This window comes from Somniosus microcephalus, unplaced genomic scaffold (assembly GCF_052327205.1).
Source record: "Somniosus microcephalus isolate GS21.2 unplaced genomic scaffold, FLI_Smic_1.0 unresolved_chr2, whole genome shotgun sequence".
In the NCBI taxonomy this organism is placed as follows: Eukaryota; Metazoa; Chordata; class Chondrichthyes; order Squaliformes; family Somniosidae; genus Somniosus; species Somniosus microcephalus.
The window spans coordinates 94256534-94328622 of record NW_028225180.1 but is presented as its reverse complement, the minus strand read 5'-3'; the positions used below and the strand labels follow the sequence as shown (position 1 = coordinate 94328622).

Here is a 72089-nt window from a genome sequence, read left to right as displayed (position 1 = left end):
TTTGTAACCACAGCGTTTACAATTAAAAATTCCTTCCTCCGATTGCTTTTTATTTCTGTTCTGCCCATGTTTCTTCCCTTTCTAGGACACAGCACCGACAGCAGCACTTACGACAATCGCAACATTATTGATTTCACTGAATGTCTTCGCGTGCTGTCGAGCTAGCTCACTGGCTTGGCATATTTTCACAGCATTTTCCAATGTCAGTTCGGTTTCTCTCAACAGACGTTCCCTGACCTTTTTATCCTGAATACCAAACACAATCTGGTCACGAATCATGGATGCTTTTAGTTCAGAGAAATTACATGTCTGTGCTTTCAGTTTCAGACTGGTCACAAAGTTATCAAAAGTCTCATTTTGCTGCTTTGTCCTTGAACGGAACACGTTACTTTCATAGGTTTCATTCTTTTTGGGAGAACAATATGTATCAAATTTCTTTAGCACATCGTATAATTTTTCTCTGTTCTCCTCTGGATTGAATACAAATGTATTAAATGCCTCTATCGCTTGTGGGCCTGCAACCGTGAGCAGCAACGCTACCTTCCTTGCGTCTGGCTTGTACTGAACCAGATGGCAGCAATGTAGGGTTCGAATTGTTGTTTGAATGTCCGCCAATTGTAGTCGACATTTCCCGTGAGATTCAAAAACTCCGGTGGCTTCAAATTCTCCATGTCGCGTTTCACAATTTTGAGCAGATCTTCACCAATCCTGGTACCGTGTTATGTTCATTAATAACTAGACTTTCTTATTATGAACAGCTAGCTTCTAGCTAGTCATTTATTCAGTACACATTCTCTAGGTACAGCATCTGTAGAGATTCAGCATGCGTACTTCTGTGTGCAGGCAGCCATCTTGACTACTGCATTCTGGGTAGCCTACGGCATTGTGGGTAGTGTAGTCTTAAACACATACAACTAAATATACAGCTCTATACAGCTGTACAGCTGCACCTAGTGTACCACTCTAGAATGACATGTTATTGATCATTACAAACCCCACTGACCAAGCCCCACACCCCACTGACCCAGCCGCACACTCCTCTAATCCAGCACCACACCTGACTGACCCAGCCCACATCCCACTGACACAGCTGCACACCCCACTGACCCATCAGCACACCCCACTTGTCCAGCCCGACACAGAAACCAGATAGCTCCAACCCCTCTCTGACACCTCTCTGACAGAGCTCCACACCCTACTGACCGAGCCCCACACACCACTGACGCAGCTCTACACTGCACTTGTGGAGACCCACAAACCACTCAACTATCCCTGCACCCCACTGATCAAGCAGCACACACCACTCTCCCAGCCCCACACCACACTGACACAGACCCACACCCCACTGACACAGACCCACACTCCACTGACACAGACCCACACTCCATTAACGCAGACCCGCACCACACGGACCCAGCCTCACACCCCACTGACCTAGCCCCACACCCAACTGACGCAGCCCCAAACCACACTGACCCAGTCCCACACACGACTGACCCAGCCCCTCATCGCACTGACCAAGACCCACAACCCACTGGCCCATTTCCACAAACCAGCTTCCCAGCTCATACTGCACTGACCCAGCCCCACTGACAAAGTCCCACATCCCGCTGACAAAGCCCCACACCGTAGTGACCCAGCCCCGCACTCCACTGACACATGCCAAACCCAAACTGAAGCAGCCTCATTCCCACTGACCCAACCCCAAACCCCACTGACCCACCGCACACCCCACTGTCCCAGCTGCACACCCCACTGACCCAGCCCCATATCCCACTGACCCTGCCCCATATCCCACTGACCCAGTACCAAAACCCAGTGGCCCAGCCAAACAATGACATCCCAATGATCCATCCCTAAAACGAAAGTGACACCGCCCACACCACACTGGCACAGACCAACAGCCCACTGACACAGCTACACACCCCACTTACCCAGCACCCCAGCCACTCACCCCACTTACAAAGCCCACACTCCACTGACCCAGCCCACGCCCCACTGACACAAGCCCACACCACACTGGCGCAGACCAACAGCCCACTGACGCAGCTACACACACCACTGACCCAGCACCACACCCACTGAACCAGTCCCACACCCACTAACCCAGCCACTCACCCTACTGGCACAGCCCACACCCAACACGCCACTGACACAGCCCACACCCCACTGACACAGCCCCACAACCCACTGACTCAGCCCCATATCCCACTGACCCAGTGCCACACCGCACTTGTCCAGCCCCGACACTGAAACCAGATTGATCCAACGGCTCTCCAATACCTCCCTGACGGAGCTCCACAGCACACCCACCCAGCCGCACACCACACTGAAGCAGATCCACACCCGATTGTTTCAGCCTAACACAGACACGCCACTATATCAGATCCACACCCCACTGACCGAGTCCCAAACCCAACAAACACAGCTCAACACCCCACTGGCCCAGCCAAGCAACCCGCACTCCACTGACGCAGCTCCACACGGCACTGACCCATCCACACACAAATGAACAGGCTCGACACCACATTGACCCAGCCCCACACCCCAAAAACACAGTCCCACGCCCCACTGACCTAGCCCCACACTCCACTGACCCAGCTCCACACACCACTGATCCAGCCCCATACCCCGCTGACAGAGTCCCACACCCCACTGACTCAGCCACACACCCCAGTGACCCAGCCGCACACCCCACTGACAGAGCCCCACTTTCCCCACTGACACAGCACCTCGCACCAGTGATCCAGCCCCACCCACATTGACCTAGCTCCCACCGAAACTTGAATGCCCAGCCCAACACGAACACATGAGTGACCAAAGATCACAAGCAGGCGAACACCACACTTAACAAGCCCCAAACCACACTGACTAAGACCCACACCCTACTTACCCAGCCCCACACCACACTGACCCAGCCCCAAACCTCGCTGACACAGCCCTGCAACCCACTGACACAGCCTCACACACCACTGACCGAACTCCACATCCAACGGACCCACCCCTACAACCCACTGAGGCAGCAAGACACCCCACTGACCCAGTGCCACCGTCCGCTGACCCAGCACCACACCCCACTGACCCAGCCCCACACCCCACTGCCCCAGCCGCACACACCACTGACCAAACCCCACACCACACTGATCCAGCCCCACACCACACTGACCCAGGCCCGCATCCCACTGACACATCGCCGCACCTCACTTGTCCAGCCCAACACAGGAACCAGATTGCTCCAACACCGCACCGACACCCCTCTGATGGAGCTCCACACCCTACTGACCCAGACCCATACCCCACTGATGCAGCTCCACACTGCAATTGCCCAGACCCACAAACCACTGACTCAAAATCACATTCCACTCATCCATCCCCGCACCCCACTGACCAAGCCCCATACCCCACACTCCCAACCCAGCACCCCACTGACAGAGGCCCAAACCCCACTGACACTGGCTTACAGCCAACTGAATCAACCTCACATTCGACTCACCCAGACCCGCACCCGACTGACGCAGCACCACACCACACTGACCTAGTCCCACAACCTTCTGAACCAGCCCCGCACCCCACTGACCCAGTTACACAACCCTCTTTCCCAGCCCATACCACACTGACCCAGCCTCACACCACACTCACCCAGCCCCACACCCCACTGACAAAGTCCCGCATCCCACTGACCAAGCCTCACACCCAACTGACACAGACCCTTACGCCACTGACCCAGGCCCACATCCCACTGACACAGCCCCGCACCCCACTGACGCAGCCCCGCCCCCAAACCACACTGGCCCAGCCTCACACCCACTGACACAGACCCGCACCCCACTGACATAGCACACACCCCACTGAAACAGCCCTCACCGCTATGACACAGGCTCACACCACACTGGCCTAGAACAAGTCCCCACTGACAGAGCCTCACACACCACTGACCCAACCCCAAACCCCACTGACCCACCACACATCCCACTGTCCCAGCGCCATACCCCACTGACCCAGTCCCAAAACCCAGTGGCCCAGCCAAACAATGACATCCCAATGACCTATCACTAAAACGACCCTGACACAGTCCACAACCCACTGAGCCAGCCCACAACACACTGATACCGCCCACACCCCACTGAACCAGCCCACTCCCCACTGACACAGGCCCACACCGGACTGATACAGCCCACACCCCACTGAGCCTGCACACAGCCCACTGAAACAGGCCCACACCACACTGGCACAGACCAAAACACCACTGATCCAGACGCACACCCCGCTGACCCAGCGCCACAACACACTGATACAGCCCACACCGAACTGAGCCAGCCCACACCCCACTGACACAGGCCCAATCCACACTGGAACAGACCAATATCCCACTGATGCAGCCACACACCCCACTTCCCAGACGAACATCCCACTAACCCAGCCCCACACACACTGATAAAGCCCCTAACCCCACTGACGCAGCCCCACACCCCACCGACCAATCCCCAGCACTGAAACCAGATTGATCCAAACCCTATCTGACACCTCCCTGATGAAGCGCCACAGCCCAATTACCCAGCCGCACACCCCACTGATGCATATCCACATCCCATTGTTTCAGCCCAACACAGATACCCCACTACATCAGATCCATAGCCCACTGACCGAGTCCCAAATACAACAAACACAGCCCAATACACAAATAGCCCAGCCAAGCAACACACACCACACTGAAGCAGCCCCACACCCCATTGACCCAGCACCACACTCCATTGACCCAAGCTCTCACACCAGTGACGCAGCCCCACACCCCACTGACCCAGACACATACCCCAATGACGCAGCCCCAAACCACACTGACCCAGCCCCACACCCCACTGACCCAGCCCCACACCCCACTTACCCAGCCGCACACCCCACTGATGCATATCCACATCCCATTGTTTCAGGCAAACACAGACACCCCACGACATCAGATCCATAGCCCACTGACCGAGTCCTAAACCCAACAAACACAGCCCAACACACCAATAGCCCAGCCAAGCAACTCACCCTCCACTGACGCAGCTCAACACGCCACTGACTCAGCCCCACACCCAAAGCAACCAGCTTCACACCACATCGACCCAGCCCCACACCCCACCGACACAGACCCACACACCACTGACCGAGCCCACAGCCCACTGACCCAGCCCCGCACCCCACTGACCCAGTTACACAACCCACTTTCCCAGCCCATACCACACTGAGCCAGCCTCACACCACACTCACCAAGCCCCACACCCCACTGACAAAGTCCCACATCGCACTGACCCAGCCCCACACCGAAATGAACCAGTTCCAAAACCACATCGACCCAGCCCCACACCCCACTGACACAGACCCACACACCACTGACCGAGCCCACAGCCCACTGACCCAGCCCCACACCCCACTGACCCAGCCCATAACCCACTAACTTAACCTCAAATACCACTCATCCAGCCGCACACCACACAGACCAGGCCCACACCCGACTGATCCAGCCCCACACCCCACTGACTCAAACTCACATTCCACTCACCCAGCCCTGCAACCCACTGACCCAGCCTCACACCCCACTGACTCAATCTCACATTCCACTCACCCAGCCCTGCAACCCAATGACCCAGCCCCACACCCCACTGACTCAAACTCACATTCCACTCACCCAGCCCTTCAACCCACTGATCCAGCCCCACACCCCACTGACTCAATCTCACATTCCACTCACCCAGCCCCACACCCCACTGACTCAATCTCACATTCCACTCACCCAGTCCCACACCCCACTGATCCAGCCCAACACCCCACTGACTCAATCTCACATTCCACTCACCCAGCCCCACAGCCGACTGACCCAGCCCCACATCCCACTGACTCAATCTCACATTCCACTCACCCAGCCCCACACACCACTGACCCAGCCCCACACCCCACGGACTCAATCTCACATTCCACTCACCCAGCCCCACAACCCACTCACCCAGCCCCACACCCCAATGAACAAGCCCCAAACCCCACTGACTCAATCTCACTTTCCACTCACCCAGCCCCACACCCCACTGACCCAGCCCCACACCCCACTGACCCAGCCCCAAACCCCACTGACCCAGCCCCACACCCCACTGACCCAGCCACACACCCCACTGACCCAGCCCCACACCCCACTGACCCAGCCCCACACCCCACTGACCCAGCCCCACACACCACTGACCCAGCCCCGCACACCACTGACCCAGCCACACACCCCACTGACCCAGCCCGACGCTCCACTGACCCAGCCCCACACAACACAGACCCAGCCCCACACCCCACTGACCCAGCCCCACACACACTGACCCAGCCCCACATACCACTGACCCAGCCCCACACCCCACTGACTCTGCCCCACACATACTGACCCAGCCCCACACCCCAGGGGTACAGCCCACACCCCACTGACCCAGCCCCACACCCCACTGACCCAGACTCACACCCCAATGAGGCAGCCCCAAACCCCAATGACCCAGCCCCACACCCCACTTACACAGCCGCACACCCCACTGATGCATATCCACATCACATTGTTTCAGCCCAACACAGACACCCCACTACATCAGATCCATAGCCCACTGACTGGGTCCTAAACCCAACAAACACAGCCCACCACACCAATAGCCCAGCCAAGCAACTCACCCTCCACTGACGCAGCTCGACACACCACTGACCCAGCTCCACAACCAAATGAACCAGCTACACAGCACATCGACCCAGCCCCACACCCCACCGACAAAGACCCATATACCACTGACCGAGCCAACAGCCCACTGACCGAGCCCCGCACCCCACTGACCCAGTTACATAACCCACTTTCCCAGCCCATACCACACTGACACAGACACACACCACACTCACCCAGCCCCACACCGCACTTACAAAGTCCCACATCCCGCTGACCCAGCCCCACACCCAAATGAAGCAGCTCCACACCACATCGACCCAGCCCCACACCCCACTGACACAGACCCACACACCACTGACCGAGCCCACAGCCCACTGACCCAGCCCCACACCCCACTGACACAGCCCATAACCCACTGACTTAACCTCAAATACCACTCATCCAGCCGCACACCACACAGACCAGGCCCACACACGACTGGTCCAGCCCCACACCCGACTGACTCAATCTCACATTCCACTCACCCAGCCCTGCAACCCACTGACTCAATCTCACATTCCACTCATCCAGCCCCACACCCCACTGACTCACTCTCACATTCCACTCACCCATCCCTGCAACCCACTGACCCAGCCCCACACCCCACTGACTCAATCTCACATTCCACTCACCGAGCCCCACACCCCACTGACTCAATCTCACATTCCACTCACCCAGCCCTGAAACCCACTGACCCAGACCCACACCCCACTGACTCAATCTCAAATTCCACTCACCCATCCCTGCAACCCACTGACCCAGCCCCACACCCCACTGACTCAATCTCACATTCCACTCACCCATCCCTGCAACCCACTGACCCAGCCCCACACACCACTGACTCAAACTCACATTCCACTCACCCAACACTTCAACCCACTGACCCAGCCCCACACCCCACTGACTCAATCTCACATTCCACTCACCCAGCCTTGCAACCCACTGACCCAGCCCCACACCCCACTGACTCAATCTCACATTCCACTCACCCAGCCCTGCAACCCACTGACCCAGCCCCACACCTCACTGACTCAATCTCACATACCACTCACCCAGCCCCACACCCCACTGACCCAGCCCCACACCCCACTGACCCAGCCCCACACCCCACTGACCCAGCCCCGCACACCACTGACCCAGCCACACACACCACCGACACAGCCCCACACTCCACTGACCCTGCCCCACACACCACTGACCCAGCCCCACACCCCACTGACTATGCCCCACACATACTGACCCAGCCCCACACCCCAGTGGCCCAGCCCCACACCCCACTGACCCAGCCCCACACCCCACTGACCCAGACTCACACCCCAATGACGCAGCCCCAAACCCCAATGACCCAGCCCCACACCCCACTTACCCAGCCGCAAACGACACTGATGCATATCCACATCACATTGTTTCAGCCCAACACAGACACCCCACTACATCAGATCCATAGCCCACTGACCGAGTCCTAAACCCAACAAACACAGCCCAACAGACCAATAGCCCAGCCAAGCAACTCACCCTCCACTGACGCAGCTCGACACACCACTGACCCAGCTCCACAACCAAATGAACCAGCTACACAGCACATCGACGCAGCCCCACACACCAACGACAAAGACCCACACACCACTGACCGAGCCAACAGCCCACTGACCGAGCCCCGCACCCCACTGACCCAGTTACATAACCCACTTTCCCAGCCCATACCACACTGACACAGCCTCACACCACACTCACCCAGGCCCACACCGCACTTACAAAGTCCCACATCCCGCTGACCCAGCCCCACACCCAAATGAACCAGCTCCACACCACATCGATCCCGCCCCACACCCAACTGACACAGACCCACACACCACTGACCGAGCCCACAGCCCTATGACCCAGCCCCACACCCCACTGACACAGCCCATAACCCACTGACTTATCCTCAAATACCACTCACCCAGCCGCACACCACACAGACCAGGCCCACACACGACTGATCCAGCCACACACCCAACTGACTCAAACTCACATTCCACTGACCCAGCCCTGCAACCCACTGACCCAGCCCCATGCCCCACTGACTCAATCTCACATTCCACTCACCCAGCCCTGCAACCCACTGAAATAGCCCCACACCCCACTGACTCAATCTCACATTCCACTCACCCAGCCCTGCAACCCACTGACTCAACCTCACATTCCACTCATCCAGCTCCCCACCCCAATGACTCACTCTCACATTCAACTCACTCATCCCTGCAACCCACTGACCCAGCCCACACCCCACTGACTCAATCTCACATTCCACTCATCCAGCCCCACACCCCACTGACTCCATCTCACATTCCACTCACCCAGCCCTGAAACCCTCTGACCCAGCCCCACACCCCGCTGACTCAATCTCACATTCCACTCACCCATCCCTGCAACCCACTGACCCAGCCCCACACCCCACTGACTCAATCTCACATTCCACTCACCCATCACTGCAACCCACTGACCCAGCCCCACACACCACTGACTCAAACTCATATTCCACTCACCCAGCCCTGCAACCCACTGACCCAGCCCCACACCCCACTGACTCAAACTCACATTCCACTCACCCAGCCCTGCAACCCACTGACCCAGCACCACACCCCACTGACTCAATCTCACATTCCACTCATCCAGCCCTGCAACCCACTGACCCTGCCCCACACCTCTATGACACAATCTCACATTCCACTCACCCAGCCCCACACCCCACTGACCCAGCCCCACACCCCACTGACCCAGCCCCACACCCCACTGACTCAATCTCATATTCCACTCACCCAGCCCTGCAACCCACTGAAACAGCCCCACACCCCACTGACTCAATCTAACATTCCACTCACCCAGCCCGGCAACCCACTTACCCAGCCCCACACCCCACTGACTCAATCTCAAATTCCACTGACTCAATCTCACATTCCACTCACCCAGCCCTGCAACCCACTGACCCAGCCCCACACCCCACTGACTCAATCTCACATTCCACTCACCCAGCCCTGCAACCCACTGACCCAGCCCCACACCCCACTGACTCAATCTCACATTCCACTCACCCAGCCCCACACCCCACTGACCCAGCCCCACACCCCACTGACACAATTTCACATTCCACTCACCCAGCCCTGCAACCCACTGAGCCAGCCCCACACCCTACTGACTCAATCTCACATTCCACTCACGCAGCCCTGCAACGCACTGACCCAGCCCCACACCCCACTGACTCAAACTCACATCCCACTCACCCAGCCCTGCAACCCACTGACCCAGCCCCACACCCCACTGACTCAATCTCACATTCCACTCACCCAGCCCTGCAACCCACTGACTCAATCTCACATTCCACTCATCCAACCCCACACCCCACTGACTCAATCTCACATTCCACTCACCCAGCCCTGAAACCCACTGACCCAGCCGCACACCCCACTGACTCAATCTCACATTCCACTCACCCATTCCTGCAACCCAGTGACCCAGCCCCACACCCCACTGACTCAATCTCTCATTCCACTCACCCATCCCTGCAACCCACTGACCCAGCCCCAAACACCACTGAATCAAACTCACATTCCACTCACCCAGCCCTGCAACCCACTGACCCAGCCCCACAACCCACTGACTCAATCTCACATTACACTCACCCAGCGCTGCAACCCACTGACCCATCCCCACACCCCACTGACTCAATCTCACAATCCACTCACCCAGCCCTGCAACCCACTGCCACAGCCCCACACCTCACTGACTCAATCTCACATTCCACTCACCCAGCCCCACACCCCACTGAACCAGCCCCACACCCCACTGACCCAGCCCCACACCCCACTGTCCCAGCCCCGCACACCACTGACCCAGACACACACCCCACTGACCCAGCCCCACACTCCACTGACCCTGCCCCACACACCACTGACCCAGCCCCACACCCCACTGACTCTGCCCCACACATACTGACCCAGCCCCACACCCCAGTGGCCCAGTCCCACACCCCACTGACCCAGCCCCACACCCCACTGACCCAGACTCACACCCCAATGACGCAGCCCCAAACCCCAATGACCCAGCCCCACACCCCACTTACCCAGCCGCAAACCCCACTGATGCATATCCACATCACATTGTTTCAGCCCAACACAGACACCCCACTACATCAGATCCATAGCCCACTGACCGAGTCCTAAACCGAACAAACACAGCCCAACACACCAATAGCCCAGCCAAGAAACTCACACTCCACTGACGCAGCTCGACACACCACTGACCCAGCTCCACAACCAAATGAACCAACTACACAGCACATCGACCCAGCCCCACACCCCACCGACAAAGACCCATACACCACTGACCGAGCCAACAGCCCACTGACCGAGCCCCGCACCCCACTGACCCAGTTACATATCCCACTTTCCCAGCCCATACCACACTGACACAGCCTCACACCACACTCACCCAGCCCCACACCGCACTTACAAAGTCCCACATCCCGCTGACCCAGCCCCACACCCAAATGAACCAGATCCACACCACATCGACCCCGCCCCACACCCCACTGACACAGACCCACACACCACTGACCGAGCCCACAGCCCTATGACCCAGCCCCAAACCCAACTGACACAGCCCATAACACACTGACTTAACCTCAAATACCACTCATCCAGCCGCACACCACACAGACCAGGCCCACACACGACTGATCCAGCCACACACCCGACTGACTCAAACTCACATTCCACTGACCCAGCCCTGCAACCCACTGACCCAGCCCTACGCCCCACTGACTCAATCTCACATTCCACTCACCCAGCCCTGCAACCCACTGAAACAGCCCCACACCCCACTGACTCAATCTCACATTCCACTCACCCAGCCCTGCAACCCCCTGACTCAACCTCACATTCCACTCATCCAGCTCCACACCCCAATGACACACTCTCACATTCCACTCACCCATCCCTGCAACCCACTGACCCAGCCCACACCCCACTGACTCAATCTCACATTCCACTCATCCAGCCCCACACCCCACTGACTCAATCTCACATTCCACTCACCCAGCCCTGAAACCCACTGACCCAGCCCCACACCCCGCTGACTCAATCTCACATTCCACTCACCCATCCCTGCAACCCACTCAGCCAGCCCCACACCCCACTGACTCAATCTCACATTCCACTCACCCATCCCTGCAACCCACTGACCCAGACCCACACACCACTGACTCAAACACATATTCCACTCACCCAGCCCTGCAACCCACTGACCCAGCCCCACACCCCACTGACTCAAACTCACATTCCACTCACCCAGCCCTGCAACCCACTGACCCAGCACCACACCCCACTGACTCAATCTCACATTCCACTCACCCAGCCCTGCAACCCACTGACCCAGCCCCACACCTCACTGACACAATCTCACATTCCACTCACCCAGCCCCACACCCCACTGACCCAGCCCCACATCCCACTGACCCAGCACCACACCCCACTGACTCAGTCTCATATTCCACTGACCCAGCCCCACACCCCACTGACTCAATCTCACATTCCACTCACCCAGCCCCGCAACCCACTGATCCAGCCCCACACACCACTGACTCAAACTCACATTCCACTCACCTAGCCCCACACCCCACTGACCCAGCCCCACACCCCACTGACTCAATCTCACATTCCACTCACCCAGCCCCACGCCCAACTGACCCAGCCCCACGCCCCACTGACTCAATCTCACATTCCACCCACCCAGCCCTGCAACCAACTGACCCAGCCCCACACCCCACTGACTCAAACTCACATTCCACTCACCCAGCCCTGCAACCCACTGACCCAGCCCCACACCACACTGACTCAATCTCACATTCCACTCAGCCAGCCCCGCACCCCACTGACCCAGCCCCACACCCCACTGACCCAGCCCCATACCCCACTGACCCAGCCTCACACCCCACTGACCCAGCCCCACACCCCACTGACCCAGCCCCACAACCCACTGACTCAATCTCACATTCCACTCACCCAGCCCTGCAACCCACTGACCCAGGCCAACACCCCACTGACTCAACCTCACATTCCACTCACCCAACCCCACACCCCACTGGCCCAGCCCCACACCCCACTGACTCAATCTCACATTCCACTGACCCAGCCACACACCCCACTGACCCAGCCCCAAACCCCACTGACTCAATCTCACATTCCACTCGCACAGCCCCACAGCCCACTGACCTAGCCCCACACCCCACTGACTCAATCTCACATTCCACTCACCCAGGTCCACACACCACTGACCCAGCCCCACACCCCACTGACTCAATCTCACATTCCACACACCCAGCCCCGCACCCCACTTACCCAGCCCCGCACCCCACTGACCCAGCCCCGCACCCCACTGACCCAGCCTCGCATCCCACTGATCCAGCCCCGCACCCCACTGACCCAGCCCCCACCCCACAGACCGAGCCCCGCACCCCACTGACCCATCCCCGCACCCCACTGACCCAGCCCCGCACCCCACTGACCCAGCCCCGCACCCCACTGACCCAGCCCCGCACCCCACTGACCCACCCCACACCTCACTGACACAATCTCACATTCCACTCACCCAGCCCCACACCCCACTGACCCAGCCCCACATCCCACTGACCCAGCACCACACCCCACTGACTCAGTCTCATATTCCACTGACCCAGCCCCACACCCCACTGACTCAATCTCACATTCCACTCACCCAGCCCTGCAACCCACTGATCCAGCCCCACACACCACTGACTCAAACTCACATTCCACTCACCTAGCCCCACACCCCACTGACCCAGCCCCACACCCCACTGACTCAATCTCACATTCCACTCACCCAGCCCCACGCCCAACTGACCCAGCCCCACGCCCCACTGACTCAATCTCACATTCCACCCACTCAGCCCTGCAACCAACTGACCCAGCCCCACACCCCACTGACTCAAACTCACATTCCACTCACCCAGCCCTGCAACCCACTGACCCAGCCCCACACCACACTGACTCAATCTCACATTCCACTCAGCCAGCCCCGCACCCCACTGACCCAGCCCCACACCCCACTGACCCAGCCCCATACCCCACTGACCCAGCCTCACACCCCACTGACCCAGCCCCACACCCCACTGACCCAGCCCCACAACCCACTGACTCAATCTCACATTCCACTCACCCAGCCCTGCAACCCACTGACCCAGGCCAACACCCCACTGACTCAACCTCACATTCCACTCACCCAACCCCACACCCCACTGGCCCAGCCCCACACCCCACTGACTCAATCTCACATTCCACTGACCCAGCCACACACCCCACTGACCCAGCCCCAAACCCCACTGACTCAATCTCACATTCCACTCGCACAGCCCCACAGCCCACTGACCTAGCCCCACACCCCACTGACTCAATCTCACATTCCACTCACCCAGGCCCACACACCACTGACCCAGCCCCACACCCCACTGACTCAATCTCACATTCCACACACCCAGCCCCGCACCCCACTTACCCAGCCCCGCACCCCACTGACCCAGCCCCGCACCCCACTGACCCAGCCTCGCATCCCACTGATCCAGCCCCGCACCCCACTGACCCAGCCCCCACCCCACAGACCGAGCCCCGCACCCCACTGACCCAGCCCCGCACCCCACTGACCCAGCCCCGCACCCCACTGACCCAGCCCCGCACCCCACTGACCCAGCCCCGCACTCCACTGACCCAGCCCCGCACCCCACTGACCCAGCTCCGCACTCCACTGACCCAGCCCCACACTCCACTGACCCAGCCCCACACATACTGACCCAGCCCCTCACCCCAGTGACCCAGCCCCACACCCCACTGACCCAGCCCCACACCCCACTGACCCAGCCCCACACCCCACTGCCCCAGCCCCACACCCCACTGACCCAGCCTACACACCCCACTGACCCAGCCCCACACCCCACTGACACAACCTCACACCCCACTGACTCAATCTCACATTCCACTCACCCAGCCCCACACCCCACTCACCCAGCCCCACACCCCACTGACCCAGCCCCACACCCCTCTGACCCAGCCCCACACCCCACTGACCCAGACCACGCCCCACTGACCCAGCCCCACACCCCACTGACCCAGCCCCACACCTCACTGACCCAGCCCCACACCCCACTGACCCAGCCCCACACCCCACTGACCCAGCCCCACACCCCGCTGACCCAGCCCCACACATACAGCCCAAGCTCCAACCGAATCTCCACTGACAAGCCCAACACCAACACGCCGTGACCAAAGATCAAATACAGCCCCATATCTCCTGACCCAGCCCCGCACCTCACTGACCCAGTCGTGCACCCCACTGACCCAGCTCCGCATCCCTCTGAACCAGCCCCCCAACCACACCCCAGTGACACAGACCCAAACCCCACTGGCCCAGCGCCATACCGAGAACCCACTGACTCAGCCTCACATGGACGCCCCACTCACCCATCCCAACACCCCACTGACGCAGCCATTCACGCTACAGACATAACGTTACATCGACACTCCACTGACCCAGCCTCACACCGACACCCCACTGACCCAGCCTAACACCGACACCCCACTGACCCAGCCCGAGACCCAACTTACCCAGCCCGAGAACCCACTGACCCAGCCCAACAACGACAACTCACTGACCCAGCCTCACATCGACACACCACTGACGAAGCACCACACCCCGCAGATATAACCCCGCACTGACTACACTGATCCAGACTCACAACTGACTGACCCAGCACTCCACCGACACTCCACTGCCCCAGCCCAACACCGACACCCCATTGACACAGGCCTGCATTGCAGTGTCAAAGCCACACTCCCCACTGGCATAGCCCAATAACCCATTGTTCTAGCACCACAGCCCAATGACCCAGCCCCACATTCCACTGACTCAAACCTCTACCTTACTGACCCAGCCCCACACCCCACTGTCCCAAAAACACACAACACAGACCCAGCACATCACCCCACTGATCTAGCCCCACACCCAAATGCCCACGCCTCAAACACCACGGATTCAGCTCCACAAAACACTGACCTACACCCACACACTACTGACACAGTCTCAGACCACACTGACCCATCCCCACATATACGCCCCACTGAACCAGCCGCACACAACACTGACCGAGCCCCACATCTCACTGAACCATCCCCAGACAGCACTGACCCAGCCGCACGCCATTGACCTTGACCCACACCCCACTGTCCAAGCCCCACACCCCACGGACCCAGCCCCACTCGACACTGACCCAGCACTACAGCCTACTGAACCAGACCCACACGCCACTGACCCAGTCCCACACGCTACCGACCCAGCCCCACACCCCTCTGAACCATCCCTATAGCCGACTGACAAAGTCCCACATCCCACTGACCCTGCCCCACACCCACCTGACCCAGCCCCATACGCCACAGAACCAGTCCCGCAACCCACTCACCCAGCCCCACACCCCACTGACACAGCCCATAACCCACTGACTTAACCTCAAATACCACTCATCCAGCCGCACACCACACAGACCAGGCCCACACACGACTGGTCCAGCCCCACACCCGACTGACTCAAACTCACATTCCACTCACCCAGCCCTGCAACCCACTGACCCAGCCCCACACCCCACTGACTCAATCTCACATTCCACTCACCCAGCCCTGTAACCCACTGAAACAGCCCCACACCCCACTGGCTCAATCTAACATTCCACTCACCCAGCCCAGCAACCCACTTACCCAGCCCCACACCCCACTGGCTCAATCTCACATTCCACTGACTCAATCTCACATTCCACTCACCCAGCCCTGCAACCCACTGACCCAGCCCCACACCCCACTGACTCAATCTCACATTCCATTCACCCAGCCCTGCAACCCACTGACCCAGCCCCACACCCCACTGACTCAATCTCACATTCCACTCACACAGCCCTGCAACCCACTGAGCCAGCCCCACACCCCACTGACACAATTTCACATTCCACTCACCCAGCCCTGCAACCCACTGACCCAGTCCCACACCCCACTGACTCAAACTCACATTCCACTCACCCAGCCCTGCAACCCACTGACCCAGCCCCACACCCCACTGACTCAATCTCACATTCCACTCACCCAGCCCTGCAACCCACTGACTCAATCTCACATTCCACTCATCCAGCCCCACACCCCACTGACTCACTCTCACATTCCACTCACCCATCCCTGCAACCCACTGACCCAGCCCCACACCCCACTGACTCAATCTCACATTCCACTCACCCAGCCCCACACCCCACTGACTCAATCTCACATTCCACTCACCCAGCCCTGAAACCCACTGACCCAGCCCCACACCCCACTGACTCAATCTCACATTCCACTCACCCATCCCTGCAACCCACTGACCCAGCCCCACACCCCACTGACTCAATCTCACATTCCACTCACCCATCCCTGCAACCCACTGACCCAGCCCCACACACCACTGACTCAAACTCACATTCCACTCACCCAGCCCTGCAACCCACTGACCCAGCCCCACACCCCACTGACTCAATCTCACATTCCACTCACATTCCACTCACCCAGCCCCACACCCCACTGACCCAGCCCCACACCCCACTGACCCAGCCCCACACCCCACTGACCCAGCCCCGCACACCACTGACCCAGCCACACACACCACTGACCCAGCCCCACACTCCACTGACCCTGCCCCACACACCACTGACCCAGCCCCACACCCCACTGACTCTGCCCCACACATACTGACCCAGCCCCACACCCCAGTGGCCCAGCCCCACACCCCACTGACCCAGCCCCACACCCCACTGACCCAGACTCACACCACAATGACACAGCCCCAAACCCCAATGACCCAGCCCCACACACCACTTACCCAGCCGCAAACCCCACTGATGCATATCCACATCACATTGTTTCAGCCCAACACAGACACCCCACTACATCAGATCCATAGCCCACTGACCGAGTCCTAAACCCAACAAACACAGCCCAACAGACCAATAGCCCAGCCAAGCAACTCACCCTCCACTGACGCAGCTCGACACACCACTGACCCAGCTCCACAACCAAATGAACCAGCTACACAGCACATCGACCCAGCCCCACACACCACCGACAAAGACCCACACACCACTGACCGAGCCAACAGCCCACTGACCGAGCCCCGCACCCCACTGACCCAGTTACATAACCCACTTTCCCAGCCCATACCACACTGACACAGCCTCACACCACACTCACCCAGGCCCACACCGCACTTACAAAGTCCCACATCCCGCTGACCGAGCCCCACACCCAAATGAATCAGCTCCACACCACATCGATCCCGCCCCACACCCAACTGACACAGACCCACACACCACTGACCGAGCCCACAGCCCTATGACCCAGCCCCACACCCCACTGACACAGCCCATAACCCACTGACTTAACCTCAAATACCACTCACCCAGCCGCACACCACACAGACCAGGCCCACACACGACTGATCCAGCCACACACCCAACTGACTCAAACTCACATTCCACTGACCCAGCCCTGCCACCCACTGACCCAGCCCCACGCCCCACTGACTCAATCTCACATTCCACTCACCCAGCCCTGCAACCCACTGAAACAGCCCCACACCCCACTGACTCAATCTCACATTCCACTCACCCAGCCCTGCAACCCACTGACTCAACCTCACATTCCACTCATCCAGCTCCACACCCCAATGACTCACTCTCACATTCAACTCACCCATCCCTGCAACCCACTGACCCAGCCCACACCCCACTGACTCAATCTCACATTCCACTCATCCAGCCCCACACCCCACTGACTCCATCTCACATTCCACTCACCCAGCCCTGAAACCCACTGACCCAGCCCCACACTCCGCTGACTCAATCTCACATTCCACTCACCCATTCCTGCAACCCACTGACCCAGCCCCACACCCCACTGACTCAATCTCACATTCCACTCACCCATCACTGCAACCCACTGACCCAGCCCCACACACCACTGACTCAAACTCATATTCCACTCACCCAGCCCTGCAACCCACTGACCCAGCCCCACACCCCACTGACTCAAACTCACATTCCACTCACCCAGCCCTGCAACCCACTGACCCAGCACCACACCCCACTGACTCAATCTCACATTCCACTCATCCAGCCTTGCAACCCACTGACCCAGCCCCACACCTCACTGACACAATCTCACATTCCACTCACCCAGCCCCACATCCCACTGACCCAGCCCCACACCCCACTGACCCAGCCCCACACCCCACTGACTCAATCTCACATTCCACTCACCCAGCCCTGCAACCCACTGAACCAGCCCCACACACCACTGACTCAAACTCATATTCCACTCACCCAGCCCGGCAACCCACTTACCCAGCCCCACACCCCACTGACTCAATCTCAAATTCCACTGACTGAATCTCACATTCCACTCACCCAGCACTGCAACCCACTGACCCAGCCCCACACCCCACTGACTCAATCTCACATTCCACTCACCCAGCCCTGCAACCCACTGACCCAGCCCCACACCCCACTGACTCAATCTCACATTCCACTCACCCAGCCCCACACCCCACTGACCCAGCCCCACACCCCAATGACACAATTTCACATTCCACTCACCCAGCCCTGCAACCCACTGAGCCAGCCCCACAACCTACTGACTCAATCTCTCATTCCACTCACCCAGCCCTGCAACGCACTGACCCAGCCCCACACCCCACTGACTCAAACTCACATCCCACTCACCCAGCCCTGCAACCCACTGACCCAGCCACACACCCCACTGACTCAATCTCACATTCCACTCACCCAGCCCTGCAACCCACTGACTCAATCTCACATTCCACTCATCCAACCCCACACCCCACTGATTCACTCTCACATTCCACTCACCCGTCCCTGCAACCCACTGACCCAGCCCCACACCCACTGTCTCAATCTCACATTCCACTCATCCAGCCCCACACCCCACTGACTCAATCTCACATTCCACTCACCCAGCCCTGAAACCCACTGAACAAGCCCCACACCCCACTGACTCAATCTCACATTCCACTCACCCATCCCTGCAACCCAGTGACCCAGCCCCACACCCCACTGACTCAATCTCACATTCCACTCACCCATCCCTGCAACCCACTGACCCAGCCCCACACACCACTGAATCAAACTCACATTCCACTCACCCAGCCCTGCAACCCACTGACCCAGCCCCACAACCCACTGACTCAATCTCACATTCCACTCACCCAGCGCTGCAACCCACTGACCCATCCCCACACCCCACTGACTCAATCTCACAATCCACTCACCCAGCCCTGCAACCCACTGACCCAGCCCCACACCTCACTGACTCAATCTCACATTCCACTCACCCAGCCCCACACCCCACTGACCCAGCCCCACACCCCACTGACCCAGCCCCACACCCCACTGTCCCAGCCCCGCACACCACTGACCCAGCCACACACCCCACTGACCCAGCCCCACACTCCACTGACCCTGCCCCACACACCACTGACCCAGCCCCACACCCCAGTGGCCCAGCCCCACACCCCACTGACACAGCCCCACACCCCACTGACCCAGACTCACACCCCAATGACGCAACCCCAAACCCCAATGACCCAGCCCCACACCCCACTTACCCAGCCGCAAACCCCACTGATGCATATCCACATCACATTGTTTCAGCCCAACACAGACACCCCACTACATCAGATCCATAGCCCACTGACCGAGTCCTAAACCGAACAAACACAGCCCAACACACCAATAGCCCAGCCAAGCAACTCACCCTCCACTGACGCAGCTCGACACACCACTGACCCAGCTCCACAACCAAATGAACCAACTACACAGCACATCGACCCAGCCCCACACCCCACCGACAAAGACCCATACACCACTGACCGTGCCAACAGCCCACTGAACGCGCCCCGCACCCCACTGACCCAGTTACATATCCCACTTTCCCAGCCCATACCACACTGACACAGCCTCACACCACACTCACCCAGCCCCACACCGCACTTACAAAGTCCCACATCCCGCTGACCCAGCCCCACACCCAAATGAACCAGCTCCACACCACATCGACCCCGCCCCACACCCCACTGACACAGACCCACACACCACTGACCGAGCCCACAGCCCTATGACCCAGCCCCACACCCAACTGACACAGCCCAAAACCACTGACTTAACCTCAAATACCACTCATCCAGCCGCACACCACACAGACCAGGCCCACACACGACTGATCCAGCCACACACCCGACTGACTCAAACTCACATTCCACTGACCCAGCCCTGCAACCCACTGACCCAGCCCCACGCCCCACTGACTCAATCTCACATTCCACTCACCCAGCCCTGCAACCCACTGAAACAGCCTCACACCCCACTGACTCAATCTCACATTCCACTCACCCAGCCCTGCAACCCACTGACTCAACCTCACATTCCACTCATCCAGCTCCACACCCCAATGACACACTCTCACATTCCACTCACCCATCCCTGCAACCCACTGACCCCGCCCACACCCCACTGACTCAATCTCACATTCCACTCATCCAGCCCCACACCCCACTGACTCAATCTCACATTCCACTCACCCAGCCCTGAAACCCACTGACCCAGCCCCACACCTCGCTGACTCAATCTCACATTCCACTCACCCATCCCTGCAACCCACTCAGCCAGCCCCACACCCCACTGACTCAATCTCACATTCCACTCACCCATCCCTGCAACCCACTGACCCAGCCCCACACAACACTGACTCAAACTCATATTCCACTCACCCAGCCCTGCAACCCACTGACCCAGCCCCACACCCCACTGACTCAAACTCACATTCCACTCACCCAGCCCTGCAACCCACTGACCCAGCACCACACCCCACTGACTCAATCTCACATTCCAATCACCCAGCCCTGCAACCCACTGACTCAATCTCACATTCCACTCACCCAGCCCTGCAACCCACTGATCTAGCCCCACACACCACTGACTCAAACTCACATTCCACTCACCCAGCCCCACACCCCACTGACCCAGCCCCACACCCCACTGACTCAATCTCACATTCCACTCACCCAGCCCCACACCCCACTGACCCAGCCCCACATCCCACTGACCCAGCACCACACCCCACTGACTCAGTCTCATATTCCACTGACCCAGCCCCACACCCCACTGACTCAATCTCACATTCCACTCACCCAGCCCTGCAACCCACTGATCTAGCCCCACACACCACTGACTCAAACTCACATTCCACTCACCCAGCCCCACACCCCACTGACCCAGCCCCACACCCCACTGACTCAATCTCACATTCCACTCACCCAGCCCCACGCCCGACAGACCCAGCCCCACACCCCACTGACTCAATCTCACATTCCACCCACCCAGCCCTGCAACCAACTGACCCAGCCCCACACCCCACTGACTCAAACTCACATTCCACTCACCCAGCCCTGCAACCCACTGACCCAGCCCCAAACCACACTGACTCAATCTCACATTCCACTCACCCAGCCCCGCACCCCACTGACCCAGCCCCACACCCCACTGACCCAGCCCCATACCCCACTGACCCAGCCTCACACCCCACTGACCCAGCCCCACACCCCACTGACCCAGCCCCACAACCCACTGACTCAATCTCACATTCCACTCACCCAGCCCTGCAACCCACTGACCCAGGCCAACACCCCACTGACTCAACCTCACATTCCACTCACCCAACCCCACACCCCACTGGCCCAGCCCCACACCCCACTGACTCAATCTCACAATCCACTGACCCAGCCCCACACCCCACTGACCCAGCCCCAAACCCCATTGACTCAATCTCACATTCCACTCGCACAGCCCCACAGCCCACTGACCTAGCCCAACACCCCACTGACTCAATCTCACATTCCACTCACCCAGGCCCACACACCACTGACCCAGCCCCACACCCCACTGACTCAATCTCACATTCCACTCACCCAGCCCCACACCCCACTCACCCAGACCCACACCCCACTGACCCTGCCCCGCACCCCACTGACCCAGCCCCGCACCCCACTGACCCAGCCCCGCACCCCACTGACCCAGCCCCGCACCCCACTGACCCAGCCTCGCACCCCACTGACCCAGCCCCGCACCCCACTGACCCAGCCCCCACCCCACAGACCTAGCCCCGCACCCCACTGACCCATCCCCGCACCCCACTGACCCAGCCCCGCAGCCCACTGACCCAGCCCCGCACCCCACTGACCCAGCCCCGCACCCCACTGACCCAGCCCCGCACTCCACTGACCCAGCCCCGCACCCCACTGACCCAGCTCCGCACTCCACTGACCCAGCCCCACACTCCACTGACCCAGTCCCACACATACTGACCCAGCCCCTCACCCCAGTGACCCAGCCCCACACCCCACTGACCCAGCCCCACACCCCACTGACCCAGCCCCACACCCCACTGCCCCATCCCCACACCCCACTGACCCAGCCTACACACCCCACTGACCCAGCCCCACACCCCACTGACACAACCTCACACCCCACTGACTCAATCTCACATTCCACTCACCCAGCCCCACACCCCACTCACCCAGCCCCACACCCCACTGACCCAGCCCCAGACCCCTCTGACCCAGCCCCACACCCCACTGACCCAGACCACACCCCACTGACCCAGCCCCACACCCCGCTGACCCAGCCCCACACCTCACTGACCCAGCCCCACACCCCACTGACCCAGCCCCACACCCCACTGACCCAGCCCCACACCCCGCTGACCCAGCCCCACAAATACAGCCCAAGCTCCAACCGAATCTCCACTGACAAGCCCAACACCAACACGCCGTGACCAAAGATCAAATACAGCCCCATATCTCCTGACCCAGCCCCGCACCTCACTGAGCCAGTCGTGCACCCCACTGACCCAGCTCCGCATCCCTCTGAACCAGCCCCCCAACCACACACCAGTGACACAGACCCAAACCCCACTGGCCCAGCGCCATACCGAGAACCCACTGACTCAGCCTCACATGGACACCCCACTCACCCATCCCAACACCCCACTGACGCAGCCATTCACGCCACAGACATAACGTTACATCGACACTCCACTGACCCAGCCTCACACCGACACCCCACTGACCCAGCCTAACACCGACACCCCACTGACCCAGCCCGAGACCCAACTTACCCAGCCCGAGAACCCACTGACCCAGCCCAACAACGACAACTCACTGACCCAGCCTCACATCGACACACCACTGACGAAGCACCACACCCCGCAGATATAAACCCGCACTGACTACACTGATCCAGACTCACAACTGACTGACCCAGCACTCCACCGACACTCCACTGCCCCAGCCCAACACCGACACCCCATTGACACAGGCCTGCATTGCAGTGTCAAAGCCACACTCCCCACTGGCATAGCCCAATAACCCATTGTTCTAGCACCACAGCCCAATGACCCAGCCCCACATTCCACTGACTCAAACCTCTACCTTACTGACCCAGCCCCACACCCCACTGTCCCAAAAACACACAACACAGACCCAGCACATCACCCCACTGATCTAGCCCCACACCCAAATGCCCACGCCTCAAACACCACGGATTCAGCTCCACAAAACTCTGACCTACACCCACACACTACTGCCACAGTCCCAGACCACACTGACCCATCCCCACATATACGCCCCACTGAACCAGCCGCACACAACACTGACCGAGCCCCACATCTCACTGAACCATCCCCAGACAGCACTGACCCAGCCGCACGCCATTGACCTTGACCCATACCCCACTGTCCAAGCCCCACACCCCACGGACCCAGCCCCACTCGACACTGACCCAGCACTACAGCCTACTGAACCAGACCCACACGCCACTGACCCAGTCCCACACGCTACTGACCCAGCCCCACACCCCTCTGAACCATCCCTATAGCCGACTGACAAAGTCCCACATCCCACTGACCCTGCCCCACACCCACCTGACCCAGCCCCATACGCCACAGATTCAGTCCCGCAACCCACTCACCCAGCCCCACACCCCACTCACCCAATGCCACAACCCATTGACACTAACCCACAACCCACTGACCCAGCACCACACCCCATTGAACCGTCCCCATACACTACTGGACCGGCCCCACACCACACTGATCAAGCCCTGCACCCCAATGACCCAGCCCCGCACCCCACTTTCCCAGCACCACACTCCACTGACCCAGCCCCGCAACCCACTGACCCAGCCCCGCACCCCAATGACCCAGCACCACACCACACCGACCCAGCATCCCACCCACGCCCCACTGACACACACCGACAGCCCACTGATCCAACCCCATACTGACACCCCACTGACGCTGCCCTGCAGTGACACAACAATAAACCGCTTCTACACAGACACCCCACTGACCCTGCCCGACACCTCCCTAACCCACTCCTACACATAAAACCCTACGCCTATATCCCTCTGGCACAGAAAGTTAGTAGAAATATGGAATTCTCGCCCCAAACATTGTGGATTATATGTCTGTTGAATTATTCATGCTGAGAACGACAGATTTTTATTACTTAAGGTTATAGAGCGAAATGAATCAAAGGCAGGTAGATGAGGTTGAGATAAAGAATAGCCACAATCTCATTAAATGGTCGTTGTCGAGGGGCTGTATGGTCTCATCCAATGTTTCTCCATTAATTCACTGCTGAGTAATAATTTCTTCTTTCGGTGATTGTGAATTTTAACCGGAGTTTCTGGATAATGACTTCAGCACTGGAGGGTTAGAACGTCCCCATTAAACGGATGTGATTGGCTGTTTCTAGATAAGGCTAAGCTCCCTCTGTTGTCACAGAATTCCAGGCATAATCCAGATAATCCATGCGAAAGAATCGAGGGAAAACCTTGTAAAACATAATTACTAAAAATACACTCACTGGGAAACCCTGAAAGTTATCGGTATATTTATTCCGGGGCCAGTCAATAGTTCTGTGCAAGTGATCATCTACCGATCGATTTTAATTAAAAAGATCCTGAAATTGCTGATTTTATGAATTACCCTGATGCTAAGCTGATGTGTCCCCGAATCTGGATCGCAAACAATGTCCGCCCCCCGACCCACCCCCTGACTAATAATTTTTTTAAATCGACAAACAGTGGGACAGGTCTGGAGAAAGCGCTCTCTGGTGTCTTTCAGGAGTCGCCGCCTCTGCTGGGCGAGTCCCAGCCGTTTTCCCGAACCCAACTGGTGGGGCAGGACAGCACTTGCACAGAAACTGGTTGTGTTGTGTGTGAGCGGCACAGTGCAGTCCAACAACGGATCTGCTTTTAGACCAGCAATGCAGAAACACAGCCTGGCTGGCCTGGCCATTTTTTGTGCAGTTTGAAAGACCCCTACTGCGGTGCTCAGGCCTGTGTCCAGTCTTTCTGCTTTAATTTTCGGGATTAATCAGGTGCTGGGGGAAAGTTTTACAGCCAGGGTATTCGTTCCTGACATTTCCGGTGCAATATAATTAACACGTATTTGCAGCGTTGAGATCAACACAGACAGTGTCAATAATACCAACTCTATAAACCTAATTCTTATCGAGTCATCACTGGGTTAAATCTTCTCTCATACTGAAGGGGCAATGAGAGATTTATTAAAACAGGGTCCTGGGCTTGCTCCTGCCAGGTGTACATGGGGATTCACAGTGTATCGGGAACCTGCCCAGTGTGTAAGGGGTTTCACAATGTATCAGGATACTGCCAGGTGTGTATGGGGTTTCAAAGTGTATCAGGATCCTGCCAGTTGTGTATGGGGTTCTGACAGTGTATCAGGGTCCTGCCAGGTGTGTATGGAGTTTCACAGTGTATCAGGATCCTGCCAGGTATATATGGGGTTTCAAAGTGTATCAGGATCCTGCCAGGTGTGTATGGAGCTTCACAGTGTATCAGGATCCTGCCAGTTGTGTATGGAGTTCTGACAGTGTATTAGGGTCCGGCAAGGTATATATGGGGTTTCAAAGAGCATCAGGATCCTGTCAGGCGTGTATGGAGTTTCACAGTGTATCAGGATCCTGCCAGGTGTGTTTGGGGTTTCAAAGTGAATCAGGGACCTGCCAGGTGTGTATGGAGTTTCACAGTTTATCAGGATCCTGCAGGTGTGTTTGTGGTTTCAAAGTGAATCAGGATCCTGCCAGGTGTGTATGGGGTTTCACAGTGTATCACGATCCTGCCAGTTATGTATGGATTTTCAGAGTGTATCAGGATCCTGCCAGGTGTGTATGGGGTTTCAGAATGTATCACGATCCTGCCAGTTATGTATGGATTTTCAGAGTGTATCAGGATCCTGCCAGGTGTGTATGGAGTTTCGCAGTGTATCAGGTTCTTCCAGTTGTGTATGGAGTTTCACACTGTATCAGGTTCTTCCAGTTGTGTATGGAGTTTCACAGTGCATCACGATCCTGCCAGGTGTGTATAAGTTTTCACAGTGTAACATGATCATGCTAGGTGTGTATAAGTTTTCACAGTGTATCAACATCCTGCCAGGTGTGTATGGGGTTGCGCAAGTGCAACAGTTGTTCAGATTTATTCACACACTGCTTGTCAAAACCATTCTTATTGCTGTGGCAGAGAATATTCCGGTTGAAAATATGCAACGAAAGATCACTGATGCATTAAATGATCCTTCACCCGGTCTTAACAGTCTGGTGGTATTGAAATATTTTTAATCACAAATTTAACTTGAATATTTTAGATTTTGAATTTTATTTTAAATTCTGGTATTTTATGACTACGATACTTATCCGCATATACAATATGTAGCTAGCTGTGATTCCTCTGGTCTTTATGGGCAGTGACATTGTCCGTGTGTTCATGGAGATTTGTCCTGGTTGGTGCTTCTATTTAAATATATTGACCATAAGTCTCCTGGTGTCAGCACCTGACTAATTAGCACTGTAGGAGCTGAGGACGTTTATCGCTGTTCCACTAATATTAACACTGACGTAGATTGTTATGAATCATGTAACTTTAAACAGTGAGATGATGCTCAACATTTTGGTTTGGAATCTTTCAGGGTCTGACAATCTCAAGAATGACCACAAATATACAAGTGGGAGATTTGCCTGCTGTTTAACAATCACAATTATCCACTTGTGTGTGTGTTTCACTGTGTGTGTGTCCACGCACCTGCGTCCAATCAAACCCTCAGTCACCGTCCTTTCCTTTCCCCACTGGGGAAATGTAAAAGGGATTCAGTCTTGGATCAGTAATTTCTCCAAAATATAGTTCAAGTTATTTTCTGGCTTTAATTTATAACCGAGTTTCAGATCTTGTAACATTCAGTTATTTGCTGCTAAATTCAGACTGTCACTAGTATAATAAACACGCAGCAGCACCAACTTGCATTTCCGCCACATTAATTACATTAGTTACGCAAGATTAATTTCAATATTTACTTTTTGAATACAGATTAATGACCTTTCTACCTGTTGGTGATTTGAGTGGTTGATTATATAAAGTCGAGTGATCAGCATCCTCCTATCTGTGTGAAAGCTGATTTCCACCCTGTGGCCAGTTTCAAACTAAGACATTCCTGGCGTTTGTTTCTCTGCAAAGGGAGCGGCCTCTGTTGTTTACACAGCCGGTTTGAAAATAACCACCTCGTTAACGTGAACTTATTTTACCAGAAACACTAATCTCAGCTCTATTTGTCTTCCTAATTCGCATCAGTTTCTTACTGAGTTAACCGATATCGTTGCGTTAACAGTGATTAATTATTAGAATTAATTGGGGCTAAGTTTTATCTCCGAAGTTGCTCCGATCCCGAGGCTGGATCGTGTTCAGTCCAACCTCAGTGAACCAAAGGCTGATTGTTTAGATGCTCAGCACAGAGCGATAATCGGCCAGTGCCAATGAGTTAACCCTTTACTGAGCTGAACTGTGAGCTCGGTCTGAACTGCACGCCCCATTGACGTCAGTTAAATTAAATAGTATTGGGCACCAAACGGTTCAGTGAGTGAAAACGCCCCACGTTACTGTAAAAAAATAAAAGCATATGGAAAGAGAAAGGACCACATTCGCACCCCTGCCTGACTGAACTGCGAATTCTACAATAGGGATGAGGCACCGCTGGACCACAATGGGGTAAATCCCTAGGTTTCGTGTTCCTGCTTCCTGTCCCGCAACCGCTTTAAAATGTGTCTGTGGGGAGACTGATGGTGACCAGGAGTGGGTTTAGCCCTCAAATCCACGGTGGAAGATGGACTGCCCTCAGTCACAGTCTGAGCCCACACTCACAGAATAGCTGCAACACCGGCGCTGCGGAACATATGAGACCTCGGGAACTAGGCTTAAGAGAGAGAGAGTAAAGGGAGAAATGGAAGAATAAAATATAGAAATGAAGCTTAGAAGCTACATTAACCTTACCTTGTTCCCGCAATGATTTTCAATCACTATTTCCGCGTAGATTTTGTGAGTTATATCCTTGTTATTATATTACAGCCAATCAGTTGGAAGTTCCTTGTTTGATTATCACAAGACTCAACTTGTGAATTTGATCTGATCCTTGTTCAGTGAGACTCTGAGCTCCGCCATCTGTCAGTAAATCCGATACATGGTTAGAAATAAATTGTTACATTCCCATCTGGAACATTGTTTGTTAAAATTTCCATCAATGTCCCAGAGCCAGTTTCTTGTCAGTGAGCTGAGGGAGAGGCGGTTTTTGTATGTGAGGACATTAACCATTTAATCTTCAAATTAAACTATCCGTGAGCATCAGTCACCTGAGCTACTGGGGGAAAGAGTACTGACTTTCCACAGTTACCTTTATCATTGTAAATCTGCAGGAGATACAACCGTTACATTGCTAGACACAGAAAGGACCATTCCTGTGCTGCAGTCGCTTTTATCGTTGGATTTTCCAAATTGTCAGGATGTCAATCAGACTGTAATAAATATCGCCACCCCGGGATGGAAGTGTTTGCAGAGAGAAACTTTTTGGGTGATAATGCTGATAATTCCGAGGGGAGGATTGCGATATATTTATCTCTCTCTCATTTCTCCTCTCTTTTAACCAGGGCTAAGCATTCACTCCGGCCGGATGCACAGTCTGAAAAGAAGGCCCTAAACATCACTCCATAGGGGGACCCCGAGCATCCGGTCGCTTGTCACTTTAATTCTTCGCACCACTCCCACTCAGACCATACCATTCTCGGACTCTTGCATTGTACCACGGAAGCTCAGCGTAAGCTCCAGGAACAGCACCTCATCTTTCGATTAGGCACTTTACAGCCCTCTAGACTCAAATTGGGTTCAACAATTTCAGATCATAACCTCGGCCCCTGTCATATATATAATTTTAATCCACACTTTCTGTTTGTGCCTTTTGTTCTGCCCTCCCACATGGCAGCTGTCTTTCATTCTGCCAGCGCAATTCACACTTCATCTAGGGCCATCCTTTGTTTCTTAACCCGTTACCATTACCATACCCTTTTGCCTTAAATATCTCTTAATGGCTCTTTAATTCTCCTGCCTTTTTCCTATCACAGGCCTTCCCTCTTTTTTCTTTCATCCCATCCCCCATTTCCCAGCCATTAAACTTGCTTTTAAATCTGTTCCACATCCTGCTTTTTTCCAGTTCTGACGAAAGGTCATCCACCTGAAACGTTAAATCGATTTCTCTCTTCACAGATGCTGCCTGACCTGCTGAGTGTCTCCAGCATTTTCTGTTTTATCCCACAATATTTGTCTTCCTGTGGCAACCCCCGCCATATATCTTTCATTAATAAGAACAGAAAATGCTGGAAAAACTCAGCAGGCCAGGCAACATCCGTGGAGAGAAATTAGAGTCGACGTTTCGGGTCAAAACCCTTTGTCAAGACTAAAGAGGCACAGGGAATGAAAGAGATTAAGAGGCCAGGCTGGGAGAGAAGAAGAGACATTAAGAGGTATTCAAAACGGGGCGAGATGGTGATAGGACTAGTGGAGACAAAAGGCAGCTCTATTAGGTGTGAAATGCGCTGGCAGAATGGGAGACAGCTGCCATGTGGGAGTGAGAAAAAAAAAGAAAGGGGGGTGGAAAGGCCAAAACAAAGGTGTGGATAAAAAATATAAGTAAAAATGTAATAGTGGCCGAGGTTATGATCTGAAATTGTTGAACTCGATATTGAGTCCGGAAGGCTGTAAAGTGCCTAATCGGAAGATGAGGTGCTGTTCCTCGAGTTTACATTGAGCTTCCGTGGAACAATGCAAGAGGCCAAGGATGGTGAGGTCCGATGGGAATGGGGCGGCGAATTAAAATGACAGGCGACCGGAAGCTCGGGGTCACACTTACGGACTGAACGGAGGTGTTCCGCAAAGCAGTCACCCAATCTGCGTTTGGTCTCCCCAATGTAGAGGAGACCGCATCGTGAGCACCGAATACAGTGTACTAGATTGCAAGAAGTACAAGTAAATCGCTCTTTCACCTGGAAGGGGTGTTTGGGGCACTGGACAGTGGGAAGGTGGGGATAAGGGCAGGTGTTACATCTCCTGCGCTTGCATGGGAAGGTGCCAGGTGAAGGGGAAGGGGTGCTGCGGATGATAGAGGAGTGGATTATGGTGTCTTAAAGGGAGCGGTCCCTATGGAATGCTGAAAGGGGAGGGGAAGATGCATTTTGTGGTGGGATCACTTTGGAGGTGGCAGAAATGGTGGAGGATGATCCGTTGAATGTGGAGGCTAGTGGGGTGAAAGGTGAGGACAAGGGCAACCCTATCGTGGTTCCAGAGGGAGGGGCAGGGGTGAGGGCACAAGTGCAGGAGATAGAACAGACACGGTTGAGGGCCATGTCAACCGCGGTAGAGAGGAATACTCAGTTGAGGATACAGGAAGACATGTCGGAAGCACTGGTGTGGAAGGTGGCATCGTCGGCGCAGATGCAGTGGAGACGGAGAAACTGGGAGAATGGAATAGAGTCCTTACAGGAGGTGGGGTGGGAGGAAGTGTAGTCCAGGTAGCTGTGGGAGTCAGTGGGCTTGTAGTGAATGTTGGTCAATAACCTATCCCCAGAGATGGAGACGGAGAAGTCGAGGAAGGGAAGGGAAGAGTCAGAGATGGACCATGTGAAGGTGAGGGAAAGGTGGAAATTGGAGGCAAAGTGAAGGAAATTATCTAGTTCAGAGCGAAAGCAGGAAACGGCACCGATACAGTCATCAATGTATCAGAAAAAGAGGTGAGGGATGGGACCCGAGTAGGACTGGTACAAGGATTGTTCCACATACCCCCGAAATAGTATTTTGCTGTAATACATCTTTCCTTTATTGATTTTACCGATCAATCGTTACTTTAAGCTGGAAGCTTTATATTATAAAGAAACATTCATAGGAACAAGTCCATCTCAGTAAATTCACTCTTAAATGAAGAGTGCGGGGAATTGCGGCATTTAAAACAATAGAATTACGGATAGTGCAGATAAAGAGAGTGATTTCCACTGGTGGGAGTTTCCAGTTTCAAAGTGTACCAGGATCCTACCAGTTGTGTCTGGGGATTCAGAGTGCATCAGGATCCTTCCAGGTGTCTATGGTGTTTCACAGTGTATCAGGAACCTGCGAGTTGTCCATGGGGTTTCAATGTGTATCGGGATCCTCCAGGTGTGTACGGGGTTTCACAGTGTTTCAGGATCCTGCCAGGTGTAAAAGCGGTTCCACATTGTATCAGAATCCTGCCAGGTGCGTATGGGTTTTCACAATGTCCCAGGAACCTTCGAGATATATATGGGGTTTCACGTTGGATCATGTTCCGGCCAGATGTGTATGGTGTTTCAAAGTGCACCAGGTTCCTCCCAGGTGTGTATTGTGTTTTACATTGTATCTGGAACCTGCCAGGCGTGTTTGGGGTTTCACAGTGTATCAGAATCCTGCCCGGTGTGTATGGGTTATCGCAACGTATCAGGATCCTGCCAGGTGTGTATGGGGTTTCTCAAGGTATCAGGATCCTGACAGGTGTGTATTGGGTTTCGCAATGTATCAGGATCCTGCCAGGTGTATATGGGGTTTAACACTGTATCAGGATCCTGCCAGGTGTGTATGGGGTTTCACAGTGTATCAGGATCCTGCCAGTTGTGTATGGGATTTCAGAGTTTATCAGAATCCTGCCATGTGTTTATGGGGATCCACAATGTATTGGGATCCTGCCAGGTGAGTATGGTTTTTCACAGTGAATCAGGTTCATGCCATGTGTATTAAGGTTTTCACAGTTTAACAGAAACCTGTCAGGTGTTTATGGGGATTCACATTGTGTCAGGATCCTGCCATGTGTGTATGGTTTTTCGCAGTGCATCAGGCACATGCCAGGTCTGTTTGGGGTTTCACAGTGTATCAGGATCCTGCCAGGTGTGTATGGGGTTTCACAGTGTATCAGGATCCTGCCAGGTGTGTATGGGGTTTCACAGTGTATCAGGACCCTGCCAGGTGTGTATGGGGTTTCACAGTGTATCAGGGCCCTGCCAGGTGTGTATGGGTTTTCACAGTTTATTGGGATCCTGCCAGGTGTGTATGGGGTTTCACAGTGTATCAGGATCCTGCCAGGTGTGTATGGGGTTTCACAGTGTATCAGGATCCTGCCAGGTGTTTATGGGTTTTCACAGTTTATTGGGATCCTGCCAGGTGTGTATTGAGAATCACAATGTATCAGGATTCGGCCAGGTGTGCATATGGAATCAATGTATATCAGGATGTTGCCAGGTGTTTATGGGGTTTCGCAAGTGCAACAGTTGTTCAGATTTATTTCCAGGCTGCTTGTCAAAATTATCCTTATTGCAGTGGTAGAGAAAATTCTGGATGGAAATATGGAACGTATGATCATTGATGAATTAAATGTTCCTTCACTCGATTTTATACGGTCTTGTGGTATTGCATTATTTTTAATCACAGATTTGTGTCGAATGTTTAAGATTTTTAGTTTTATTTTAAATTCTGGTATTTTATGAATATGATATTTATCTGCATATATAATATATAGCTGGGTGTGTGTCCTCTGGTCTTTATGGGCAGTGACATTGTCGGTGTGTTTATAGAGATATGTGCTGGCTGAGCCTTCTATTTGAATATATTGACCATATCTCTCATGGTGTCAGCACCTGACTACTGAGCACTGTAGGAGCTGAGGACCTTTATCGCTGTTCCATTAATATTAACACTGACGTAGATTGTTATGAATCATGTAACTTTATACAGTGACATGATGCTCAACAATTTTGTTCGGAATCTTTCGGGGTCTGGTAATCACAAGAATGACCATAAATATACAAGTGGGAGATTTGCCTGCTGTTTTACAATCACAATTCTCCACCTGTGCGCGTGTCTCGCTGTGGGTGTCCACGCACGTGCGTCCAATCAAACTCTCAGTCACCGTCCTTCCCTTTCCCCACTGGGGAAATGTAAAAGCGATTCAGTCTAGGATCAGGAATTTCTCCAAACTATAGTTCAAGTTATTTTCCGGCTTTAATTAATAAACAAGTTTCAGATCTTGTAAAATTTAGTTTATTGCTGCTAAAGTCAGGCTGTCACGAGTATAATAAACAAGCATCAGCACCAACTTGCATTTCTTCCACATTCATTACATTAGTTACACAAGATTAATTTCAATATTTACTTTTTGATTACAGATTAATGACCTTTCTACCTGTTGGTAATTTTGAGTGGTTGTTTATGTAAGTTCGAGTGATCAGCATCCTCCTACCTGTGTGAAAGGTGATTTCCGCCCTGTGGTCAGTTTGGAACTAATACGTTCCTGGCGTTTGTTTCTCTGCAAAGGGAGTGGCCTCTGTTGTTTACACAGCCGGTTTGAAAATAACCGCCTCGTTAATTTGAACTTATTTCACCAGAAACACTAATCTCGGCTCCATTTGTATTACTAATTCAGATCAGCGTCTAACTGAATTAACTGCATACAAGTCGCGTTAACAGTGATTAATTATTAGACTTCATCGGGGACAATTTTTATCGCCGAAGTTGCTCGAATCCAGTGACTGGATCACGTTCAGTCCCACCTTAGGGAACCAGAGGTTGATTTTCCAGGTGCTCAGCACAGAGCGATAATCGGCCAGTGCCAATGAGTTAACCCTTTACTGTATTGGGCAACAAATTATTCAGGGAGCGAAAACAGAGTACGTTACTGGAAAACAATAAATGTTAAGGAGTGAGAAGGGACCACATTCGCACCCCTGTCTGACTGAACTCCGAATTCTACAATAGGGAGGAGGCGCCACTGGACCACAATGGGGTAAATCCCCAGCGTTCGTTTTCCTGCTTCCTGTCCCGCAACCACTTAAAAATGTGTCTGTGGGGAGACTGGTGGAGATCAGAAGTGTGTTTAGCCCTGAAATCCCCAGTGGAAAATGGACGTACCTCAGCCACAGTCTGAGCACACACTCACAGAATAGCTGCATTCCCGGCGCTGGGGAACATATCAGACTGCGGGGACTAGGCTTTACAGAAGAACAATAAAGGGAGAAATGGAAGAAAAAAATACAGAAATTAAGCTTAAAAGCTACATTAACCTTACCTCGTTCCCGCAATGATATTCAGTCTCTATCTCCGTGTAGATTTTGTGAGTTATATCCTTGTTATTACTTTACAACCAATCAGGTGGAAGTTCCTTGTTTGATTATCACAACTCACAAATTGTGAATTTGATCTGATCCTTGTTCAGTGAGACTCTGAGCTCCGCCATCTGTCAGTAAAACCGATACATGGTTAGAAATAAATCGATACATTTCCAACTGGGACAATGTTTGTTAAAATGTCCATCGATTTCCTGATGTTTGTGAGTCGAGCCCTCGGTCCCAGAGCCAGTGTCTTGTCAGTGAGCTGAGAGGAGACTGTTTCTGTACGTGAGGACAGTAACCATTTAACCACCGAATGAAACTTTCCCAGATCATCAATCGCATGAGCTACTGGGGGAATGAGTTCTGACTTTCCACAGTTATATTTATCATTGTGAATCTGCAGCAGTTACCCCCGTTATATTGTTAGACACAGAAAGAATTATTCCTGTGCTGTAGTCGGTATCAAGGTTGGATTCTGTTCATTATCAGGATGGTTATCAGACAATAATAAATATCCCCTCCCTAGGATGGGAGTGCCTGAAGAGAGAACGTGCTTGAGGACAGATTGTGGGGGTGAATCCTAGGTACGGATTGTGAAATTTCCTTATTCTCTTTAATTAACTTTCTGTTTACTTGACCAGCATTAATGACTACTGCGGTCTGGAGACACAGCCTGAAGCGGCGGCCCCAAACATCACCCAATATTCGTCTTCAAGTGAACTCTCCCGCCACATATTTTGTTGTACTTGCCTGTTTCAATCTATTGTTGCTTTAAGTCTGGAGTTTTATGTTATAACAAAACATTCAGACGAACAAGTCCCTCTCAGTAAATTCACTGTTAAATGGACAGTGCGGGTAAATGGTGGGTCTGCTGCCAGCTGCGAGTATTCATTGAAGTGTTTAAAATGGTAAAATGATTCGATAAGGTAGATACAGAGAGAGATTTCATCCTGTGGGAGACTCTGGAACAGGGTCGATGGGGGGGGAGGGATGGGGTGGTGGTGCGGGGCAGGGAAATCCTTATATTACAGGTAGGCTGTTCCAGCAAGAAAACAGTAAGCACTTTTTCACACAATGCTTAGTGGAAATATGGAATTCCCTCCGCATAGATTGTGGATAATGTGTCAATTGAATTTCTCATTACTGAGATGGACAGATTTTTCCTAGTTAAGGGACACAAGCGAAATTAATCAATGGCAGTAGATGGAGTTAAGATACAGCTCAGCCAAACAAAGAGGTCTTCGGTGGGAAGAGTTCACATGATGACGAATATTGGGGATGTTTGGAACCACAGCTTTAGCTGTGCCTCCGGCCCGAGTGAATCTTTATTACTGATCACAAAATAGGGGGAAATGAGAGAGAAAAGGGGAAATATCGCAATCTGCCGCGCAGAATTATCACCACGATCTCTCCTGAAAACCCTTTCTCCCTTCCAACACTTCCAGCTCTGGGAGGGGATGTTTATTACTGTCCGAGAACCACTCAGAAAATCAGGAAAATGTAAACTTCAGCACAGCTACAGCACCTGAATTGAGCTTTCTGTGTCTAACAATGTACCGGATGAGTCTGCTGTGGATTTACAAGGTTAAATGCAACTGTGGAAAGTCACAACTCATTCCCCAGTAGCTGAGTCGATTGATGCTCAGCGATAGTTTAATTTGGCAGTTAAATAGTAAATGTCCTCACGTACAGAAACAGCCTCTGTTCAGCTCACTGACAAGTCACTGAATCTGGGAACATGAGCTCAAAGCGCAAAGATCAGGAAATAGAAGGGGATTTTAGCAAACAACGTCACAGACGGAAATGTAACAATTTATTCTAGTCAGGGGTCTGTCCAGAGAGGCCGCTCCCAGTTCTGAAGCAAATGAGGAATGCTTGAGTTGACATCCATCCTGCGGGCTGGCAGCTGCTTTCACACAGAGGGCGGAGCTCTGAATCTCACAGAACAAGGATCGGACCAACCTTACAATATGAAACTTGCTAAAATAAAACAAGGATTTCGACCTGATTGGTTGCAGTAAAATAACAGGAATATAAGTTCCAAATCTAAAAGGAAATACAGAGACAGAAAATGCTTGCGGGATCAAGGTAATGTAGCTTCTAAGTTTCATTTGTGACTAAAATATTTTCTCCCTTTTATCCTTCTCTATAAAGCATATTGCTCGTGGTGTGATATGTTCCCCAGCGCCAGGGTTGCAGCTGTTCTATGAGTGTGGGCTCAGACTGTGACTGAGGGAGGTCCATTTTACACCAGGGATTTCAGGACTAAAGCCACTCCTGGTCTCCACTAGTCTCCCAAGAGACACATTTAAAGTGATTGCGGGACACAAAGCTGGAAGACGTACTTTGGGGATTTCCCCCATTCCAGACAGGATCCCGATAAATTTTGAAAGCCCATACACACCTGCCAGGTTCCTGATAGAGAGTGAAACCCAATACACACCTGACAGGATCCTGATACAATGTGAAACCCTAAAAATACCTGGCAAGGTCCTGATACTCTGTGAGACTCCATACAAACCTGGCAGGATCCTGATACACTGTGAAACCCCACACACACCTGGCAGGATCCTGATACACTGTGAACCCCCATGATCCTTGAAAGTATGTTGTGAGGATGATGTAAAGAAGCCTCAAGGAGATATAGACAGGCTAATTCAATGGGTAAGAACATGGAGAATTGAATATAAGTGCAGAAATTTGATGCTTTCCACTTAGAGTATTGAAAATATCAATGGGATTAGACAAACTCAACATGGATTTATGAAAGTTACATCGTGTTTGAGATGGAGATTTTTGAGGATTTATCTGGTTGATTAGATAAGGGAGAACCAGTGGATGTGGTGAATTTGGATTTTCAGTAGGCCTTTAATAATGGCCCACATAAGAGGTTAGTGTGCAAAAGAAAAGCACATGGGATTGGGGATAATATACTGGCATGGATGAAAATTGGTTAAAAAACATGAAGCAGAGAGTAGGAATAAATGGGTCTTTTTCGGGGTGTCAGCCGGTGAAAACTGATGTACCGCAGCGATCAGTGCTTGGGCCCCAGCTATTCACAATATATATCAATGATTTTGATGAGGGAACCAAATGTATTATTTCCAAGTTTGCTGATGACACGAAACTAGCTGGATTGTGAAGCGGATGCAAAGAGGCTTCAAGGCGAGCAAACAAGTAGAGTGAGTGGACAAATACAAGGCAGATGCAGTATAATGTGAATAAATGTGAAGATAACCACTTCGGTAGGAAAATCAGAAAGGCAGAGTATTATTTAAATGGTGATAGATTGTGAAATGTTAATGTACAGAGTGACCTGGGTGTCCTTGTGCACCAGGCACTGAAAGCAAACCTGCAGGTGCAGCAAGCAGTTAAGAAGGCAAGTGGTATGTTGGCCTTCATTGCGAGATGATTTGATTACAGGAGCAAGGATGTCTTGCTACAGTTATACAGAGCCTCTGTGAGACCACACCTGGAGTACTGTGTGCAGTTTTGTTCTCCTTACCTGAGAAAGGATATACTTGCCATAGAGGGAATGCAGCGAGGGTTCACCAGACTGATTCATGGAATGGCAGGACTGTCGTATGAGGAGAGCTTGGGTCGAGAAGGCTTGTATTCACTAGAGTTTAGCAGAATGAGAGGCGATCTCATTGAAACGTATAAAATGCTGACATGGCCAGACAGTCTAGATGAAGGGAGGATATTTCCTATGTCTGGGTCGTCTAGATCGAGGGGTCACAGTCTCAGTATACGGGGTAGGACATTTAGGACTGAGATGGGGAGACATTTCTTCACTCAGCGGGTGTTGAACCTCTGGAATTCTCTACCATAGAAGGTTGTGAATGTCAAGTCACTAAATATATTTATGATGAAGAAGAGAGATGGATTATTAGACAAAACAGGCATCAAGGGGTAAGGGGAGAGAGCAGGAATATGGTACTGAGATGGAGGATCAGCCATGATGATTTTGAAAGTCGGAACAGGCTCGATGTGCCGAATGGCCTTCTCCTGCTCGTTTATTTCCATGTTTCTATGTTCCTATAAGTACATTATTGGTCTCCATACCTAAGGAAGGATATACTTGCCACAGAGAGAGGGCAACGAAGATTCACCAGACTTTTTCCAGGAATGGGGGATTGTCCTTTGAGGAACGATTGGGTATATTCTCTAGAGTTTCGAAGATTGAGAGGTGATCTCATTGAATCATAAAAGTGTTACAGGGCTGGACAGGGTTGATGCAGGAAGGATGTTTCCCCTGGCTGTGGTGTCTAGAACCAGGGGTCACAGTGTCAAAATAAGGAAACGGCAATTTAGGACTGAGGTGAGCAGAAATCTCTACACTCAGTGCGTGGTGAATCTTTGGAATACTGTACCTCAGAGGATTGTAGAGGCTCATTCGCTGAGTGTATTCAAGACAGAGATCGATAGATATTGAATATTTATGGAATCAAGGGATATGGGATTATTGCAGGAAAGTGGAGAGGAGGTAGAAGATCAGCCATGTTCTAATTGAATGGCGGAGCAAGCTCGAAGGGCCAAATTGCCGATTGCAGCTCATATATCTTATGTTCTAATGATACGCCACGAAAAACCATAAACACAAGAAAGGATCCTGATAAATTTTCACATTCCAGTCCCACACCTTGCAGGATCCTGATACACTGTAAAACCCCACACACATCTGGCAGTATACTGATACACTATGGAAACCCATACACACCTGGCAGTATCCTGGAACACTGTAAAACCCCATGCACCCATGGCAAGTTCCCGATACACTGTGAAACCCCATACACATCTGGCAGGATCCTGATACACTGTGAAACCCCATACACACCTGGCAGGATCCTGGAACACTGTAAAATCCCATTCACACCTGGCACGATCCTGATACACTGTGAAACCCCATACACACCTGGCAGGATCCTGATACACTGTGAAACCCCTTACACTCCAGGCAGGACACTGATACACTTCGAAACACCGTACACATCTTGCAGGATCTCCATTCAGTTTGAAACAGCTGACACTCCTGGAAGGATCCTGATAAACTGTGAATGCCAATACACACCTGTTAGTATCCTGATACACTGAGAGGCACCATACATAGCTGGCAGGATCCTGGTTCAATGTTAAACCCGTAGGCACCAGGTAGGACCCTGTTACAATGTGAACCCCCATACACACCTGGCAGGATCCTGATACACTGTGAAACCCCATACATGCCTGGCGGGATCCTGATGCACTGTAAAACCCCATACACATTTGGCAGGATACTGATTGACTGCAAAAACCCATAAAAACCTGGCAGCGTCCCGATACACTGTGAAACACCATAACACTCTGGCAGGATTCAGAGACACTCTGAATCCCCATAAACACCTGCCAGAATCCTGCTTCACTGTGAAACATCATACAAACCTGGCAGGTTACTGATAAACTCTGAAACCGCATAAATAACTGGCAGGACACTGATACACTGTGAAGCCGCACACATAACTGGCAGGGAACTGATACACTGGCAGAATCCTAATACATTGAGGCACATCGTACACTGCTGGCACGATCCTGGCACGTTATCAAATCCGTACACATCTGGCAGTATCCCGTTGCACTGTGAAACCTAATACATATCTGGCAGAATCCTGATACAGTGTGAAACACCATAGAAACCTGGCAGGATGCTGATCAACTGTGACACCACATACAAGCGTGGAATGATCCTGACACACAGTGAAAGCCCATACATACCTGGGAAGATTCTGATGCACTAGAAAGCCCCATAAACATCTGGCAGGGTCCAGATACACTGCGAAAGCCCATACAATAACTGACAAAACCCTTATACATTAGACCACTAGACTTTTGATTGTTTTGGCAAGGAATCAAACTTTATTGATGATTTTAAAGGGGCGTACCCGATCATCATTGTTGCCTTTGATCCCTGAACTTGAAATGTACTAAATTTGCAGGAATAGGATAGGTTTAATGAAGGAGTCAAATATGAAAATTTAAGCATTACAGACATCAAACGCATGCTGCAAAATGGAAGAAATCCTCACACAAGTTCTCACCACGTTACCAGAAAGAAGGACGTTCTAAGGTGAAAAAATTGTTGAAATGGAGATTTAGTCATGAGGAAGCTTTCGTTTGATTGATTCTTTTTATTCTCATTTTCTAACTATTCTCTGAATGAGTGCCCAGGGGGATTTTACCACGTTCTTCAGCTCTTCTCTGAATTCCCTCTGGGTCGCTACATAAATACACGGATTTTGACAGCTACTCAAAAGCTTTAATATTATTCCTGTTTCACTGGCGATATATCCAGGGTCTGTGCGGTCACCTCGGTAATAGGTGATGTTTGTCAGTCTGGTAGTTACCAAACACACGGCAGCTGTCATCCACAACAATATAAAACTGCCCGATATTGTGAACAGTAAAATGATGGATTTCCTTCGGTTCTCATTCTCTGAATCGCTCTGATTTTCACTTCTATGACCCCGGAGACCCCTGCGGGCTCTGCTGGCCACTAAAATACGTCTGATTGTCAAATAATTAAACAAGGCGATTAAAGTAAAAGGAAGCCAAACTAACCAGGCGCTGTGAAACCAGATGTAGGCTACACCTGGAGGTGAGGAAACAAAAGTCACACTGTTTCGGCAGCCCCACTGCACCTTGTTAATTATTTGTTCAGGTTCAAAGGCAAACAAAACAGGGATGTCCTTTACAAGGATTAGGATCGTGAACGCTGTAATAACCAAGGCCGCAGTTCTCTTAGTGCAATACTTTGCTTTAAACTTCTGACAACAGATAACCACAAATCGATCAAATGTGAAGGAGACGATGAACCAGACAGACAAATCGAGGTTGACAGCAGTGCTGTATAGAATGAACTTACACACGGGAGTGTGGTACAGGAATGAAAGAGGAAAGTGATAATTGAAAATATAATACACCATTACATTAATGATCAAGACCAGTAGATCTGCTGTTGCCATGGCCAACATGTAGACACAGATACACTTGGAAAGGCCGCACTTTCCCCGGGAGAGAATCACAATTGTCACCAAATTCGCTGTAATAAAGAGAGAGGAGAGAATTAATGTTCCAGTGTCTGATTGAAATAGATATGTAGATGGCTGTAGAGAGCATTTTACTCCAGTCACTGTGATTATCAACACGGAGCAGGGTAGGAACAGGATTAATTTTGGAGCCATTTCCCGGGTAATCCCCCCACACATTTTCATGAGCTGCTACAGCGGTTACTCTGCACGGGGTGACAAGACGATCGGGAAATCCACTTAAATCCTTGTGTTGGAGCTTCGAAGAACATTGTAACAATAGTAAGGTTATCAGATTAAGTGTAATGCTGACATCTAGAAAACTCGTTACCTTATCAAAGCAGGTTGTCTGTCCATGAATACAATTAACACCGATTAACAAAAAACAGTTTACAATGGCTCACCGGGGACGCCGACAGCCGCGAGAATCGGGAAGTAAATCTCTTTGAACAGCAGAATAATTGGTCGCCACATTTTCTGTGAGAATGGATGAATTCTGTCGGAGATGAAAGACCCTGACTGGCGCACGGCTGAGGCAATGGAAGTGAACTTATATTTAACCACACATCAATCCTCCAGCGAGTCAATCAGCTTAAATCATAATTAACATTAGTTACAGTCATTGAACAAATAGACACGTGTAGTGTGTTTTTTAACTGACAAATCAGGTTATGAGAAATATGTGAAATTGTTATTGGACAGTTTTTAAAAAAATACACAATTGAAACATTATTTACGAGTAGGAAGTGCAATCTCTCCGTACTGGTGCTGACGCTAGTCCTACAGGCCTGCTGAATTCAACTGCCCAGGCAATATTCGTCATCACCATGCCATTGAGTCATTCCTAGAGCACCACTCCTCCAGAACAGGCCGTAAAACAAATGCTGCAATGCTGCTCAACCCAGTCTGGCAGCATTAGAGTTGGCAGTGCTCTTCCTGTAATAATGATACCCTAAATTTAGATTAGAGGTGACAGTTCTCCCCCTGTAATACTGGTATTGTACACTTATGCTAGATGTGTCCGTGCTCCCCAGGTACTAGTACATTATCAGAGTTGAACGTGCTGCTATGGTAATAGTGGTAGCACTAAACTAACACTACTATTGACAGTGCTCCTCCAGTACTAGTGGAAAACCCCCTCAAACATTGGATGTGCGTATGCTCATTCTGTTCAGTGGTGCCCCTACACTGACACTAGATTCGACCGTGTCCCTCCTATCGCAATGTTACCCCTACACTTAAATTAGGTTTGTGCAAGCTTCTCCGGTAAAAGGGGTATCACTAAAGTTACAGCAATGGTGAACGTTGTCCTCCGGTTCTAGCGGGACCCCTACACTTACACCAGATGTGACTGTGTATCTCCTGTATTATGGGTACCTTACACCTGCACTAATGTTGACTGAGCTCCTCCAGTACCAGGGATAACGCTGAAATTATACTAGAGGTGGCCGTGCTCCTCTGTAACCAGTGGAACCCCTTCATATTCATTAGGATTGAGAGTGCTCCTCCCGGATATGTGGTCCCCAAAACATACACGTGCTGCTCAAAATGTGGCACTTGCACTTTACGTGACCGTGTTCCTCAGGTAACTGACACTGACACTATCTCTGACCATGCTCCTAAGATAACCGACACTGACACTATGTGTGAACTTTCTCCTCTGGTAATTGTTGTACATACACTTATACTAGGGATGACCATTTACCTCCTGTACTAGTGGCATGCCTACACTTACACTTACAGTGACCGTGCTCCTCCTGTACTAGTGTTATCACTACACTGACTCTAGAGGTCAGAGTGCTCAGCTGGTATTAGTGGTACTGTACACTTACACTAGAGGTAATACTACATTTACACTACATTTGTGCATTCTACTCCATAAATAGATGCATCAATAAAATTACACTCGTGGTGACCGTGCTGCTCCTACACTCGTGATACCCCTAACCTAACACTAGTGTTGAGCTTGCTCCTCCTACACTAGTTAAACCCCTACACTAACAATAGTGTTGAGCGTACTCCTCCTACACTAGTGGTACCCCTACACTTACACGAGAAGAAACCGGGCTCCTCCGGTTGAAGTAGTACCACTATACATACACTGGGTGTCAGCATGCTACCCTTGTATTAGTGATACCCCTACAATTAAACTAGATATGTCAGTGCTCCTCGGTACTTCTGATACTCCTACATTTACACTAGTAGTGACCGTGCTCCTTCAGTACGCGTGGTACCCTACACATTCACTAGAAGTGTACCTGTTCCTCCGGTACGATTGTTACCGCTACACTTACACTAGTGGTTATCAAGCTCGTGCTGTTCTCGTGCTTGCCTACACTTACCCCAGCGATGATGCTGACTCTACGGTACTGGTGATAGACTTACACTTAATAACAACAACAACATGATTTCTACAGTGCCTTTAACGTAGTGAAACTTCCCAACGGGCTTCACAATAGCGATTATCAAACAAGAATTGACATCAAGCAGTACAGGGAGATATTAGTTCAGATAACCAAAATCATGTTCATAGAGGCAGGTTTTAACGAGAGTCTTAAAGGATGAAAGGGAAGTAGAGAGCTGGCGCGGTTTCTGGAGGGAATTCCAGAGCTCAGGGCCTTAGCAGCTGACGGCATGGACGCCAATGTTTGAGAGATCAAAATCAGCGAAGCTCAAGATGCCAGAATTGGAAAAGCGCAGGTATCTCGGGGGTTTGTTGGGCTTGAGGTGATTACAGAGGTAGGGAGGGGCTAGGACATGTAACGATTTGGGAACAGGGATGAGCTTTTTAAAATTGAACATTTCTTTACCGGGAGCCAACGTTGGTCAGCGAGCACAGGGATATTGCGTGAACTGGGCTTAGTGCGATTTAGGAGATGGGTGCAGGGGGTTTCTCTTGGTTGCTCTGCTCTCCTGCCAGGCTTCTTGCAATAATTACCCGTGAGTGGTTCGACCCACTCGCCCCTACGGTTCTAGAACTTGGACTTAGGTGCAGGGAGCTGTAGTGCAGAAAAACTCAATAGACCAGGTCGAATAGCACGAAATGGATGCCTTTATTGAACAGATTGCAGCATTATAAAATACATGTCATATGCACAGATTAAAGCAACTACAAGCATGCACACATCTATAAACTTTACTCTATAGAAATGGGGAACACACGGCACATCGTGAAATGGGTAACACATTATAATTACCCTTAACCCCCTCTCCTAAACCTAACTCAGTTTTGATTTGAGGGACGCGGGATTATGCTCACCACTTTAAGAATTGCGAAAAAGGCTCTGCAGCCTTTCGACACAGCTTTCCGTCGTCACATGAGTTTGGAAGCTTCTGGCGCAGCTTGTTTTCCTCTTGGTTCTCCTGCGATGGAGGCAGCCAATACAGCCTTGGTGAGCACTCGCCACGGATGGATCCATTACCGATGTGTTGTTGAAGAAACTGAATGCACACTCCGGGACCTGAGTGTCTTCTTCTCCGGCCTGGGTCGTCGATGACCTCCTGACAAAAGTACCCAGGCCTCCCTCGTCATCTGCCCGTCGTGGCCGGGCCTTGCCTGGCCGAGCTGGCTTCCAAGCCGAATTCTTCTCGTTGTCTTCTCGTCGTGGCCGGGCCTTGCCTGGCCGAACACTGAACATGTTCCGAACCGAAGAGTTTCGATGCTCCGAACCGAAGTGCTTCTGATGGACTTTTTCAATCCACAGTTATACCTTTTTTTGGAACATTCTTATCTCCCACCAAATCATAGTCCTGTCTTTGTAATAATTTTGGCGGCCAGAACTCTCTGCAGGGGTGTTTTGTCTTCATAACGGGAGTCGGTGATAGCTTAACTGGCCTTCCTGGGCCGATAATGTATTTGCTTTGTTACCGTAACTTGGTTTGTATATTGATCGGTCTGGAGATTTCCCTGGAAGGCTGTTTAACGGCTTCTCTTTGTACAGTGTAATGGGTTAAAGCGTTCGTTCAATTGTCCGCCCATTTCTTGATGGGTCTCATCCTGCCACCCAAATCTGTCCTGAACTTATAATCTGATCAATATGCATGCTCAGTTCCATGAGTTTCGGCTTCCCGAAACTGGTTTTCGCGGGCTTATAATGCCCTCAATCCACAAGCCTGTCTGGCTTGCAGTAACAGAAATTCAAATGGTCCCAGGAGCTGGTCATGAGGTCTGGCGGCCATTTTGTGTGCCCTTTTATCAAAGGTTTCTCTGTATAAGCTTCTTTTGGTCAATAAAGCTGTTTTATTAACCCTATTTTCCGATGTGATTATTTAATGAAAATTTCACAAATCTTACAGTCCCTCCTGTGATACTGATAGCTTGCTTAAAGTATCAATAACGCTTGGTGAGCAAATTTTCCCTGATTCCCCACATCCAAACATTCCTGGTAATTAACTATCTATGGCCCCCACGACACATGCAGTTCCCATTTCAGAAAAATTACATTGTGTACAGTTGGACAACTATAGGCAGTACTACCTCAAACCATAACACATTCATCTTTCAGATGTGAAGGGGCCGATACCCTTTACACCACTTGCATACACATTTAATTAATCAAGAATAGAAAACCGGTCAACGGTTAAAACACAACAGTATTCATACACTTATATCATATAGTAACAAAAACCAAGAGTGGAGGGACGCTTTATCCTTTAATACATAGCAGCCTAAGCGGGGGTCTCTTCACCCACTCGTACATAGCGTTCTCTCCATTCTCCTGTGTTCTCGTGCCTCTGGAGGTGTTTCCCTCTCTTGCAATGCACGAACAGTAAATATATTACATTCAAAACCTGACACACTACTAGGATGTGGGAAGCTATTCTAATCCAGGGCGGGATCTCTATATTAGTGAACAGGTCCCACCATGGTGGGGTGACTATGTCTAATATGTCTTTCCCTATCTCCAATGTCTTCTGCTCTAGTGTGTAAAAATGCGTCTGTGAGACTATTACGGCTTTTAAAATCTTGGTGAGGTGTTCGGGGAAAGGGGGAATGACATAACCAAAATGCGCAACGAATTGCTGCAAATCCGTGAAATTCTCTTATACAGTGAGGTGAACGGTGGAAGGTACAGGAATGGGGACAATTCGCTGTTGTGCCACTTGAACTTCAGCCCTGGGTTTGAAAAAGAAACTGCTGTCATTGACCGGACACCACCCATGCTGTCCGTGGTGGTAGTGAGGCGCTGCAGTGGTAACACAGTATGTTCCACCTCCGATATATGCCACCTGTAGGGGCACATGTTCTTTTGCCATTGCCTCCATAGTGCAATTTAACGGCTTTGCACTAGCGGCTCTGAACCCGCACTGTGGTTTTAAAAAGGCATTCAAGTGCTGGGGACACAGGATGATGTGTGCTCCCCGGCTTCGACACCCCGAGAGGTCGGTGCCTGTCATCGTACGCTCCCATCTGATGACATAAGGCGGGACCACTGCGTAACGAATGTGCGCACTCCCCTGAATGACTCCAATGTTCACCACCCTGTATACCGGGGCGGGTTTTGCTGTGGGACCCAACACCAGCATCCTCACCACTATTCCCATGATAGGATTACTGCGGCCCTCGCCCAGTAACCACGCCCCATATAGCACACAAGCCTCGTTCTGTGCAGCCTGATCGGACGCATTCCGATCCTCCCTAATGAGTGCATTTACCGTTGTAGCGTGTTTCTCCAGCTCAGCAATTAGTTCTTTTAAGTGTAGTGTCATGGCCTGGTCCTCATGTAGCTCAGAACCCACTACCTTATTTTCGTTTGTCAGTATGTTCCTTAACTGGGCCTTTAGACCATTAACCTGTGTCTGCAGCTCCATGTTGTCTAGAGCGTTGACAACAGACATCCCGGTACTAAAAGCAGTGAAGATGTCAATTACAGTCCCCCTTCTTTGCCTCCCTACCCGATCCAATACTTCCTGTGGTGTGGTGTACAATTCGGCTTTGTCGATGTCGGCAAAGTCAAACTCATAAAATTGTCTGAACATCCTGGTTAACAGGACCTGGTACAATTGCTCCATTTCCTTGGGACACCACTCCGGCAATTGTATCTCACCGCATAGTGTACCCCTTGGTACAGCATCTGACAGGTGGGTACCAATACTACACCGTTCCCGGGTCCCTTTGTGGTGGTGGGGCACCCTTCCTTCTGGGCTAGTGCTACCGGAATCGTGGGCAGGGGCTTGCGTGGGCGAGTGATGAGTTCAGTGGCGTTTACCGGAATAGGGGAGAATGGGACTCCGCACGCCCGGGTGCTGACGTCCCACCTCATCCCTTCCCCTTCATCCTGCCGCTGCCTCGGGAAAAAGATGGATATGCCTTTGGGGCAAACATTCTTCGAACCCACCATGCAGACATATATCCCTTCATCTGGTTCCCACCACTTGTCCCAACACACACGTAATTATCCGTGAGTCCCCGTAATTGTCCGATGGGTATTGTTACCCAGTCGCTCCCACTCGATTGTAGAGTTCTTCATATTCTTTCCCAGCTTTCGAAGCCACCACCATCTACTTAGCGGTACGTTCCCATTACACACCAAACAGATCCTCTTTCGCACGGTAACGCTGACTCTGGGTGCAATGATCCTCACCCGAGGACACAGTAACGAAGTCTCTTGGTAGGCAAACCCAGATTTGCTGCAGTATTCTGTAGAATTCGACCCCAGCCATCCTGGCCATCTTCCTTGGTGGAAGTAGGTGGCGGTTTCCTCAACCTCTCACTTCCCCGTCCCATCCGTCGCGATGGGGGCTGTGTCCCCGGAGCATCCGAACATGACGACGTCCTTGGTGCGGCCTCGGTAGGCCAGCCCGCAACCGATCGCCGCGAGCACCACGAGAATCCTCTCCATTGTATTCCTGGTTTCTGTAACCGATAAGATGCTCCCAATAGGCGCTGGCCTAATTAAACGGACGCTCGGGTCCCTTGACCCCGCTTCCAAACAAACACACATACTGGGCAGACTTCGAAAACTACCTTTTAAAACATCCCCATCGTCTTAAAGTTTACATGCCTTAAACTAACATTAAAATTACTTAACTTAACTTATCATTACCTAAACTTAACATACGTAAACTTATGTACAGCGCCCCCCTCCTTCGGGCGTCCTACCAGTTCCTGTGAGGGCTGCAGCGTGCCGCTCCCTGTGGCAGGGCTGCACTGACCTTCGGCTTTGATCCCCCGCAGCCCGTCGCTGCTGAATGGGAATCGTGTCTTTCCTGGGCTACCCTGGATCGATCTTGGGGGAAGTGAGGAGAATCTGGCCAAAACTTTCTGGGCTGAGGCATCCGAGCCGACCTACGAGGGGGCACCTTGAGCGAGGCTCCCAGGGCTAACGGACCGGGGATCGGGACCTCCACCGTCGCAGCCTGTTGTCCCACCACAGCTGCCAGCTCTGGCTCCCTTCCCTCAGGCTCCGCCCCCCTGCGGCTGGGATCCGTGGCATCCGACTCCACCCCACCTGTCCCCACAGGTGGTGAGTCTCCGCCCCCAATCCCTACCTCCCCTATGCTCGAGTCGTGGGTGGGACCTTCGTCCTCCGACTACTCATCCTCCGTGATCGGGTCAGGGGTGGGGTCGAGCTGTTCGGGCTCTCCCTTGTCCGAATCCCAAACTAAAGGGGAGAACTCCCACTCCGATGGGATGACTCCTCCCCTCACGCAGGCTACAATTCCAGCCTGTGTGGTCTGTGACCCTGTCTCAGGCTAAGGATTTCTGTCCTCAGACCTGGCCCCTGTTGTTGGCCCTTGTGCACCCGGCTTAAACAGTTTACACTGGTTAATGTTAAACCATTTAGTACGTCGGGGCACCTTCACTGCGTACACCTTGGGGCTGGCATTGTCTACAATGCTGTAGGGACCCATGTACAGTGATTCTAGACTCCCTACTCGGGCACAGTTCCTAACCATGACCTGGTCTCCGACTTCCCACTCTTGCTTCTTACGGGGTTCCAGCAACAGTCGATTGCCCTGATGCTGTCTCCCTATGTTCCCAGCCGCTTGCTCATAAACCTGTTTCCCGTGCTCCAAAAGGGTTTGGACGAACTTGTCCCAATTCACCTCTTGGAGCTGGCCCTCAGTGAGCACCGGGGCTAGTATATGGGTGGGTGTTCGCAGGATCCTCCCAGTCATTAACTCGTGCTGGGAGTGCCCTGTACTTTTGGACTGGCTGGCCCGGATCCCCATGAGGACTAGAGGCAGGATCCCCGCCCACTTCTGGGGCGAGCCCATTGCCTCCTTCCTCAGCTTTTCCTTGAGGGTCCAGTTCATGCGTTCAACAATCCCGGATGACTGGGGATTGTGCGCTAAGTGCCACTTCCCATCAATGCCCAAGAGCATGAGGGTATTCTGCATCACTTGGCCGGTGAAATGACTCCCTCGGTCAGACTCAACAGACCGGGGGAGCCCCCACCATGAGAACACTTCCCGGACCAAGATCTTGGCAGTACCCAGCGCTGTAGCTGTTCTACACGGGAAGGCTTCTACCCACTTGGTAAACACATCCACCAGGACAAGGCAGTACTTATAGCCTCCCTGGGCGGTGGGCAGGGGCCCTATTTAGTCGACCTGTATCGACTGCCATGGTCCCTCTACCCTCCTGATGTGCCACATGGGCACCTTCCTTTTCTGGGGGTCTGTGTTGTTTGCAGCGCACACAAGACAGCTTGCACAGAACTTGCGGACATCGTCTCGAAGTCCCGGCCACCACCCCGCCTGCTCTACCCGTTGCCAAGTAACGTCAGGCCCGGGGTGTCCTGCCCCTGGACCCTCATGGGCCAGTTGAAGGAATTCCCTCTTGTGCTGCTGCGGCACAACCCACTGTTCCTCCCGGAACAACATGCCTTCCTTGACGGAGAGGGCTGTTGTACTGTACAGACCCTCTACCTGCTTGCCCTCAGCAATAGCATTGAGGACTGTTTTCAGGGCGGGATCCAGGGTTTGGACGGTCTTTAGGTGTAGGGGCGGTGTCACACCTGTGTTCCCTGGAGTCTCCTCCCTGCCTCGGATCGCTGCCACGGTCCAGGTCCATAGGGGTCCCAGAAAATGCCGTTGCGGGCACCCTCCCTGGCTAGCGCATCCGCCTGCTAGTTACCCTGACTGCGGGGTTCTGTGGTGGAATGAGGCTTCACCTTGTGGATGAACACCTCCCCTTCCTCCCCCACTGCTGCTAGGATCTTTTCCAGCAAGGGCTTAACTGTTAAAGGTCGTCCGTCCGTGGAGGTATATCCGCGACGAGACCAAATGGCCAGGTATTCCGTACACGAATTGCATGTGAACATGCTGTCCGAGCAAATCGTGTATGGGGTTGGGAAGATCTCGGGGTGGGTAACCATGTACGCCACCGCGGACAGTTCAGCCTGCTGTGCGTTCATAGTGCTGGGGAGCCTAATCATCAGGGCAATGTTTGCCGCGGGGTCATAAACTCCACACCCTGTGAGTCGTTCGCCAGCAGATACCGTGCTGGAACCGTCTACATAGATCTCGTGGCCTGTGGGGTGTATCCCGGCCCGTAAACCTATGTTGACCTCCCATACCCCTTCGACGGAACACCGATGGGCTGTTCCGGGATATACCATGTTGGCTGCTAGCTTCGGCTCGCAAAGACCTTTAACCTTGAGATCCATCTGGGAAAGGAGGAGGGTTCAGAGCGCGATCCGAGCGCTGCTTACGGTCCCATCCTTAATCCTTCCATCCAGAAGCACATTTGTGGGTGTGTGATGGGTGAGGAGAGGGATGGGAGAGGTTCCTGTGAAGATCGCTGATCTGTTCACAGCCCAATGCGTGGCCAGGAGATGCCATTCGCAATTGGAAAAATTCCTCTCCACATCCGTAAGCACCCTGGAGGAGTAGACCACCGGCCTCAGCTTGCCGTGTCGCTCCTGGAGCAGCACGGTGCTCAGGCTGTCTCCACTGGCGGCTACTTCCAGGATAAACTCCTCCCCCCCATCTATGGCCCCTAGGGCTGGCGCCGTCTGCAGGTCCCTTTTCAACTTCTCGAATGCTGCCTGACAACCCTCGTCCTAAGACTACTCGACTCCCTTGTGTAAGAGTCGGAGTAGCAGGGCTGCTGTGGCTGCATAGTCCTCGATGAAGTCTCTGCAGTACCCGGTCAGTCCCAAGAAGGACCTCACACCCGTTACTGTGTTAGGAATCGGCAAATCTTGCACCGATTCCCGCCTAGCCTTATCTATGGCTCTTTCCCCAGCGCGGATGGTCAGACCCAGGAATTTCACCCCCTGCTGGCCGATCCGAGCTTTCTTTGGGTTTACTTTAAAACCCATCCTTTCCAGTAGCTCCAATAATTCGGCTAATAGTGGGCCGTGCTCCTCCCTTGAATCCATGAACAGGAGCAAGTCGTCCACATACTGCACTATCTGATTGGGCTGGCTAATTTCCTTTAAACTTCCTGCCATGCACTGATGGAAAATGCTGGGGCTGTTGTGGAAACTCTGTGGCAAGCAGTTCCAAGTGTACTGTTGCCCTTTAAAAGTAAAGGCAAACTTGTACTGATCCTCCCGCCGCAACGGAATGGACCAAAAACCGTTCGAGATATCCAGCACCATGAACGTGGCCGTGGATGCTGGAATACTCCCTATTAGGTCGGCAACTGCTGCTACCGTGGGCGTGCAGGCTGGGATGTTACTGTTGAGGACTCTGTAGTCCACCGCGGCCCTCCATGAATTGTCCGGCTTCCTTACCGGCCATAATGGGGAGTTCACGTGAGTGGCTATCAGCCTCAACACGCCCTGCTGCACCAATGAAGATATTGCTGTCTCCATGTCGGGTTCTGCTTCCTTGGGGAAGTTATACTGCTTTTGGGGTCGGATCATGGGGTCCCCGTCTACGCTGACCTCAAACCCGGTGACCCTCCCACAGTCGTGCTTGTGGGTGTCAAATGTGGTCAGATTGTCTGACACAAATGCTTGCAAGTCCGTTGGGATGTCCGCGACCATAAGCTCGAAGTGGTAACCTCCTGACCGCTTCATGGTGCACAGGGTCCCCTTTTCTCCCTTCCCTGGGATCACGACTACCTTGCCGAACACATTCTCGGCTCCCCAGAGACAGTGATTTCTAAGGTCCACGAGGATCCCGTGTTCCACAAGAAATCAGACCCGAGGATGCCTTTACCACCCGCCTCATTCCACTTCATCAGGATACACGTCCATGTGGTGTGGAGTGCTCCCAAATGAATGGAGAGTGGGGTGGAGAACGCGCCAGCCTGTTCATTGCCTGTGAAACCCGCTAATGAGAATGGAGCCTGGGTAGACAGAGGTGAGGCAAAAGGTTTAGCTGTGTGGATCACGGTACATGATGCCCCCGTATCCAACAGGTAGCTACCTTTTTCCTTCTCTACTTCCATCTCCACAAGGGGTCTCCTCCACGCGTCACATCGGAGCGGACACAGGTAGACGGGCTGCGCGGGCTTTAGTCATTGGGGCACTGCGGTTGGGGCTGGGGGAGCAACAGGGCCGTTGGCGACTGCCACCTTCCCCTGCGAGGTCATTAGAGACCGCATTGCCTCTAAAACTGACTCGATCACAGCGGGATGGATCGACACATCGGCTCCTTTCTCCCGGATGGATGTTTGGGCTGGGGCTGAGGGGTCTTTTCCCTTTAAATCCTTCCAGGGATTTTTACAGTCCCGGCGCCAGTGACCTTCCTTCCCACACCCGTAACAACTACTCTTGGCTTGGGGAGGGCGATTCCCCTCCTGATGCCACTCTCTTTTAACAGGAGCTGCAGGCCTCATCTCATGCACCTTTCCCTTCAGGGGAGGCACTTCCCTACTCCTGCTGTTCCTGTAACCTATCGTGAGCTGATCAAGTACTATCTCCTCCGTGAAGCGAGGGTTATTGGGGTCAAACCATGTTTTGGCCTGCTCCCTCACTTGTGGCAAGCAATTGGTGACCAGGCACAGGAGCCAATGAGCCCTTTGACCAGCGTCCAGCCCGTCCTGGGCCGGCCCGCCCGGGCAGCTGCGCCGATGCACTGGCCACAACCTTCTGGTGAAAACCCGTGGGGGCTCTCCCTCTAGCTGTATCGTCCTACTCAATCGGAGGAACGGACTTCCGTCATCTTCCCCCATAATCTCCAGGACCTCATCCCATAAATCCTCATACTCCCTGTGCCCTCTCTTGCTCTCGTCAGAGAGACACTGCAGGATCGAGCTGTCCAGGGAGAACAGCAGCATTCTGGACTGCTCTACCCTGTTGCAGTCATTAACTGCTGCGGTCTGCTCCACGTCCCTAAAATGGACGGAGGGATCTCCTGACTCGGAGAGTTTTGGGATGTGGCTTATCATTGCCCTTAGCTGTTGTGCGCTGTGGCGCATTACGATCTGATTCATGAGGGGTCCATCATCGCCATTCGCTTCGTCCGGACCGAGCCACCGGTGTCGAGCGGGACACTTCGGTGCCTGCTTTGACCCTACTACCTGGGGTTGCTCTACCTCAGTAATCTCTTTGTCAAATACCACCATTTCCTCCCCCGCAACCCAAGATTCATCATAGCTGGGAGGTGCCGAGGGCTCGGTGGTTGGTACCCCAACTGCCTCTCGCGGAATCGGTCTTTTGGATTCCCCGGCTAACTGTAGATGGCTCGCTGGTGGTTTTATGAGACACACCAAGCCGTTTGCCTTCGCTAGGGCCGTTCTCAGGTCCTCTAGCTCCCTTTGGCAAGCGCTATGGTCGGCGTTCTCAGACCTATCCTCGATGGCCATCTTGTACGCTGCTCTAGCTCCCAGAATACTCTCCTCCTGTGCCTTTACCTGCTGAGCTAGGCGGACACACCTGTCTCTTATTCTTCCTTCACTGGACTTGGCCTCAGTGACCTGACACTCCAAGTAATCTATCTTGGCCTCATGGCGAGTGGTTACTGAGTGGCATTCCTGATTCAGCGCGTTGAGCGATGCAATCAGTCTCTTTCCTCCCACAACCTTTTCCTCTACTTCTGCTAGTAACCCTCTGATCTGGGCTGTCTGTGCTACAACGACTTGGTCCAAAAGCTGGACTTGCTTCTTGTAGCACATCAGCCAGACCGCTTTTTCTACAGATCTTTTGTGCTCTTTGCTTTCTGTCCACTTGATGGCTACGTCTAGTGGGCGCCTATCTCTTAATAGGTCAGATATCCACTGTTTTGTAAGGTTTACCTTCCCAAAAACATAATCCGCAATTCTCTCATCCATCACATTTCGTTTATTCAGACCTTGATCTAAAACACTTCATTCCTGCTGCCAAGGTCCTGCCGCAGTCGCCATCTCTGTAGGGGGTTTCTCTTGCTTGCTCTGGTCTCCTGCCAGGCTTCTTGCAATAATTACCCATGAGTGGTTCGACCCACTCGCCCCTACGGTTCTAGACCTTGGACTTAGGTGCAGGGAGCTGTAGTGCAGGAAAACTGAATAGACCAGGTCGAATAGCACGAAATGGATGCCTTTATTGAATAGTTTGCAGCATTATAAAATACATGTCATATGCACAGATTAAAGCAACTACAAGCATGCACACATCTATAAACTTAACTCTATAGAAATGGGGAACACACGGCACATCGTGAAAGGGGTAACACATTATAATTACCCTTAACCCCCTCCCCTAAGTTTCGATTTGAGGGACTCGGGATTATGCTCACCACTTTAAGAATTGCGAAAAAGGCTCTGCAGCCTTTCGACACAGCTTTCCGTCGTCACGTGTTTTTGGAAGCTTCTGGCGTAGCTTGTTTTCCTCTTGGTTCTCCTGCGATGGAGGCAGCCGATACAGCCTTGGTGAGCGCTCGCCACGGATGGATCCGTTACCGATGTGTTGTTAAATAAACTGGAGGAACACTCCGGGACCTGAGTGTCTTCTTCTCCGGCCTGGGTCGTCGATCATCTCCCGACAAAAGTACCCGGGCCTCCCTCGTCGTCTTCCCGTCGTGGCCGGGCCTTGCCTGGCTGAGCTGGCTTCCAAGCCGAATTCTTCTGGTCGTGGCCGGGCCTTGCCTGGCCGAACACCAAACACGTTCCGAACCGAAGAGTTTCGATGCTCCGAACCGAAGTGCTTCTGATGGACTTTTTCCATCCACAGTTATACCTTTTTTTGGAACATTCTTATCTCCCGCCAAATCATAGTCCTGTCTTTGTAATAACTTTGGCGGCCAGAACTCTCTGCAGGGGTGTTTTGTCTTTATAACGGGAGTTGGTGATAGCTTAACTGGCCTACCTGGGCCGATAATGTCTTTGCTTTGTTACTGTAACTTGGTTTGTATATTGATCGGTCTGGAGATTGCCCTGGATGTCTGTTAAATGGCTTCTCTTTGTACAGTGTAATGGGTTAAAGCGTTCGTTCAATTGTCCGCCCATTTCTTGATGGTTCTCATCCTGCCACCCAAATCTGTCCTGTAGTTATAATCTAATCAATATGTATGCTCAGTTCCATGAGTTTCGGCTTCCCGAAACTGGTTTTCGCGGGCTTATAATGCCCTCAATCCACAAGCCGGTCTGGCTTGCAGTAACAGAAATTCAAATGGTCCGAGGAGCTGGTCACGAGGTCTGGCGGCCATTTTGTGTGCCCTTTTAACAAAGGTTTCTCTGTATAAGCTTCTTTTGGTCAATAAAGCTGTTTTATTAATCCAATTTTCCGACGTGATGATTTAATGAAAATTTCGCGAATCTTACACGGGCAGCAGCGTTTTGGATGACCTCAAGTTAACGGAATGTACAACGTGGCAGAGCGGCCAGGAGTGTGTTGGAACAGACAAGTCTAGAGGTAAGAAGGGCTTGGATGAATGTTTCTGCCAGAGACGAGCTGTGACAGGGGCGTGGTCAGGGAATGTTCCAGAGATGGAAATATGTGGTCTTAGTGATGATGCAGTTATGTGTTCGGAAGATCATCTCGGGGTCAAATTTGACACCAGGATTGGTAACTGCCTGGATTAGCCTCAGACATTTGCCGGGGTGAGCGATGGAGTCCGGTGCTAGGGAACGGTGTTCGGGATGGGGACCGAAGAAAATTACTTTGGTCTTCCAAATATTTAATTGGAGGAACTTTCTGCTTATCCAGTAATGAATGTCGGACAAGCACTGTGATAGATTAGGAATGGTGGAGGGTCGTTAGATGTGTATATGTGGAAACTGATTATATCATTTCCGATGGGGCACATGAACGCTGACGTCACCCAGGTGCACATAGAAACATAGACACAGAGAAATATGGAAGGTAGGAGCAGGAAGAGGCCATCCGGCCCCTCGAGCCAGTTCCACCATTTAATGAGATCATGGCTGATCATCCAAATTCAGTACCCTGTTCCTGCTTTCTCACCATATCCCTTGATTCCTTTAGCATTAAGAAATATATCTAACTCCTTCTTGAATATATTTAATTAATTGGCCTCAAATGCCTTCTGTGGTAGAGAATTCCACAGTTTCATCAATCTCTGAGTGAAGAAATTCATCCTCATCTCAGCCCTAAATGGCTTAACCCTTATCGTTAGACTGTGACCCTTGGTTCTGTACTCCCCAGCATCGGGAACATCGTTTCGACTTCTAGTCTATCTAGTCCTGTTAGAAATGTTTTAATTTCAATGAGATCCCCTCTCCTTCTTCTAAACTCTAGCAGATAAAAGCTCAATCGAGCCAATCTCTCTTCATACTTCATTCCTGCCATCCGAGGAATCAGTCTGATGAATCTTCGCTGCACTCCCTCCATGGCAAGAGCATCCTTCCTCAGATAAGGTGACGGAAACTGCACACAATACTCAAGGTGGTGTCTCACCAATGCCCTCTACAACTGCTTCAAGACATCCTTCTTCCTGTACTCGAATCCTCTCGCAATGATGAGGAACATGCCATTTGACGTCGTAACCGCCTGCTGCACCTGCATGCTTACCTTCAGTGACTGGTGCACATGGACACACAGGTCTCGATGCACTTCCCCATTTCCCAATCTATTGCCGTTAAGATAATTATCTGTCTTCCTGTTTTTGCCACCACAATGGATAATCTCGCATTTATCCACATTATACTGCATCTGCCATGCATCTACCCACTCATCCAGCCTGTCCAAATCATGCTGCATTTTCTCTGCATCCTCCTCACAGCAAACACGCCTACCCAGCTTCGTGTCGTCTGCAAACTTGGAGATATTACATCTAGTTCCCTCGTCTAGATCATTAATAGATATTGTGAATAACTGGGGTCCTAGCAAGAATCCCTGCCGTACCTTACTAGTCACTGCCTGCCACTCGGAAAAAGACTCGTTTATTCCAACTCTTTGCTTGCTGTCTGCCATCCAGTTGTCTATCCAATTCTATACCTTACCGCCAATCCTATGTGCTTATTACTTTGCACGCTAATCTCTTATGCGGGAACTTATCGAAAGCCTTCTGAAAGTCCAAATACAGCACATCCATTGGTTCTGCCTTATTTATTCTACCAGTTACTTTCTCAAAAAATTCCAGTAGATTACTCTAGCTTGATTTAACTTTTCTTAATCCATGTTGACTTTGTCCGATCCTCTCACTTTTTTCCAAGTGCTCTGCTATTACATCTTTTATAATGGACTCTAGCATTTTCCTCAATACCGATGTCAGGCTTACCTGTATAGTTCCCCGTTTTCTCTCAACCACCTTTTTTAAATAGTGCAGCATTGGCTACCCTCCAATCCATGGGAACTGTTCCAGAGTCTATAGACTTTTGGAAGATGACCAGTATTGCATGTATTATTTCGAGGGCCACTTCCTTAAATATCCTATGATGTAGATTATCAGGCACTGTGGATTTATCAGGCTTCAATCCCGTCAATTTCCCTAAAACCATTTCCCTACAAATACTGATTTCATTCAGTTCCTCCTTAGTTCCTATGTTCCCCAACATGTCTGGGAGGTTTTTTGTGTCATCCATTTTGAAGACAGTAAAAAAGTATGTATTTAATTGGTCTGCCATTTCTTTGTTCCACATTATAAATTTCCCTGAATCTGACTGCAATGGTCCTACGCTTCACTTCACCAATCTTTACCTCTTCACATATCCATAGAAGCTTTTTCAGTCAATTTTTATGTTCCCTGAAAGCTTACTCTCACACTCTATTTTCACCCTCTTAATTAAACCCTTGGTCCTCCTTTGCTGAATCCTAAACTGTTCCCAACCCTCACGTTTGATGCTTTTCTGGGCAATTTATATGTCCTCTCCTTGGTTCATATGCTACCCCTAATTTCCCTTTTTAGCTACGTTTGAGTCACCGTTATGTTTTATTGTTATGCCAAACAGGGATGAACAAATGCTGTATTTCATCCATGCGATCTTTAAGTGTTTGCCATTGCCTATCCACCGTCAACCCTTTAAGTAACATTCCCCAAACCATCCTAGCCAACTCACGCCTCAAAGCATCGCAGTTTCCTTTCTTAAGTTCAGGACCCTAGTCTCTGACTCCCCATCTTAATGAAGAATCCTAACATAATATGATCGATCCTCCCCAAGGGCCCTCGCAGAAAAAGCTTTCTAATTAATCCTTTCTCATTACATAATACCCAGTCTAAGATGGCTTGATCTCTAGTTGGTTCCTCGAAATATTGGTCAGGAAACCATCCCGTATACACTCCAGGAATTCCTCCTCCATGGTATTGTTACCACTTTGGTTAACCCAATCTATATGTAAATTAAAGTCACCCCTGATAACTGTTGTGCCCTTACTGAACGCATCTCTAAATTCCCGTTTAATGCCGTCCCCAATCTCAACATTACTGTTTGGGGGGCTGTACACAACGCCCACTAACTTTTTCTGCCCCTTGGTATTTCTCAGCTCTACCCCTCAAGATTCCACTTCACCAGAGCTAATATCCTTCCTTACTATTGTGCTAATCTCCAATTTAACCAGCAATGCGACCCACCATCTTTTCCTTTTTGCCTGTCTTTCCTGAATATTGAATAACCCTGGATGTTGATTTCCAAGCCTTGGTCGCTCTGGAGCTATGTCTCCGGAATCACAATTATAACATGTCCGTTTACATCTATTTGCACATCTAATTCATCCACCTTATTATGAATGCTCCTCGTATTAAGACACAAAGCCTTCAGGCATGGTTTTTTAATGCTCTTAGACCTCTTCGAATTATTATTTACTGTGGCCCTGTTTGATTCACACCCTTGATTTCTCTGACTGCCTCTTTTGCTTTTCTACATCCTGTCTTTTGCTTCCATCGTTGCTTCCATTTCCTTGGTCTCCCTGCACAGGTTACCAACCCCCTGCCATTGTAGTTTAAGCCCTCCCCAACTGCACTAGCAATCAATCCCCCTAGGAGATCGGTCCCAGTCCTACCCAGGTGCAAACCGCCCAGTTTGTACTGATCACACATCCCCCAGAACCGGTTCCAATGTCCCAGGAATTTGAATCCCCCCCCCCGGCACCATTCCTCTAGCCTCATATTAACCTGAAATATCCTTCTATTTCTACTCTGATTGGCACGTGGCACTGGTAGCAATCGTGAGATTATTATCTCTGAGGTCCTATTTTTTAATATACCTACTAACTCCTTATATTCATCTTGGAGGACCTCATACCATCTCACCGATATCGTTGGAACCTATAGGCACGGTGACAACTGGCTGTTCATCCTCCCCCTCCAGAGTCACCTGCAGCCACATTGAGACTTCCTTGACCCTTGCACCAGGGAGGCAACATACCATCCTGGAGTCTTGTTTGCGGCCGCTGAAACGGTTATCTATTCCCCTTACAATAGAATCCCATATCAGTTTCGCTCACCGCTCTTTTTCCTCAGGTCCTGTGCAGCAGAACCACCCATGGTGCCAGGAAGTTGGCTGCTGCTGCCTTCCCCTGATAAGCCAACTCCCTCAACAATATCCAAAGTGGTATATCTGTTTGAGGGGGGGTTGGCAACAGGGGACCCCTGCACTACCTGCCTGTGCCTACTACTCTACCTGGCGGTCACCCATTCCCTTCCTGCCTGTGCAGCCTTTACCTGTGGTGTGACCAACTCATTAAACGTGATATCCACGATGTCCTCAGCATTGCGAATGCTCCAGTATGTATCCATTCGCAGCTTCAGTGCAACAATGCGATCTGCCAGTAGCTGCAGCTGGATACACTTCCCACACACATGGATGTCAGGGACACAGGAAGTGTCCCTGATTTCCCACGTAGTGCAGGAGGAGAATGTCAAGGGGCCGAGCTGTAATGCCAAGACTTACCCCTTAATAAATGTAAATTAAATTAAATCTAATCAATACCACTCATTACACTGCAATTAAATGATATACTCAAGGGCCCTTGTTAACTAGCACTCTCCGCTACACAACAGAGACCGTAGAAAATATAACCACAAAAATTAAGCCCTTCTAAGCTTTATAAACTATTAACCTTAACTGTCAAACAATAGTGTAGTATAAGTACTCACTTGGCCATACCCACCCATTCAGCTGCTTCCTCTTGCCCAAGTCACTTTTTGAATCGTGATGTGGCAGTGGAATGCCGCTGCCGGTCTGCAAGATTGACCGGCATCTGAAAAAAAGCCTGTGAAAGTTTACTCTCCTGCTGCTCCCGACCCAGGCCATGGACTCTTCTGTTGCTCCTGACACCGTCCTCTTCCTACAGGGTGAAACATTAGGAAAAATAAAGGCGAAGCATGGGAGCTCCTTCTTCCACTCCTCACCTGCAAAATCGTCCTTCAAAGCCTATTTTATAGGCCCTGAAACAAAGGAGACTTGCTGAGCCCAGCTATAGGAGAACCAGCTTAATCTCGTATCCCTAATTACCTGCCTTCAGCTGCTCTGAATTGTAGGCCTTGTATATACCTTTAAAACCCTACTTAAAGCTGGGACATGTTAATTTTAAAAGTAGACAGTAATAGTAAATGTGAAACAAACAGAAGTTTGATTTCAGCAACCAGTTAAGCCTCCCTGACTTACGCAAATCGCAGCACTCTGCTAAAACCACACTAAGTGCAAAATCGCCCTTCAAAGCCCGTTTTTAGGCCCTGAAACAAAGGAGAATGCTGAGCCCAGCTACAGGAGAACAGGAGTTTCCTTAATTAACTGCCTTCAGCTACTCCGAATTGTAGGACTTGTATATCCCTTATAACCCTGCTTAAAGTTGGAAAATTTAGATTTTAAACAGTAAACAGTAACAGTAAATGTGAAACAAACAGAAGTTTGATTTTAGCAACCAGTTAAGCCTCCCTGACTCACCCAACTCGCAGCACACTGTTGAAACAGCACTAAGCACATCTTCTGACAGCTCAACTGTCTATAAATTGTCAGAATGATTGTCTGACATTCAGCACTGGAGGAGCAGAACACTCCTCCAATTAAATATCCCTCTTCCTACATTAAATTGACTGTGCTCCTCCGGTAATGGTGGTACCCTACATTTACACTGGAGGTGGCTGAGCTCCTGCGGTTCTATTGGTGCCACTACACTTAATCTGGATGTGACCATGCTCCTCCGGCACTGCTGGTACCATACACTTACACTGGAGGTGACCGAGCTCCTCCGGTACTGGTGGCACCCTACACTTACACTAGAGGTGACCGAGCTCCTCCAGTACTGGTGGCACCCTACACTTACACTGGATGTGACCGAGCTCCTCCGGTACTGGTGGCACCCTACACTTACACTGGAGGTGACCGAGATCCTCCGGTACTGGTGGGAACCTACATTTACACTGGAGGTGACCGAGCTCCTCCGGTACTGGTGGCACCCTACACTTACACTGGAGGTGACCGAGATCCTCCGGTACTGGTGGTACCCTACACTTACACTGGAGGTGAACGAGCTCCTTCAGTACTGGTGGCACCCTACACTTACACTGGAGGTGACCGAGCTCCTCCAGTACTGGTGGCACCCTACACTTACACTGGAGGTGACCGAGCTCCTCCGGTACTGGTGGCACCCTACATTTACACTGGAGGTGACCGAGCTCCTCCAGTACTGGTGGCACCCTACACTTACACTGGAGGTGACCGAGCTCCTCCGGTACTGGTGGCACCCTACACTTACACTGGAGGTGACCGAGATCCTCCGGTACTGGTGGTACCCTACACTTACACTGGAGGTGACCGAGCACCTCCGGTACTGGTGGCACCCTACACTTACACTGGAGGTGACCGAGATCCTCCGGTACTGGTGGTACCCTACACTTACACTGGAGGTGGCCGAGCTCCTCCGGTACTGGTGGCACCCTACACTTACACTGGAGGTGACCGAGCTCCCCCGGTACTGGTGGCACCCTACACTTACACTGGAGGTGACCGAGCTCCTCCAGTACTGGTGGCACCCTACACTTACACTGGAGGTGAACGAGCTCCTCCTGTAATAGTGGTGCCCCTATGCTTAAACTGGATGTGACCGGACTCCTCTGGTATTACTCACACCAGAACATTTACATTAGAGCTGACTGCGCTCCTCCAATACTGATGATCCATGACACTTACACAAGATGTGACCCATGCAGAACATGTGGTGGAAATGCCTGTTGCTGATTTTCTGACGGTCCAAAATTTCCAGCAACCGCTCTGCCCGCTGGAAGATAATGGGAGTTAAAACTATTGGAATTTCCTCATCTACCGTCCGTATTCCAACTCACAAACCCCCATCAAAAAGATGCTGATGTTGCTCGGTGGTGGTTGTCAGGAGAGATTCCTATTGGAATCACTTTATTTGGATAGTGTACTTGGTGAAATTTTCTTTCTGAGGAGTCCCTGTTTTTGGCCTTATACTATCTCCAGATCACTAACTGTTTCTCCATCACTGCTGATGCTGAGGGATTTCTTGGACCTTCCCCTGTACCTGAGGAGCCGCAGGGCAAGCAGGCAGCTGGAGACTCGCTTAGGTCGCCCAGGAGTGCCCAGTGCCCGCTGTCAGATGCTTGTAACCACAGGTCAGAGGTGGCACCAGAACAGAAATAAGACCAGAGGCATTGGAAAGAATGACCCAGACCCACTATCACGGAGCTCTCCTCCACAACTACCGAGGCTCCCGTAGAAAAACATCCTGATTCACTTTTTACAAGCCATTACATAGAATCTCGAGCACAGAAACAGGCCATTCGGCCGCACTGATCCAGGCCAGTGTTTATGCTACACACGAGCCTTCTCCCACCCTACTTCATGTAAAGCTAACAGCAAATCCTTCTATTACATTCTCCCTCATGTACTTATCTAGCATCACCGTCAATGCATCTCAGCTCTTCACCTCAACTACTATATATTTTAGCGAGATCCACATTCTCACAATTCTCTGAGTAAATATGTATCTCCTCAATTCAATATTGGATTTATTAGTGACTATCAGATATCGTCCCTAGTTTAGGATATTCCTGCAAGTGGAAACATGTTCTCTACATTTAACCTGTCAAAGCATATCTCAAGATAAAGAACTCTATAAGTCACCGATGATGCTTCTGTTTCCGAGAGAAAAATCCCCAGCTGCTTCAATATTTCCAGATATTTATAAACTCTCAGTTCTGGTACAAATCTTGTCAATATTTGTTGAAACTTCTCCATTGATTCTCTATCTTTTAGCAATAGGTCTACCTCGCCGGGCCACCCACCTTGCTCAAATTATTACCCTTTATCCAAATAGTGCTAAAAATGAAAGCAAGCCATTCTGTGTGCTTTCATCTTCTGATAACCCCCGGTGCCCCTGCTGATTCCTACAGTTATAGGCCCTTTCATCCCAGCCTCCCGCCTCTCCTCAGTGGGCCTTTTCCAACACGCGGTATTGAGCTGATTGACTGATGCTGTCCAGCACGTTACTTGTAGGACTGAGGTGGCACTTCCTTAGATTTGGTGATGGGTTGTTTCCCTTTTCAGAAGAAAGTGCAGAGTGTGAAGCTGCTCTGCTTGGCTTTATCTGGAATGTAACCCAAAGGTCAGAAAGCGTTCCTTAATATGGGTGATAACAGGGGCAAAAAACAGATAATGAGCGTCATGTGAGCCTTGCACTGATTTACAACATGTCGGTCTGATTGAAGGATGGCTTGTCAGGAAAGGATGGGGTGAGGTGAAAGTTATTGAGGCCTCTCCCGCACTTTACTATCCAGCTGTCTAGTGACCAGTGCATTGAGGCCGGGGGACTGGCAATGGTGAACTGTTATATGGGACACTGACTCCTGTTCCCTTGGCTGCTCCAGAGATTTCACTGATCCTCGCTTGCCTTTCAGTAGCCATTGTATTGTAAGATTAGTAGTTGAGAATCTTTCTTTGGTCCACTCACCACATCCTCACAGTTCGACGGCCGCCCACTCAATGCCCATTTAATTTTATTGTATGAATTGCGGGAAACCTCACGGTGCTTTGCACTGAGTGTTCTGGATCCACTGGCAGTGGATTGAGTTCTAGTGACTGAATTGGGCCCGTTTCATCACAACATGTGATTGACCAATAAACGAGGGCTCTCCGTTTTCTAACCACCAGGAGGAGTTTTAGGGTAAACACATTCTTTTGACCTGGCAGATGAAGGGCTTGCGCTCTTTATATGGAAAATTCGGATATTCAGCATAACACCGAGAGCTGAAGCTGGCACCATCCAAAGGGAGGACTGTTCTCCACATCTGGACCCTTCCCATCACGCTCCCGCTTATGGTCAGGGCTATGGTTGCTCCGTTGGTCAATCAGGGGTTTATTCTCCCTCAACTTGTAGATAATTTGGACAATGAGATATTAAAGTGAAGCGTCACATTCCACCCCTCGTTTTTACCAATACATCAACCCCTTTCTGACCCAATACTTTCCATCATCTGTACAGGACAGATTGATTCCAGTATAATATGGTGAAGTCTGTAGGGAGCAGTTGAGGGCCCATTAGTTGAGAACAGTCACTATGTGGTGAAACTCTCTGCCTCAGTGCTGATTGCAGATGAACGCTTTGTGAATTGGGTTTGGATTCCTTTCGTGTGCTGAACCAGAAGATTGTGATGGTCAACTGATGGAATCAGTACAACCCAACCTCACGGGTCATTGTAAATGGACCGAACCACCTAGATACGTATGAGTGCCGGGTTTTGCCAGGGTGGATTGGTTATGACAACAGATTCATCTCCACAGCCCAACTCCACTGATCTTTGTAAAGTGACCGAACAATTTAGATATGTTTGGGTGATGGGACTGGCCAGGATGGATTGCTCATTACAACAAGAATTGCGTTCATTTGTGTAGAGCATTTATCTTATTAAAATACCCCAAGGCACATCAAATGAGCGTAATCGGGCAAAATAGGATACCGTGCGAAAGAAGGAGCCATGAGGATAGGTGACCTAGAGCGGGATCAGAGGTAGATTTTAAAGAGAATGTTAAAGGAGAGAAATTAATAGGCTTAGGCAGGGGTTTCCAGAGTTTCTGGCCTAGACAGCTAAAGGCACGGACTCCAATGATGGGGCGAAGGAAGTGCAGGATACTCCAGAGGCCAGAGAATGAACAATGCACAGTTCTAGGAGGATCGTAGGGTTTTAGGAGGTTACACAGATTGGGAGCGTCGAGGCCATGGGGGGTGGGGGGGGTCTGAACAGGAGAATGAGAATTTTAAAATCTAGACTTCGCTGGAACCGGATCCAATGTAGTTCAACTAAGAGAGGATGATGTGTGAATGGGACTCGGTGCGAGTGCGGTTATGGGCAGCATTGTTTCGGGTGAGCTGGCCAGTTTATGGAGGGTGGAAGATGGGAGTCGGGATAGGACAGCATTGGATAAACCAGGTCTGGAGGTGGCAAAGCCCGGAGGGTTTTAGCAGCAGAAGGGGCAGAGCTGGGTAATGTTACATGGTCTTTGTGAGGGAGACCATAAGGGGTCAGAAGCTCAGCTCAGGGACAAACGGGAGGAGGAGAATGTGAACAATCTGTTTCAGCCTGAGACATTCGCCAGGGAAGGAGATGCATCCGGTGGCTAGAGAACGGTGTTTGTCGCAGGGACCAAGGTCAATGGATTCAGTCTGCCCAATGTTTAACTGAAAGAAATGTTGACTGTTCCAGGACCGCGTGTCCATCAAGTACTTTGCTATAAGTGGAGGTGTGAAGAGAGCTGTTGGTGAGAGAGAGAGATGCGTAGTCAGTGTATATATGGATGATGTCGCTAAGGGGCAGAATATTTTATGGAAGGCGAAAGTATATATCCTTCGGGGACGCCGGAGGTAATAGTGTGAAGGCTCTAATATAAGCCGTTGCAAGTTATTCTCTGGCTGTGACTGCAGAGATAAGCGTGGAACCAGGTGATGGTAATTCACTCAGCTGGAAAATGGAGGGGTATCGTTGGAGAAGGATGGTGTCGACAACCGTGTCGATGACAGCCAGAATGAGGAGACATAGTGCACCATGGTGGCTGTCACATAAGAATATCTTTTGTGACTTCAATAAGGACCGTTTCAGTGCTGTGGCAAGAGCAGCAACTTAATTATATAGTTTCAAACATGGTGTGGTCAGAAATATGGTCATGGATTTGGGAGACGACAACGTGTTCAAGAAGAACAACAGGAGGTTGGAGATGGGGCGGTCGTTTGCAAATACAGAAGGTCAATTGTGAATTTGTTTGGTTGGTGCGATGACGGCAGATTTGAGATGAAGTGGACAATGCCAGAGCTGAGGCGACCGTTCATAACGTCAGCTAGCACAAAGGCTAGAAAGTGAAGCTGGGTGATCGGCTGATTAGTGGGAGAGCACGAGGTGGGTCTTGTGGACAAAATGAGCTCAGAGAGGATACAACGGAAAACAGGGAATATAGGGGACTTCCCGGTAATACAGATACTGTTAATTCTAAATACAGGCCAGGTGCATTTAGAGGAATACGCCAACTGTTAATTAGAAATAGAATAAATGTGGCTTTAGTGGAACACAATAATATTTATATTATAAATACAGGACAGGAAAATGTAAGAGAACACAGTAACTATTTAATTATAACTGCGGAATGGGGGATATAGGAGAACACAGTAATTGTTTAATTAGGAATAAGGACAGGTGTGTTTAGGGTAACACAGTAACTGTATAATTGGAGATAGAGGACAGGGAAATGTAGGGGAAGACAGTACCTGTGCAATTAATGATAGAGGACAGGGACATTTAGGGGAACACAGTAACTATTTGATTATAACTGGGGAATGGTGGATATAGGAAAGCAGGGAAACTGTTTAATTATAACTGGAGATTGGCGGATATATCACAGAATCACAGAAACCCCACAGTGCAGATAGAGGCCATTTCGGCCCATCGAGCCTGCACTGACACATATCCCACCCGATCCCCGTAACCCCAGGTATTTAATCCCCCCTAACACTAAGGGTCAATTTATCATAGCCAATCAACCTAACCTGCACATCTTTGGATTGTGGGAGGAAACCGGAGCACCCGGAGGAAACCCACACAAACACGGGGAGAATGTGCAAACTCCACACAGACAGTCACCCGAGGCCGGATTTGAACCCGGGTTTCTGGCGCTGTGAGGCAACAGTGCTAACCACGATGCCACCGTGCATAACTGTTTAATAGGAATAGAGGACAGGTGTATTTAGGGTAACACAGTAACTGTATAATTAGAGATAGAGGACAGGAAAATGTAGGGGAACACAGTACCTGTGCAATTAATGATAGAGGACAGGGACATTTAGGGGAACACAGTAACAGTGTAATTAGAGACAGAGGACAGGGTAATTTAGGGGAACACAGTAACTGTTTAGTTAGTAATAGAGGACAGGTGTATTTAGGGCAACACAGTAACTGTGTAATTAGAGATAGAGGACAGGGTAATTTAGGGGAACACAGTAACTGTGTAATTAGAGATGGAGGGCAGGGTAATTTAGGGGAACACAGTACCTGTTTAATTAGGAATAGAGGACAGGGTAAATTAGGAGAACACAGTAACTGTTTAATTAGGAATAGAGTACAGGGTAAATTAGGAGAACTCAGTAACTGTTTAATTAGGAATAGAGGACAGGGTAAATTAGGAGAACACAGTAACTGCTTAATTAGGAATAGAGGACAGGGTAAATTAGGAGAACACAGTTACTGTTTAATTAGGAATAGAGGAGAAGTGTATTTAGGAGAAAACAGTAACTGTTTAATTACAACTGTGGAATGGCGGATTTAGGAGAATGAAGTAACTGCAATTAGAGATAGAGGACAGGGTAAATTAGGAAAATACAGTAGCTGTTCAATTAGGAATGTAGGACAGGTGTATTTAGGGGGACACAGTAACTGTATAATTAGAAGTAGAGGACAGGGATATTTAGGAGAACAAAGTAACTGTATAATTAGGAATAGAGGACAGAGTCTAACCACCTCCCCTTGACATTCAATGGCATTACCATCGCCGAAACCCCCACTATCAACATCCTGGGGCTCACTATTAACCAGAAACTTAACTGAACCAGCCACATAAATACTGTGGCAACAAGAGCAGGTCAGAGACTATGTATTAAGCAGTGAGTGTCTCACCTCCTGACTCCGCAAATTCTTTCCACCATCTACAAGGCATAGGTAAGGAGTGTGACGGAATACTCTCCACTTGCCTGGATGAGTGCAGCTCCAGCAACAGTCAGGAAGCTCGACACCATCCAGGACAAAGCAGCCCATTTGATTGGCTCCCCATCCACCACTTTAAACATTCACTCCATCCACCACAGGCGTACCGTGGCTGCAGTGTATACCATCTACTAGATGCTCTGCAGCAACTCGCCAAGGCTTCTTCGGCAGCACCTCCCAAACCCGCGACATCTTCCACCTAGAAAGAAAAGGGCAGGAGGAGCATGGGAATACCACCACCTCCAAGTACCCATCCAAGTCACACACCATACTGAATTAGAAGATTATCGCTGATTCTTCATCGTCGCTGGGTCAAACTCCTGGAACTGCCTACCTAACAGCACCGTGGGAGCACCTTCTCCACACAGACTGCAGCGGTTCAAGACGGCGGCCCACCACAACCTTCTCAAGGGCAACTACGGATGGGCAACAAAGCTGGGGTTGCCAGCGATGCCCACATCCCATAGACGAATCAAAAAAGGTAATATGGGGAACACAGTGACTTTTTAATTATAACTGGGAAATGGGAGATAAAGGGCAACATAGTTACTGTTTAATTATAACTGGGGAATGGGGAATTTAGGAGAGCAAAGGAATTAGGAATAGAGGACTTGGGAATTTAGGGGAACACATTAACTGTTTAATTATGTATAGAGGATAGGGTAATTTAGGGGAACACAGTAACTGTGTAATTAGAGATAGAGGACAGGGTAATTTAGGAGAACACAGTAAATATGTAATTAGAGATAGAGGACAGGGTAATTTAGGGGAACACAGTAACTGTGTAATGAGCGATAGAGGACAGGGTAATTTAGGGGAACACAGTAACTGTGTAATTAGAGATAGAGGACAGGGTGATTTAGGAGAACACAGTAACTGTGTAATGAGCGATAGAGGACAGGGTAATTTAGGGGAACACAGTTACTGTGTAATTAGAGATGGAGGACAGGGTAATTTAGGGGAACACAGTTACTGTGTAATTAGAGATGGAGGACAGGGTAATTTAGGGGAACACAGTTACTGTGTAATTAGAGATGGAGGACAGGGTAATTTAGGGGAACACAGTAACTGTGTAATTAGAGATGGAGGACAGGGTAATTTAGGGGAACACAGTAACTGTGTAATTAGAGATAGAGGACAGGGTAATTTAGGGGAACCCAGTAACTGTGTAATTAGAGATAGAGGACAGGGTAATTTAGGGGAACCCAGTAACTGTGTAATTATAGATAGAGGACAGGGTAATTTCGGGGAAAACAGTAGCTGAGTAATTGGTGACAGAGGACGGGGTTATATAATGGAACTCAGTAACTGTGTAATTAGAGATAGAGGACAGGGTAATTTAGGGGAACTTTGTAAGTGTAATCAAAGATAGAGGATGGCATAATTTAGGGGAAAATGGTAACTGTAATTCGAGACAGAGGACAGAATAATTTAGGGGAACAAAGTAACTGTGCAATTAGAGATAGAGGGGAGGGTAATTTAGGGGAACACGGTTACTGTGTAAGCAGAGATAGAGGCCATGGTGTTCAGGGGAACACAGTAACTGTGTAAGTAGTGATAGATGACAAAGTAATTTAGGAGACATGGAAATATATTCACCGTTTAATAACAAATAGAGGTCACAGGAATGTCAGGCGCACACATCAACTTGTCAATAAGAATATCAAAGTATAGCGGGGCTGGAAATGTGAAATAACAACAGAAAATGCTGGAAACACTCAGCAGTTCAGGCCGCATGGAGGAGAGCCAATTAAAATCAACGTTTCGGATCGAACCATTCGTCAGAATTGGAAAAGTTTAGGGAAGAGTGATTATTAAATACTGGCTGTTTATTTAGAAACAAGGCGAGAATCATAAACATATGGAATGGAATTTGACACAGTAATGCAACTGTTAAATTTGTTTTCTCTTTTACTATTTGATTTTGGATGATGTGATTGATTACATATCGACTTCTCATGATTGTATCTGGGTGCAGAAGCATCGCATCTGAGTCTGATGAAGTGAAAAGCTCTGCATGAAGCCTTACTGGTGCCTTATGTACTTTGATCGTCTGACTCCAGTTCAATGAGAATGTGCCTGTTACACAGAATTACTCGAAACTCATAATCACTTCCCCAGAAGCTGGATGGCAGCCGGATTGTCAAAGCCTGGGC

The 72089-nt window shown here is 51.0% G+C and overlaps 1 protein-coding gene across 1 annotated transcript; it reads right to left on the bottom strand.

The window, feature by feature from the left end:
- Positions 1-40455: 40455 nt before the first annotated feature.
- On the bottom strand, positions 40456-42960 carry LOC147093047 (putative G protein-coupled receptor 139). The gene is made up of 2 exons (XM_085975782.1): positions 42855-42960; positions 40456-42464 (listed from the first exon to the last, which is right to left on the bottom strand). Exons 1-2 carry the CDS (start codon positions 42922-42924, stop codon positions 41560-41562), a joined length of 975 nt encoding a protein of 324 aa, XP_085831908.1. The 5' UTR covers positions 42925-42960; the 3' UTR covers positions 40456-41559.
- Between the last annotated feature and the right edge of the window lie 29129 nt (positions 42961-72089).

What these genes read in the sequence shown, in the direction of transcription:
- LOC147093047 (XM_085975782.1), bottom strand. Translation starts at nt 42,924, where the DNA reads ATGTGGCGACCAATTATTCTGCTGTTCAAAGAGATTTACTTCCCGATT. An exon ending in CGCGGCTGTCGGCGTCCCCG is followed by an intron (nt 42,465 to 42,854) that starts GTGAGCCATTGT and finishes TCTTTATTACAG; the next exon opens with CGAATTTGGTGACAATTGTG.